Source organism: Hyalella azteca, unplaced genomic scaffold (genome assembly GCF_000764305.2).
Source record: "Hyalella azteca isolate HAZT.00-mixed unplaced genomic scaffold, Hazt_2.0.2 contig15661, whole genome shotgun sequence".
NCBI lineage: Eukaryota > Metazoa > Arthropoda > Malacostraca > Amphipoda > Hyalellidae > Hyalella > Hyalella azteca.
The window spans coordinates 429,962-492,095 of NW_025945503.1; the positions used below are offsets into that span (position 1 = coordinate 429,962).

The window sequence follows — 62,134 nt, forward strand, 5'->3', positions numbered from 1 at the left end:
AATATTGTGAGTGCATTAGGTTCAAATTTGACGAATTTAATTTAGTTGAACTTGGAATACTAAAATGTGTGATCTGTTTTATGGTCTTATCAATTCATAGCTTTACAAAATAGTGACCACCGATCATGCTTTTCAGTGGTCTCTTATCGGTAGATATAGAATATAGAATCAATTAGAATTTCTCGTATCTCCACCCAATATATTAATGGAATAATGCTATGTTATAATTTATTCATATGAACACTTGAGAGTTATAGTTTACCTCCAACGCCAGTTAATTTACTTCGCCTACGTATTTTTATTTTTTCTCTGTAGTTATTTTCCATACCTTTGTAACTATCAAATTCCAGAAAACGGAACATTATTAAGCTAGGAAGTAGCCACATCGCACCGCTATTTTTATGCATCACTTAGCACACCTCTATGCTCCACGCAGCGCCAGTCTGCCGCGATGCTATGGCTGATTGCAATAAATTTCAGGCAATGCCGTAAATCTCTCGAAGGCTTGTCAACCTTGGCATTTCAATGCAGTTTTTTCTGAGAGCTTCGTCGCCGGAAAATATGGAAGCTCCGTGAATGAGATTTAGTGTGAGCCTTCCAGGTTTCGTTTACAGGACAACAGAGAAGATGCCTTGCACTCGTCTCAGTTGTTCCAGGCATTAGTATTTATGACGGGATATAGCAAGCCATTTTGTATTTTGAGATGCAAATTCCTTTGGAATCGTGTTGTGTTCGGGATTCATGGGAAATTTCATGCTCTGTTTAATTTATGCTGGGAATGTAAGAAGTATTAGTTTATTTTGTTTAAAATTAATGAATGAGAATTGGGTTGCAATAACGTGCAATCTCCTTGTCACCAAAAATGTGTAAGAGAAGTTGCAGCTCTGTATTTTTAACGAAGTTACTCATGGATTCAGAGCATATATGCATTAGAAAATAACGACTCCAATTTTGCATGAAATATGCAACACGATCAAGGTATTTTCTATGATTTTTTAATTTTTTATTACTTATATTGGATAACCGAGTTCTGATGTAAGCGAGTTATTTTATGAATGCACAGTGAAACTAGCACGCTGAACTTATTAATTGATATTTTATATATATCATCATTCGTACACTATTGATAGATACCTAACTACATAATTCCGAACAAAGTTCGGGGAACGCGCAGGCTTCGTTTTTCTGGGTCTGCTTAGCCACCTGATCGCAGGTCGATCTGAATCTCCTTGCCGAATTTATAGTCGCCTGAGAGTATGACAAGAGTTGGCCGAGCCAAGTCATACCAAACTTGCACTTGTTCATACCTTGTGAAGAGGGTAAAATAGAGAAGCTGATTTACTAGCTCCCAAGTCCAGGGCGGCACCTAATGCATAGTCGGACATGCATCTAAATTTTATTAGGAATACAGTTAATGCTTACCGATATGATCAGTGGGGTAGTGTTCTATGGAAGTCATTCGCTCGAAGAAACTATAAATGTCATTTCTCATATAATACCAACAACATTTACCGCTTTTCAAATGATTACATTAATTTAGCACAAATATGATTTTGTAAAGTGCAAACAGTATTGCTTTTCATCTTGAGTTTTTAAGTTACTTCCGGAGAACACAATAGTAAACACAATAGGTAACCGCAATATTCCGGTAAACACAATAGAGGACAGAGCATATTCAGTCTTTTGTTCTGTTTTATTTAGCTGCGTTAACATTTAATAACATACAAATTATTAACCCAAAAACTTTTATAGCTTTAATGGTGAACATTTTATTGGCCACCTTGAATTTTTGCATATTTCGATTACAAATACCTTGTAATACAAGGTATTTCGATTACAAATACAAATTTACAAAATTTACCACGCGCTCTAGCTATGATTAATTGCTTTTGTTGACCTTTTTTAACTAGTTTTCTGACGCACTTAACTCTGTAAGTTAATTGCATACCCTCAGCACACGTATACATAGGCTTACTTTCTGCTACGAATAAATTTATGTTTTCTTGTACGCGAAGAATAAGTTCAGTCGTTTACTTAAGGTCCGGGCTTATGAGGTTTGCTGCCGAGCCGATGGCGCGGCACTTGTAAGGATTTGCAGTTTTGTTGCTGCCAGGTTTTCTCGTATTGTGAAAGGAATACATTTAAATGGACATTTGTGGAGGTGCCGCTGGGAAAACAGCCTAAAGATTCTTCAGACAGACTTTGGAGAGTAAAAAACAATCGTTCGATCACGCCGCAGAAAGGGATCGTTGTTTTGCATACCAGATAGAAAAGAAAACGTCTAGTGGAGACATTGAGAAAACACATTGCATGATTTTTTTTGTTTCGAAGGGATGATCCGTCATAATATTTTTTTTATCTTTAGATAATAAATATATAATGTGATGGTTAAATATGGATCGGTAAAAAGTTATAGAGCTTTCAGAGTATTAAATAAAGGTTGGACAAATCTTTCCAATATTGGAGAATTTTGAGGCTATAAAAGTGATTAAAATCAAGAAAAAAGTGTGGCAGTAAGAGCCATACTTTTTTCATTTTTGTCATAAAATTGTTTCGAAACTGATGACAGCGAATTCAAAATATAATTCAATTTTAGTTGTTATCTGAATCCTCATCCTCTAACGTGACTAGGATTATTGTGCACGACCATATTTTATTAGCATTTGTGACGATCCTGCATCGATTAGATTGCTTACTTTTTAACGTGACGAAGACGATGGTACAAGGCCGTCCTTTTATGGGTGCTAGTGAGGAGCCTTAATCCATTAGGTCATCTACGCTTTAACGCAACGGGGATGATGGTGAAAATCGTCGTTTATGGACGTTAAAAATGAGCGCTTAACGCCCTGCGCGCGAGCTGCTCTGACTCAGCAATATTTGTCCATAAAACATTCTGGCAGTTCAATAATTTCAAAATGCGTGTCTCCAGCCAGGCTCTGATTGAAATTTTTTATTATGACGTTTTTATTTATTGAGCTCAAGCAAATCACTCTTATGTAAATAAATGTGTCGTGGAAGAGAATGGTCCTGTTTCTACTTCACACCTCATGATGAGGTAATACTCAATACATAATACTCAATACTAGTATTGAATAAAGCTGAAAATCATCACTAGTTAAAATTCTTGTAGCCCATAAATAGGGAGGTTACTTTTCATCGGTAAAATGGTGAGTTTTTTCACTAGGAGTTCCGCGAAGAGCTCGATTATTAACGATAGTCATCGGACCGAGCGAATTTTCGTATCGATCTCGTAATTTCGGTTAATGAGATTATACACGATCATTTTACGAACGATAATAAAAATCTTTTAATGTGCAATTCATCGATAAAAGCCAGCTTTATGCAGGACTCGACAGAGGCCAGTTATTATCTTTTATGGTAATTTTTTGTCCATTTTCGAGTTTTTTCCCATAAAACTATTTTAACTGTTTTTAAGATAGATATATTCATGGTTATTTACTTCCAATCATCTTAATAGAAAAAATCCGTTCTATAATAACTGTCAAGGCTGTATTTACATGTGAAAGATTTGAAGTGAACTAATTGCAAACATTACGGCTAAAACTCTCCGGGAAAAGCATAGAATGCGTGTATTCTATGGCAGGCAGTCTGCCGCGGGGCCACACATCAGACATTTTTATAGTGCTAGGCCGCTAGCGAAGTCCACGCTAAATCAGGTCTAATTGAGTCTAATGCAGAACACCAAAGTCATCCTGAATGATCTTAAGGATCTACTGCTACACCGGTCATATTGTCTCGTAAATTCCAACTAATACCGACAGATTCATGGTCAGTCGCGGCCAAAAATCTAGTGCCAACGAGCGGCCACGTTAGAGGAATGGAAATTGTAGCAGCTTCTTTTACCTTATGCAGAACAGTAATTAATCGACGCAATTATCTTCGTCACTTATTATTCATTTGTAATTGGAACAATTTAATTGTTCGACTTTAACGTTGCTAATCCATTTCTATGTAATACCACATCTTCGGGAATTTTCAATTGAGTTAAAACTAATTTTCACATTAAAATTTACAAATTATTCTGAATAAATTATATATACACATTTGCATCTGTACATATCCGTAGCTATGGCAACAAATATGAAGGTTAATTGGCAACATAGTCTTCACTAGACACATAAAGCCGTCTAATGTTTTACATTTCTCCAAACCAGTTAACAAGTAACCGTCCGCGACACAATTGCTTGCACGCTCACCGTAATTAGAGAGAAAAGCCGGCGCGTCAAAAGTTACTGCGTGTGACACAGAGTCATTAAGGCGTGTCAAGCGTCATTACGCACCAAGACGTGTTCAATTACGCTACACACGCGTGCAAATAATGCAAGGTCTGCTCGCTTGCTTGCACTAATTACAAGCTGGGATCAAGACAGCAACAGTTATTTAAAAACTCATTCATTCGGGAGTGGGGTAAATGTTGAATTTAATGTAGTCTTTCATCGGAAAAATCGATATTTATTGCATTGAAAATAGCTATGAATTAAATGGATATTTCGAAATTTTTTTGCACTTGATCGTGTCTTGGAACAAAAATTCCCAAGAAATATTTGGTGAATAGAACATAAAGTTTCCTAGGGAGATTTAGAATTCAAGGAATTCAGGTGACCTCTGAGCTGTTTCGTGCGATTTTTCAGTAGAATCTTGCTGAATTTTACAACATGAAGAATTATATTTTGTTATTCATTATAATTTTAAGCAACCCTTTATTGCTTTGCTACATATATTATTAATTTATTTCTACGCTTCCTTGATTTCCGGATTTAAATTTTTTCCATTTTCAGCTTATTAAAAAGAAATTTTAAAGCAAAGAACAAGTCGCAAAAATTCTACACATCTAAATAGAAAACTATTAGGAGTATGGCTCCATAGTGAGTTCGTTTTAACTTCCATTTATTTTTAATTTTGACTTTTCTTACTTAGTGTACTTGTATTTCTTGAATTTTCGAATTGACCTGAACTCCGAAACCTTCTCCATGAAGATACGCAGAATGTTCCTGGTTTATTCCTATATCTATATAAATATTGCTAGCTCATATAAATATGTAACTTGCTAGTTAATCTGTGATTGCTAGTTAATATAAATATGTAAATTTCTAGTTAATCTGCGATTCAAGCAATCGAGTGACATTAATATAAGCTCATTAAAATTTTCTCACTCCATTTTCAATGCTTTTGCTATTGAACTATAGCTATTGCTACTGAACAACTATTTTGCTATTGAACAAAGGCGAAATCAATAGCTTCAAGATTCACGATCAAAGACGCTACCTTGATTTCCATGCACAAATTCTTCGCACCGCGCAATTCTCAATTCTTTCGATCTGCAAGGAAGTCGTTCGTATGCGGCACGAATAGCTGCAAGTGGCAACGCCTTCCGCTACCACTAAATTACGCTCGTGTTCCGCTGATGCCGAGATTTTACAAGGCTAATATCCGGCCTGGTGGTGATTTGTAGTACTGGCCTAACACCAGTGACTTGTTACAAGCGTTGTGTAGCGCTGGTCTAACACCAGTGACTTTTTACAAGCTTTGTGTAGCGCTGGTCCAACACCAGTGACTTGTTACAAGCGTTGTGTAGCGCTGGTCCAACACCAGTGGCTTGTTACAAGCGTTGTGTAACGGTGGTCCAACACCAGTGGCTTGTTACAAGCGTTGTATGGCGCTGGTCCAACACTAATGACTTGTTACAAGCGTTGTGTAGCGCTGGTCCAACACTAGTGACTTGTTACAAGCGTTGTGTAGCGCTGGTCCAACACTAGTGAATTGTTACAAGCGTTGTGTAGCGCTGGTCCAACATCAATGGCTTGTTACAAGCGTGGTGGAGTGCTGGCCCAACTAAAATTGAATGGTATATAATTTTTCATTTAGTAACCCACGCTTCAAATAACATAATAAAAATGGACGAATGATGTCTTCAGTAGAGTGGCTATATCACCAGGCTACTATTAATTCATTTGCCGGACTTTACCGACAGGGAGAGCCCGCTACGCGCCCACAATGCTATTGTCGGCAGAGCATTTGCTACTGGCATGATTAATGCGGCGAGGATAACAAATGCTTCAGGGATAACAAATGCTCTGGAGATACTAAATATTGTTGGGATAATAAATGCTGTAGAGATAATACATTCTTTTAGTTAGGGAATTATTTCCGAGTGAACAGCCGAATCAGGGATGGAGTAACAATGATCGAGCATCGAGGTTTAAAATGATTTCAACAGAAGACAAAAATTCTTTATTTTAATTTCATCGAAACCGATAATGAAAGAATTTATAAATAAATGGTTTAACATGGGCAAACGTATTCAAAATACAGCAAATTGCGAGTTATAATGCAAAGTTGGTTCAAATGACATGTCATATAATGGGTAGTAGAAAATTTGCCATAAGCTTCCGTATTCCTTTACGTTTCTTTCTTTACGTCAATCATAAGCTTAAAAACATTTCATCGATAAACCGACAACATTACTAGAGGCCGATGCTTTTTCCACGTAATTAAAGTTTATTATCAATCAATCCCATTCATAACTGAAAAAATATCTAAAATCAAAATGTTTTGCAGACAACAACAAATAAATTCAAAAGCAAATCGAGAGACACGAATGCATTCTACAAGTCGCGGCCACGACCACTGCACACAACTTACAGGGTTGGACATTGTTGGAAAATAAAACATATATCTAAATTACAGGGTTGGACTTACGTTTTATTGTTTATTGTTGCCGCTAATTGATATTTTATCTTTGCACAGATATTTTTAGAAAATTTTCGTATCTATAACATAACCTAAACCTATAAATGGCAAACCTCTCTGTCTTTCATTGCGGCCAAATTGTTGGTGCCCGTATGACAGGTGCTAGTGTGACAGAAACATCCCGAATGCTTGGCGTTTCTAGAGGTACTGTCTCAAAAGTAATGACTGCTTTGTAAGAGAAGGAAAAACGTCCTCTGTAGAGCACAGGTCTGGCCGAAAGTCAAAATTGTATGAGAGTGACCGTCGGCACCAAAATCAAATTGTGAGGGACAATTGAAAGACCACGACTGTTAAAATTACTGTAAATCTCAATGGACGCGTACAGAACCCGGTTTTCATAAAGACTGTCCGCCGAGAGCTGCACAGATCTGGATTCTATGGAAGGGCTGTAATTAGAAAATATCTGGTTTCATATACAAATGCTTCAAAGCGTTTAGAGTAGTGTAAAACCCTCCAGAATTGGTCCATCGAGCCGTGGAAAATTGTGATTTTCTCTGACGAATCATCGTTTACCTTACTTCCAACCTCTGGCTGAGTTTACGTTTGGAGACAGCCAAAAGAGTCATTTAATCCCGACTGAAACCTCCCAACCGTAAAACGTGACGGGGGATCTGTGATGATCGGGGATACTTTTGTTTGGAAATCCGGCGGACCAATGATTTCTCTTCATGGAAGAATCAACAGCCGTAACTATTTAGGGATTTTGGAGGATCAAGTTATCCAATAGTTCAAGCACTGTTTGCGGAGAGAGTATTATCATCTTTCAAGATGATAATAATCCGAGCCGTACAGCTGGAATGGTTGAAAAATGGCACGAGGAACATTCTAATGGAGGTGAGCTTCTTATTTAGCCACCGCAATCACCAGACCTGAATATTATCGAGCATTTATGGTCGATTTTATAGATGCAAGTCAGAAGTCGATTCCCGCCTCCATTGTCTTCAAAAGATCTTGAGGGAGTTTTTACTGAGGAGTGGGTTTAAATTCCTTTGGAAACAATTTACAATCAATACCTCGGAGAGTTGAGTCCGTAATTTCTGCAAAAGGTAGACCTACACTAACTAAAATATATTTGTGGATTTCTCAGGTGTTTCCCTTATTTTTTCTAACCCCTGTATATCGCGCTGCGTTTTCCTCAAAATCCGGATAAATTGGTTGCATTAAATTGAGTTAGTGTCCAAATGTTCAGCCAATGCTCGCCTAGAACTCGGCAGGATTGAAGTTAGAACCGATGTCATGGTATCATTCACCCACGACGTGTTCCTCGGCCACGGCCGCTGGCATTCGTCTCAGTTAGGCTACGAATGTTTCTTTTTTCCAGCTGTTTCCGAAACAAACAACCAAATTTTCTGTGTTTCCAGCAAAACAAGTCAAAAAACATCAGCCAGTTGCCACTGCTTTTTCGGGTTTAGAAACGACTTTACACTTATTTAGAAACGAAGTTTTATAAGACGATTCAGGTTTGGAGAAAATCTGCTCCTACAACGCTTCTTTTTGCTTATTTTGAACAGAAAACTAAGCTTAAAGTTCTCAAGTTTGTGGTAAAACTCCTGATAAAAACAAGTGGTGGTTTTCGTTATTTAGTTATTCTTCGTGTATGAAAAACAGTCATTCGACCAGGAAATGTTTAAATTAATTATAGATATCAACAGCCTTTATTGCATTTCCCGTGCAAACTCTACGATAGTCATTCAATTCTCAGCAGTATTGACTTTCCAAATATTTATTTTCGCATATTTATCTTCGAATTTTTTATTTGTCTTTGTTGAAGAACAATATAAATGAAAATTTTTACAATCATATTATCGTGTACCAATCAAAATTGCACTGCATCACTGACTGATTTAAATAGAGTAATTTGTACTGGGGATATGAGTCGTCTGGGACGAGTGCAGCTTATCATTTTATCGATAAATAAAATATTGCCATTGGATATGGAGTTACTGCATCAATGCTAATTAATATCTCCAATAAAGCATAATGAAATAAACAATTAGTTTTACAAACTGTTTACGAACCAACGGCCCCGAGATTTCACAGCTTTTCATCACGAAATGTAGTCGATTGCAAGATAAATTCTCACTCAGAAAGTGAGTGGAATCTCTATTGAATATAAGGTTAATTATTGTTTCATTTAATATTTGAACTTAAATGTTAATAGACAAAAAAATAAATTAACGACAAGAAAAAATTAAGTAATTATTATGTGTCATCGTTTCCTGCAACAGTTCTTCAAGTCATTCCCTGTCACTGAATTGTATGCTGTTCTCTAATCTGAAACTATTTCAAACTCTAATCTGGAAACTTACAATGGGTCTCGCACTTGCTGTGATGGCCTAACGAAAACATTCTTGTCGTTTTGAAGTCTATACAAAAATGTTTAAAAGTGCGTTTCGTATGCTCGACCAGACCAATGCTATTTCCTTCTACAACTTTGACGAAACTTCTGCACTTCAGCGTTAAAAATCATCGAAAAACTTTGTCTTGATGTTTACTCGTTAGGTGAGAGGTGAAGCGTTTGAATAGAGACACCAAAGTTTCGGGTCTAGTTAAGTTCCAGTTGATTGTCTAGCCAAAATATTGAAGGACCTGCAATTTAGCGATGAATCTTAATTTGACATTCAACCGTTAGCAAAGGAATTCGCTAATGTTTAAAAATAATTGATATGATCTTTAATAATTGGAGCTCTTACTGCTATTAGAGCTTTAAATAATCAATTCATATTTTTTATCTCCTCATCTTTATTCATCACGAACGGTTTATATATACACTCGTGTTGAATCAATTCTCAAATGTTCTTAAGATTACAATAATCGGTGTGAATAAAAATTGCTTGTAAATTCTTTAAGAATTAACACTCCAGAGTTAGCAAGAAATGATCATTTAAAAAATTCACGTAATATAATGAAAATTAGGGATGTATAAAACCTTTTAAAGGCGACATTCAAAAAAATTAATTTATTCATAACAAATGATCGAGATAATTCATTTAATTACTTAAATTTGGATTGGAAATCTTGACTCGCTCAATGTAATAAATAGAATATAAAATCTGAAGAACTGAAGCAAATAATAGACTGATACCATGTAGAAGCCAGCAGTTACAGGGGACTAGTTTCCCCTAAGACTGTAGTTAGAGTCTTAGGAACTGGACTGTAGTTACAGTCTTAGGGGAAACACTGCAATCGTGTGTTTAGGTGCAATACCGCTAGTTAAGTATTCTGTTTTTTGGTTCAAAGTCACCTCGGACGTGACCTCGTCCAGATAAGCTCTGAAACTTATTCATTGCCATGTGATCCACCACGGAGGTACGCGCTATTTTATCATTTGGTCTGTTTATGTTTGTGATAATTTTCTGTCTCAATTCAGTGGTGGTGTTTAGAGGATTTTATGATTATGATTATAACTCGATTTTTTATTCATCTTATTTATGTTATATTCTGCTTTCGTTGCTCATATATTGCTAGTTATAAATTCTTGTTTATTTAATTTCAGAAAGGCACCGGATTTTGAGCCCAAAGTAAGAAAAAGAGCAAAGAGAACACACGGTTATATTCTTGTCTTTCTTTGTATTTGTCGTTTGTTTATTATACTTTTCATTTAACATTTTTATTCATCCTTTTATGCCACTATACCCTCGACAACAGCACAAAAGCAGAAAGCTCCCTAAAATGTTTTCATGCAAGACAAATTGCTTTTCATCACATTTGCCGCCCACCTGAGCCTAGAAAATACTTGCACGGAGCTTACTTGTCTTCGAGGCTGGCACTTTTTTCAGCAGGGATCACCGGCTTTTTTTTAGTGTCTCAACATCGCTTGAGCATCAGCCCTCGACGGGAGTGTAAACATCTCAACAGTCTACGGAAAATACACTGAAGATTTAACTAACTCAACTGGCGCACCAGCAGGTGACGAGACAAAGAAACTTGTTTTCTTTAAATTTGCAAGAACAATAGAGCTGTGCAATTGTAGGCTGCCCTTGTTTTGCTTCGTCTTGATGACTGCCAAGAGTAGTGCTTTGAAAACACCACTCATTTCAATTAAATTTGCGCATATGAACTTTTCCTAGATCAGAATATTTCATTGTGAAATGCACATGACTAAAGTATTCGACTCTAATGTCGAATAAATATTCATTTCCAGGAAAATTTTCCTCCATTTATTGCAATTAAGTTTAATGATTACTGCTTATAAAGTCTTCTTGCCGATGTTAAAATATTCTCATTTCGAACATATTGGTACTTATTCCCCGACCAGCTAAATTTTTTTCATATATGAATTTTATCTCATTTCTGGTACCTGTCTTAGCGATCCTTTTTTGCTAATCAGCCGTCATTTCACAACGAATACGCAAGAAATGCTCATCAAGAGTCCAGTTCATCTGATTATGCGGACTGCAAAGTTGACACTCAATTTCTTGACTGCGGAAGTCAACTATGAATGTAATGAAATATGGCATCGCATGTAATTCTTGATTTTAAAAACATATGAGCGGGTTATTCTTTAACAATTTTGTTGAATTCACAGGAAAATGTGAACAAAATGCATAATAACAATAAAAAATTAGCAATGAGGAAAATGTATCGGATGTGGTTTAGACAAAATATTAACAAACATACGAAATACACAGTCACTGATTCGCCCGACGATATAAATGTGTCTAAGTAGAATACTCTTATGAAAATAAATTTCTAAATAATTTTCCTTGAGCTAAATACGAACAAAGGTGATGTATAAATTCAAAGGCTGGAAATATTTACCATAAGCATGGTAGGTCGTTGTCATTGGATATTTCCGTGAATCTGACTATTTTCGCGTCTAAATAATAATTTTCGAGTATTTTACGTTAATAAAAGTTAAAAGTCTACCGTGTTGACTGCTTACAAAACACACTCACTTTGCGGCTGCAGGTAACGCGAAACCCGCAAGAGAAACTAATGCATTTGCACTGCATCTTTTTTGTGGATTTTGTCGATAAAAGGAGCTCGTATAATGTATTCCCGCGAGCAGAACATGCATCACGCGATGCGAAAATATACTGTATCGAGGAAGTTTTTTTCTCAATATCGAGCGTTGCATGATACTGTTTACGACTTCACCAGAAAATTTATTTTACCTTCTAACATTAGATATAAAAATATAGCCTTTACATGCGTTTGCACGTCGCTGCAATAAATGTCAGTAACTTCAATTCAAATCAAAAAAGGGAGTTACTAAATCTAATTTTGATACATATATTGTAATAGCGCTTTGGCTAATATGATTACTTCAAGAGGAAGTAAAATATGAGTACCAATATTAAAATGAATATGATAATACTTAGCTCTTCGTCTTATTACAATAATAAGCTAAATTTTTGTTTATATGAGTTCTGGATAGAAATTTGATCAAGAAAGTTATTCCAGTGCTCGCCACTGGAGTAGGTTATTATGAGAACACTCGCTCTTGCCTTGCGCGATATTGGATCCCTGTGCGCACCTGAAGAGGGTCGAATTCAGAGCAACTTTTGAAGTTACGTTTTTAGATTTGTTTCTTCTGGCGCGAGCATTTTAATCTTTGCTAGAACGAGTCTATTGAAACGAGAAGGGTAGCAAAATGCAAGATATTTTGGAGGAACTGTCGTTGTTGAAAAATTACCTGTGCTTCAAAGCTAACTTTATTCTAGTCAGAATGTCCAGAGCTCAAAATTAATATTTCATCGTCACAATTTGAAGCTAGTTTCCGGGATTCGAAAATTATTTTATATTAATTATGACGGTTCTTCTATTCACATAATTAGTTCAATATCTCTATCTGTTTTAGTATCACTCAAGAAGATCTCAATTGACTAAAGCGGTAATTCTAGCTTCCGAGACACAATTTTTAAATAAAGGTAGTTTTCTCGTCACGCGGCACCAAACGCATGCTCGGCATTAGCCGCTAGCGCCAGCAGGAATTTGCATCTCATTTTGTGGATGCTTAATACGAGCCCTTTTAATCTTTGCTGCTCGAGTTTTCGGTTAATTTCCTGCTGCTGAAGACATAAGATTAGTTTCGTATTCCCTCACCTACAGTCTACACCAGAAGGTGTCATCAGTTTTTGTGAATTCCGATATATTGAGCACACAGCATCCATGACCGTCGTTGGCTCAAAAAATCATTTTAGGTCGAAAATTTTGTGATGATCCATATATCGAATCGTTTTCGGTTGAAGAACTGCGTACAATTGCATTTTATTAATTAATATTTTTTGGAAGTAAGGTGTATTTTTAAAAACAATTCCGTTGTTGCACGTGTATTTTCGTGCGTTTCAATTAAGACATGTGCATTAGCACATGTCTTAATTACGGACCTTCATGATTTGTGAAAACATCGTTCTCTTACACCAGTCACTGCAGCCAAACCCAACTTTATTTTGCGGACGCAAGATATTGGGGATAGTTTTTCAGTGACAGGGCTGTCGTTTAATGTGAAATATCGAGGTCTTGGGAGTCGTGTTCACTAATTGAGCGGCACCGAGACGTATTTCTGGGCGTCCGAAGCCTTTATGGTCGCTTGCCAATCCTGCCTTTGCCTTTACAGACCAGCTTTTTTTAGACTACGATTATTGTTGGAACATTGCTTCAAAATGAGTCGTGATATCAAAAGGAATGCGAAGGCAGTAGGTTACAGTTTACCGCTCTGTATGGTGGATGGAGAATGAGCAGTGATGACATGGTATCAAATGTTGGGTGACTGCAATATTTGTTGATTTATAACAGCAGGCAATGTAGTAATAACTGAGAAATATGAGATGAAAGATAAAATGTTTGAAAGATAGGAGATCAGGTCAGGCTAGAAGAAATTGACAACATACAAATATAGCATTTTTTTATCATTTTATAAGCAAAGAAAACACCGTTCCTGGCTGGTGAAACGGTTCCAGGTTCGGAAATTCAAAAAAATATTGAAAAATTTATTTTTTGGTTTCTCAGTCAATGACAGAATTCTGAACATTATGCCAACGCTTTTGAGGAGATATTAATTGCATATTGCGTGCTCTTGAACGATGTAAGCTAATTACGCTCTTAGATGTTCTTCACTTATTAAGCTAATTATCGCCTCTTGAATCTCCCATGACGCAGTTCCCGTTCGTATGCTCGCCGCACATCAATAGAAAGCACGAAAATAATTTCAAGCAGTCTGATTTAGCTAGATCCTAGCTTGGTTAATAGTATTGAGAGTTTAATGAAATAGTTTAAATAGTTGCTTCTGCAGTGGATGGTACGAATGCATAATTATTTGGGAAGCTTAGGGAGAATCTTTTTGCGAATCAGATTTTGACAGGAGAGCAATGTTTGAAACAACAGCTTCATAAATCCTTTTACCAATTTTATTTGTTGAAATGATAGCTATAGTGGGATTTTTTTCCCCGAGTTAATTCGCAGTAATTTTCGCACGATTCATCATTACACAAAGAGAGATTATTGATTTCAGAGAAAAAATCTATCTATAAATTCAAATCGAACGATAAATAGCAATTCCCATTTTATCGATAGTGCTGATACCGAATTCTGCCTAAGTAAATGATGAATGTCAAAAGTTATCACCAGCTCGTTCAAATCAGTACCAAAGACTGGCACATGTTGCGAGTTCTGGAAAGCATGCCATGGTTGAAAGCGTTCGAATTCTTTGTTAATCTATCATCCAACTTTCACGCTTTGTTGCGTTGGCAGAAGCTTAAATTTGCACCCAAGTTAATTAATGTTGTTGTTTTCATTCGAATGGAATCTCGACCCCAACATTGTGGCGCTTGTGAACATGAGATTTGTTACTCAAAGCACCAGGAATGAGTTAATGCAGCACTGAATGCTCACCAGCAGGAAGGATTCATACAGAAAACAATTATGCAAACGCAACATTATCAACGGCTTTGATAATGAAAAATCATCATGTTAACTGATTAAAGAAAAATTAAATTAGGAATATCCTTGTGTAGTTTCTCATGTGCTATATAGTTTGCATATACTCATTGTAAATGCTGTGTGAAGAGGCGAGTCATACATTAATAGGGGCTCTGGAATGAATTATGTTTAAAAATAATCATAGCTTTAGGCTCTTTAGGATATTACATATTTTTAAGACGAAATCGTAAATGAGTTCAAAATACGTTCATAATTGTCACTATTAGCATTTCCTTTCGTTTTTATGCAAATGGAGCTGTCTTCGAAGCGACCATCTTTTTCAAAGTTTTTTTTCACCGTAGAGAGGCATGTTTCCAATATGAATTTTATGTAGCTGGTGGCAGAAAAATTATGGAAATGGTCACCTTACGGGCGATATAATAACTGAAGTGGCGCTTGGAATTTCCGAAAGATATTAAGTTTGCACTAACGAAGAGCTCTCTTGGATCCTCATTTTCTTGCGGAAGATGATCGCTGTGAAACCTAATTTTTTCTCGAAAGTCTCATCTGTATAATGACATTTGTTGGACCCAGAGTGAGGAGCGATCAAATTTTGGCAATATACGTGGTGTGTTTCATGTGCAAAAATGGCAATGTGGCGTATTTCAAAATTTTGGCTATTTATTTCATGTTAAAAATGCGGTGCATTTCTATATACATTTGGTAATAATTGTAATTGGTATTTCCAATTTTCTCATCGGATTTGCTGCTATGGACTTAATTGAAAAATTCTACTTTAAATTTTGAATACAACTGCTTCATGGGCCGTTTGAATTGCATTTACGTAAGTTTAAACAAGTTGAACCTGAAGATTAAACGCGTTGAAATCTTTTTGGTTTCGGTAAGAAACATTATTTTCTGGTTTAAGTTAAATAATTTCAATTTAATATTCCGAACTAATTTTGATCAGATAAAATTGGACAAAATTTTCAGTAACATCTTGGCATTGTCATTCAAAAGCGTATAAGTCTTCCAAGATTTTTCATGCCACTTATAGCTTTTTGCCAGTTTTAAAAACTGTTTAATATGAATTTGGTATTCTGCCTGGAGTCGTAAATAATATTACGACATTTTTGCACGAACATTTACTATGGTTCAAAGTTAAATTTTCCTGTCATTGTTTCCATTAAATTTGAAATAAAACTGGCACTGCTTGATTGAATCTTATGCTTTCAGATCTTTCAATTTTTGTTGTAAAAAAATTATTCGAATGAATATTTTCCAGTCGCAAAATTTATTCGGATTAATTTGAGTAAAATTAATTTTGTCTGCTGAAATTTAGTTTACATCAATCTTACGTAGACGAGAATTCTCTCAGGAAGACCCAGATGTAAATATTTGTCTTTCAAATGTGATTTTCCGCGGCTACCTTCTGAATAAAAATAATTTGCAGCCTTAACTTTATTCAGCCTATACGTGCGAGTTTAAATTGAAAAAATACGAAGTCAGTCTCGTCGTAAACATAATCGTACTGCAAATATTACTCGCGATGTAGTAAAGGCTACAACACTTCCAACATTAAATTCAAAATTAATTCAATACGGCATATTAAACTCAAGTAGATGGCAAGCAGGAAATTGTGTTTGCTGATATCACGGGACGCGATGACGACAAATGAACGCTTGAAGAGCTCGTCGAAACTTCAACGCGAAATTCACGAAATTCATACCAAAAAATACACATAAAAACGACGATCATTTGCTACTCTATTTATTATGCAAATCCCATATTTCAAGTCACGTATGGAATCAAAGAAAATAAATATGACGTTGAACCTAGCTTGAAATCTATTTACGTTCAAATAAAGCAATAAATTCAATAGATGAAATTTATGGGGATAAAACCGAAGTATGGGAAGAAAGATTATCTTCCTGCATTGGAAAAAATAAAGCAAATGCGACTATTATAATTTTGTAAGGAATTATCTGAAAATAACGACTGCGTTTCATTAAATGGCAACGATCCATTATAGCATTTAAATGAAATTTCAGTGTAGTCAGTTATATATTTCGCAGCAAACTAAGTCCCAAAAAAATCTTATTATTATTATTTTTTATATTTTTATTTAATGCTATTGGTCATTCGAGTCACACGAAGATCCACAATCTTTTTAACTCCGATGTCCATTTTGACTCCATTTTACCCTGCATCAAACAACCATCTCTTTCGTGACTTTGGATTAACTCAAGATCTTCGTCTTTTTTATATCTTCAAATCTCCGCTTCACGTTCCGATGCTTTGATCTTTCGCATCTGCATAAACAGCATATGCACTCCTCAAGCTCCCAAATAGTGCAAGTCTGTAGGCATATGCAGGCATATGTCTGTAGTCCGATAAACAAACGATAAGAATGTTGTCATTTACCCATCTACTTGCCCATTTGTTCGATCAATTAATATACAGTAACAAATAATAGAGTCTTCCACTTTAGACGCTAGCTCAATCCAGATTTGGATTTATTGTGCGTGTTGCGCTGAAAGGATTTGGCCTTGCTATACCTTTTGCTCACATCACTATACTCACTATGCTCACTTTGATTGCCAGTAGTGAATTTTTTCACTACTGGCAAAATTTTCAGTAACATCTTGGCATTGTCATTCAAAAGCGTATAAGTCTTCCAAGATTTTTCATGCCACTTATAGCTTTTTGCCAGTTTTAAAAGGCAATAGCCGCAGGCGAAGAATATAAGAAAAATGACTAGCCTGGCCAGCCATATTGCATTCAAAAGACGCAAGATGGCAGCGTCCAGGGCAATAACCTTTAGTTGCAAAAAGCGCTTTCTAAGGCATGGGCGAAATCCACCTTGTATCATGCTGCGTTTCCTGAAGATTTTTACGTTTTACTGACGCGCGGGTGGAAGGGCTGCCTAATAACTGTTATAAAGGGGAAGAGAATATTATGTTCAACGTTAATGATCTCGTGGCGCGACAAATGAACGCCTCAAGCAACCTTTCACGCATGGCGGTGCTTCTCAAATATTCTGACATCATTTCGTGCTTGAAAACGCCAGTGAGGAGACTGAATCAAATCAAAAACATCCTTTGAGAATGAAGACCATGCCATGCTGTGGTTGTGCGTCTTGGTTTTCATTCATGAAATAAGTATCTATTTTAAATCTCAGAATGAGCCACGAAAATAGTTTGGAAAGAATTAATCGAGCCTTAAAGAAAAAAATTAATATCGTCATATCAAAATTAGAAATTGTTGTATTTTTATGCTTGGAAATGACGACGAGTCCGAAAAAAACAGCAGAATACGTGCAAATTTCTCGCTATAGCAAAGTCAAGTACTATTATGACATTGAAATAATCACGATGTTTGGAATTAGTAGAGAAAAATTCAAAATAAGTGTACAAAGAAAACGAAACGTTTTCCGGAACGTTTCAATTGCGATATGATGAATTTACTTTGCGTACTCTGTCCTTCTAAATTCAAGTTGAACTTGCAATTTGAGAAAAGTAATGATATAAATAATTATATTGAAACCCGTCATGGACTACTGTTATCCCCAGTCTGATAAGGGTTAGCAGAGGCTTGGTCCGCACAGATTTGCTGATTTTTTCAGCAGAGAAGTGGATACTACCTCCGCATATAACTATCCACCTTGGGTGACTTATCAGAGAAGTTTTAGCTGACTTGGCAACAAATTTACATGTGAAGCATCTTGATGGTAGCATGAGCTGTACAACGGAGGAACTTGGTCTTGTGAGGGTGTTGGGGAAATCCTACTCTGGCCTAACGCTTAACGTATTCTGCACTAACATACGTAAATTAACACATACAAACTTCCTTTGAATTCCTGGAATAGATTTAAATAATTAATTCATATATTGGTACTCAATTATGTATAGAATTTATATATGTGTAAAAATTAATCGATTTAATTTGAATAAGAAATCACCGATTATTTTTTGCCTTCAATATCCGCAATATTAATTAATTTTGTTAGATAATTCACAAGTGGAAAACTTCTCTTAACAAATGTAAATCTGTTTCATGATATCTCTCCTAAATTCAAGAATTTTTACTCGCCCTATACGAGAAATATGCATATACTGTAGGTTCATCCTTAATAGCTGAAATAAAAGTTCATGTTATTTCTTAGCATTGATTTATGAATTCCTAGCATCAAAGTTTTTATGTCCAACGTAAAAGTCAGGGGAAAATTTTCCATTTGTACCGCTAGTTTTTCCTCAGAATTCAGCCAATTTAGAACTCTAATGAAGCTTCATTTGGGAGCCCCGAGGACGAGAGTCTTCCTCTCAAACCCCGCATTACGCACGCTGCTGGCTTCCTTCAAACATTTACTTCATCTTTCTATTGCCCAAAATTTCTCATTCTGAACTTTCTGATGCATAGATATAATTTCAGATATTTTTTCTTGTATTCATTAATTTCTATTAACAGTGTCGATTGCCTTCAAGCTCTGACTTGAAAAAAACTTTTCGTATTTTCCTGTTGCCATGCTTTGTTTTCTTGGGTTGACAAGCAAGCTCTCCTTAAAAAATCTGATGTGTGCAGAGATCCTTACAGACCTTTCAATAATAATTCCTTCAGTAGTATTCTTTCTTAAAATTATTTCGCAACTATTATATGTTGGGAAATGTTATTGAGCAGCTAATTGTGTTAAAAGTTTAAATTATTGCAATGCTAAAAGAAGTTTGGTGCTTTCTTAAAGAGCTTAAATCCACTTCAGATTACGGTATCTCCATCCGAGTTTAATGATTCGTGTATCTTAGATGCGACTGTGACGCTGGACTGTTTTAAAATCCTAGTCAAAATCCTAATCCTGACGTAACTGTTCGGAGATGAAAAATTTAATTCAAAAGTACTCCTTCGGTTATCTGGAATTTCCCTGGGCTACGAAAAAATTAATAAGGAAAAAATAATATTTTTAAGAAACAAATTAATTTTTTCATATATATCCCATTTTTTAAATTATCATCGAGTGACTCGATAATTCACGTTTAACGATGACTCGGAATGGCATTTTGATGATGACTCATCATGGCATTTTGACTTTTATAAGCGATTTTTCTGTTCGAAGACTAGCGCTGAAGATTCCCAAGAGTTGAAGACTCCTAAGTTTTTGACAAATAAATAAATCAACTTTTTTATCCTTGTGTCTTGACCCAGGTTTTGTGAGACAGACTGCAGTGATGGATAGAATACGATCATCCTGTAATTTATACGTCAGCAATAAAACCAAATCGCGATCTTCTGCCAGATTTTCATGCAGCCACTGTCGTCCCGAAGGATTTTAGGAGCTGGTCTAATCTTCTTTACGATGATGGGGCTGCCTTTAGATTCCAACTGGCGATTTCGAGGGCAATTTCTTGCCCAAATCCGATACCTGGATAAGATCTCAGAAAACACTAATGTTGCCCACTAAATTGAGTTGGAATCATCACGAGTCTTTATATTTCAAAAGCTAAACCTGAACGAACACAGCAACTGCTAATGTGTAAGTTTATAATCTCCGTCGAGAAAACGATGCTAGTAAGAAAATAAGTTATTTATATTGATTTTTCTTTATTCAAACTTTACATAATATTTTCCAAAATCTATTGGGAAAAAATCAATTTTTACGCTGATGTTAAACTTCGTCAGCGGAGGATACGATCTCATTTTTTCTATGTAAGATGAAGAGTCTCGAGAAATGTGTAAATGTGATGCAATTCTATGGAAAAAGTATAACGAATGTCCTAACGTAGTTGCAAGTCGAGCTGCATTACCAAGGTAAGGATACGACCTGCAGCTGTGTCTGTGGACGAAGAGTCCAGCCTTCGCAAGCTTATGCAGAAGCGAGCACATTTGCATCACAATAGCTGACTCTGATTCTGCTCTGTTCACAATTGTGCTCCACATCGCTGTCTCTCTCATAGCGTTCTGCAATATTAAGGCACATTGCAGAGATGGGCATTCCTGTGTATACATTTGCAGGGCGACAAGCATGCGTTACCAGAGCACCTGCTCATTTTTAGATTTTGAGCTGCAGTTTGCATGACGAAATTTGGAGCAAAAGAAAAATTAAATTTTTGGCTTTGCAACGTTGCTTGAGATAAAATTACTGTAGGAAGTTTAGATTATTATTTTTAAAGAAAATATAACCACGTGTGAGGAGTGAAATAGTATAATTCTTATCTTGATTTTGAGACAGTATAATTCAATCGACATTAATATAAAAAGTTAGTCGAGTTAATTTATTAGGAAACCAGAAAAAAATTCTTATGCTGAATATTATGTCGACAGCAAAACATTGGCGATAGAGATACATTTACGTCGGTCTTTATGAAAGAACTATTCAAGATCTTAATACCTAATTTATATATTGAGGTGTCCGTTATATTTCTTCAGCGAGCCAGAAGAAACTAATTATTTTCGAGGACGTAGGAGCAACAGGCTTCGTATCATTTCTACAGATACACGGTTTTTGCCGCTTGCCAGCTATCACCGTAACAATTTCTTCCCACTAAAATTACAAAATAAATGGCTTTCAGATTGTTCTGAACAGTAATACTTATACAACTTATACATTGGCGCTCAACCCAACATGAGTCAATAAGCAGAGTTATATAATTGCACGTCCAGAAGTAACTTTATTTATTATTAATGGCAGTTAATGATAATAATGAATTAATAATTAGTTATTTTATATCAACGTTTCCTGTAAAATTTCCTTAGGAAGGTGCACGAAAAATAAGAGAGAAAGAAAATTTCTACATAAATACGGGAACTCTGACTTAATTTAGCCCTCGTTAGCTTTTAGAAAGTTATGATGCTAAAAACTTTATATATTTGTTCGTAATATCCGAATTCCGGAAGATATTTTTTTATTTATTTTATGCGCATCGTGGATTCATCTTAGTTGACCTACTGAGCGATGAAAATACATTTACATCCCTATATTTTCAGCCTAATTTTCTATCCGGATAGATAATAATCTTCAAGAACTAATGAACATCTTTCTAGAGTCAAGATGATTAGCATCAAGTGACTTCAGTGTTCTATAAAAGGGATTAACTGACATGCGTAGCTCGCAAGTTGCGGGAGACTTGCAAGGCATTAGCTGATTAATTCCTTCGCTTACCTCTTAAAGGCCTAGCGAACGTCTAGCAACAGTTATGAAATTGCGTTAAATAAAGAATAGCAATTCAGTTTAAGTGATATTGCACGCTCTCATCTTTTGTGATACTGTCAGTTGAAAGTTTCTTCGTCAAAAATTTTGCAACGGTCTCTTAATTCTATTATGTTTGCAGTAAATTTGAATGCCTGGCCGCAATATTGTGATGTTGTTGTAAATACATTAGCTGATCATCACGAACATCATTGCCTTGCCAGCCAACTCAATACGGAACATTTGAGGTCGCTCAGACGAGAGCTGAGTGCGATATTTTCAGTCGTTGACAAAGAGTTCTGTGAAGTGCCTCCCAGATGTCGTTCCCTTATTGGCTGTGGCAAACCCTTTGCCGACTGACGTGTTTTCGCGTCATCGATTTTCGATAACAATTTTCGGTGCTCGCAGGAATGTTTTGATTTCTCAGCAGCTGTGATTGCGCCTGACTGTTTAATATGAATTTGGTATTCTGCCTGGAGTCGTAAATAATATTACGACATTTTTGCACGAACATTTACTATGGTTCAAAGTTAGATTTTCCACACATTGTTTCCATTAAATTTACAATCCAACCGGCACTGCTTGATTAAATTTTTTGCTTTTAGATATTTCTATTTTTTATAAAATTATTCAAAAGAATATTTTCCAGTCGCAAAATTGATTCGGATTAATTTAACACGTTGACTACGATTGCTTCATCTTGTACAATTATTTCATTTTTGTACTTTTTTTAAACAGGGTTGCCAGACGGTCTTTTTTCCGGACAAATTCCGTGACTTAGTTTTTCTCAATTGCGTTGGCCGGCTACAATTTATGATAGGGGTACTTCCTAATTAAATTTTAAATACTGCAAAAAAAAATAAATGGAATTTTTATAGTGGAACCTACAAATAAACTAGTATATTTTGAGTTATCGGCCTTTTTTGGCCTTTTTTTGTTCTCGGATTTGGCCAATTTTACGCATATGTACCACTTCGTAGTCAACGTTTTAAGTAAAATCAATTTAGTCTGCTGAAATTTAGTTCACAGTAATCTTGCGCAGATGAGATTCTCTCAAGGAGACCTAAATGTAAATATTTATCTTTCAAATGTGCTTCTCCGCGGCTCCCTTTTGAATAAAATAATTTGCAGCCTTAGCTTTATTCAGCCTATACGTGCGAGTTTAAATTGAAAAAATACGAAGTCAGTCTCGTCGTAAACATAATCGTGCTGCAAATATTACTCGCGATGTAGTAAAGGCTACATCGCTTCCAACATTAAATTGAAAATTAATTCAATACGGCATATTAAACTCAAGTAGATGGCAAGCAGGAAATTGTGTTTGCTGATATCACGGGACGCGATGACGACAAATGAACGCTTGAGGAGCTCGTCGAAACTTCAACGCGAAATTCACGAAATTCATACCAAAAAATACACATAAAAACGACGATCATTTGCTACTCTATTTATTATGCAAATCCCATATTTCAAGTCACGTAAGGAATCAAAGAAAATAAATATGACGTTGAACCTAGCTTGAAATCTATTTAAGCAATAAAATATAAAGCAATAAATTCAAATAAAGCAATAAATTCAATAGATGAAATTTATGGGGATGAAACCGAAGTATGGGAAAAAAAATTATCTTCCTGCATTGGAAAAAATAAAGCAAATGCGACTATTATAATTCTGTAATGGATTATCTGAAAATATATTTTTGGTTCAGGAGTTATTCGTTTTACTGATTGACGCAAACGTGAATATTTACCGTGTTAACTGAATTTTACGACAATGAAGCTTTGTTTGCGTTGAAAGACTTAACATTCTCAAAGATTTTACGCGTTTTTGAATTCTTGAAATAATATCAGAATCCAATTTTCACGGAATTCTTAGTAAATATCAACCAACTGAAATAATTATCAACTATCAACAGTTGAAACTATTGTTCAAAAATCCCCATAAAAAGGTGCATCATTAAATGGAGCAGCTAGTAGCGGGTAATATGATATATCACTTTGACAGTCGCAATTTTTTTAAGCCAATGTGTAATGTATTTTTTACGCGTAAGTGTTTATCCGGGTTTCATTAAATGGCAACGATCCATTATAGCATTTAAATAAAATTTCAGTGTAGTCAGTTATATATTTCGCAGCAAACTAGGTCCTAAAAAATTCTTATTATTATTATTTTTTATATTTTTATTTAATGATATTGGTCATTCGAGTCATACGAAGATCCACAATCTTTTTAACTCCAATGTCCATTTTAACTCCATTTCACCCTGCATCAAACAACCATCTCTTTCGTGACTTTGGATTAACTTAAGATCTTCGTCTTTTTTATATCTCAAATCTTTGCTTCACGTTCCGATGCTTTGATATTTCGCATCTGCATAAACAGTATATGCACTCCTCAAGCTCCCAAATAGTGCAAGTCTGCATGCATATGCAGGCATATGTCTGTATTCCGATGAACAAAATATTAGAATGTTGTCATTTACCCATCTGCTTGCCCATTTGTCCAATCAATCAATAAACAGTAACAAATAATAGAGTCTTCCACTTTAGACGCTAGCTCAATCCAGATTCAGATTTATTGTGCGTGTTGCGCTGAAAGGATTTTGCCTTGCTATACCTTTTGCTCACATCACTATACTCACTATGCTCACTTTGATTGCTAGTAGTGGTTAAAGGAAGCCATCGATAATGTGCATGACTACATACAGTAGATAGTCTTTTTGATCCGGAGAAATGTTAGAATATCATGCTTAGTAAACTCCATCTAACTCCGAAATTATTTCGGAGTTACCAGTAACTCCGAAATAATTTAACTGAATTTAACTGATCTATTCGATTTATTTCCTGGACGAGTCAAAGCAGAATAACAATTGGGGTCGAGGACTGAGAGAATTTTTTGATACAAGTTTTTAGAAAAGTTTGGAGATAATTTGTTATGGCACAGCATAGGAAATTCTTTCATGCGAGCCCGAAATCAAAGAAATTTCGGCTTTGTTTAACTGGTTTAATTTTCTTTTCTTAGCACCTGCAAATGTGCCGTGGAATGCATGCAGTGGTTGGAACTATTTTCTATGGTCGTGACTGCGATGCGAATTAAACGTCAGCTGTTTCGTTTACTAAAGCGAGGACTTTAAACTGCCACCGCTGGAAACATGCAAGCCTCTCATGCGTGAACTATAAATTAAAGCCAGGATATTGAAAGGAAATGATTGCATGTGCACTATTCATGCAAATTAGTATTTGCATCGCGCGTAGAAAGAGGTAGATAGACGAGAATAGGATGAACTGTACCTTTATAGCGAATTTTCTCGTTTATGGAAAAAATGCACTATTGTGCTCGTCATGTCCGTCCGTCTGTCCGTCCGTGACTTCACGTTTTTGTCGACGAGAAAATGTGCTCTCAGTCACTCACTGCAGTGAGTACTGAGCTACATTTTTTCATTAATGACGTTAAGATCTACTTCCCCACAACCACATTAAACTGGAATTAAACACCACAAACAATTTGTGCACCACTGATTTCCACTGGCGATTTCCGACACTTTTATAAATTAGTTAAAACATGACGTTAATTCGCATTGGTAATTGTTACGAACGACTACACAGTACTCTCTGGCATGGTCATTTGGTTGTGATCGATTCATGATATATCTCGATGTAAGCATTACATAAAATTATTATAGAGATATTATTATGTTAGATGATGATGCCATAATTTCTTATTTTTAGGTGTGAATCTAAAATAAGTCAGAGACTGAACAGACACAGCAATGTAATTGGCTACGCGGGATTGGCCGAAGCTTGTTAGACAGCTAGCTCAGGCAAAGTTAATGTTCTAAAAGTTCACATTAAAAATATATGATATTATACGATATTCTCTGTGGCTCCCATGCAGCGCCAAACACGAGGTCGATGGCCATAATGTGGGCTTGCTGCCATTTGTTGTTTATGAGTCATGCAGGGTAGTACACTCATAACCGTCTCAGCCATTAAACGCAAGTATGCTTCTTCTTTTTTTATTATTATTTATTCAGAAGGGAGCAGTTGTACCACTTAGTAGTGAAGCCACTATAGTTACGGCTATGAAACGTTCATTAATCAATATGGAATGTAACGCAGCAGATGGAGATATATTGGCCATCAAATCAGTTATGAAAAACTTCTTTGCAACTATCATCAACCAATATTCCTTATCTTTAGTTGTCTGTGCCTTCGCTCCTCTATCCTCGTGTTTGTTCGTTAATGTTGAGTTAATTATTAATTTCCGTAAGTGCTCATTCTAGTTCATTTAGTCATAGCACTTTAGCTTGGGATGTCTCTAGCATTTGGATGTGACTCTTAGCTTCTTTTCCGTGCTGGCGCAGCAGAGATATGACAAATAAAATATTCAACGCCTATAAATGCTCAAGGCGATTAGCTTGTGTCTACATAAAAAGAACCCAACGAATAGTCCTCCATGAGCAATGAGCCCGTTTTTTCAGTTGGCAAAGTAATCTCTTGATAATGTTGGCAAAATTGGAGCTACACTATATCCACACATCGATTTTACCAACAATAATTGAGTAACATTTTACGACAGTCCATGAAATTTAAGCGCAGGCAATAAGTTCTTTCATTCAATGAAGAAGCAAATGTGACATCTTTAAGGAGAGTTTTCTAATATCTGTCGTGACCTCAGAGTTCACATTACAAAAGAATACATTACCATGAAAATCTGCAAATTGCAGATTTATGGGATATTGACTCGGATTATGGGATATTGACCTGTTCAAATACTTGCACTTATATATACATATATAACCTAATATAACAACATGTGCCCTTATATTATATAATATATAATAATATAACAACATATCCCCCCTATCCACCACTTACAAGGCCAACAAGTTGATATTACATATTAGGTGTAGGTTGGCAACATCCCAGGCTTGTGTGTGTCACACATTTGGGGAACTTACATAAACGAAAGTTTTCGATGATGAGGGTTGCCACCTTGAACTTGGCATATAACATAACGACTAGTTAAAGTATCGTCACTGCAGCAACTTCTTCGTCTGCGTATTATTGGCAAAGGGTTCTTTATCTATTCACATTTAGTTTATAAAGCTCTCTTCAGGCTAATTAATTGTCATTTTAACGAATAGAAACACTTTAATTTATCCACGAAAATTGACCGTAGACGGTCCGTGTGCTAACATATTAAGGATCATATATAGTTATAGCGATTCCCAGCACGTTGTATTTATTGTGATCTGTAGTAACGGAGTGAATGGAAAGACCATATTTATTCGTTTATTTTCCTACAAATTGTGCCTAGAAATAAATTACGTGAAAAAAATAAGGAATCAAAATTAACAAAAAACATTTTCGTTGACCGAAAAGATGGAGCTGGGAAAATGAAGCTTTAAAAGATTGCAAGAATATACAAAAGAATTTAAATGTTTTCATGTAGTCTGCGACACTAAAAGTACAGCCACCGACATTTGGGAGAAATGTCATTAAAAAATAACTTGTAGGCCAAATTGGGTAATGAAAATTAAATAGTGGATGCCGATCAAATAGTGCAATGAAGACTATATCAGTCTATATGTTGCAAAATTATAAAAACATTTTCATATGGCATTGACAGACTATATAGAAGTGGTTATGCCACTATCTCATGCTGGCACGCTCATAAGCTAGTCTTCGTGAAATTTGTTGTCCCACTGGAAAGGACTTGCAAAACTAACGTTAGTCAGGACTCATCAACTTCTAATCACCTAAATTTTCTCAATGAGTACTTTAATATTGATGAAATCTAGCATTTAGTGGATGGGAGCTTATTACGCATTTGCATTATAGGTGCAGTAGCCACAAACATTTCTTGCATTTTATTTCGATAAACCAGCTGGATATCTACAATTTTTGGCAATGTTCATGAGACCAGTACAATTAGGACACACTTTCTCACAACGACTTTCAAAAAAGTATATGCAGTTTTGGAAAGTGATATACGAGAACCAGTGATAAAATATGTTGAACGCTTCAATATAGCATTAGAGAATATTTCTTGAAATAAACAAGATACTCTTGATAAAATACCCTGCATGTTGTCCACAATTTTCTCTTTTTCCTATCGCATGCAAGAGGCAATGCAGCAACGGAATTTGCATGCTACTTCGGAAGTAGGCATTAGTGCTAAAAGAAATAAGTGTAGCCGCAACGAAGAAACGAAGATATCTGGCGTCACATCGCCAGACTTCATCGCCAACTATATACTGATATTCGATGTACTTGTATAACCTCCTTTAGGCTTCAATTGCTGCACCCCCGATATTTTATTCTATCGAAACTTATAACTTGAAAAATCTAACGAATAATTACGTCAAAATTACTATTAAAGTGTTCATTAATTATTAAAATTACTATCAAAGCGTTCATTTTCGGGATACATTCAGTTTACTGAAATCTAATGGCAAATATTTTGATTATTGCTTCATTCAGATTTTCATGCCTGTCGGATTGACTGTTAATCATTTTTCATCAAATAACCTCTAAGGCCTAAACACAAACTGTTGAGTGTTGAACATGCACTCTAACATTTAGACCTGTACACGAACTGTACAATTTTAACTATGCACTACGAACGCGAAACTTTAGACCATATACAAGTCGTGTACAATCTAGAGAGCCAAGTCAATTATTAATCCGATTCAACTAGTTTTTTTACTGATTTTTATGTATGATGCGCGCCGCTCTTTAAATAAGATGTAAATTTGTGAGATTGTTTTAGAGTGAATCATAGCTTTAGTGGGTTGGTTTGTGCAAACTGACGTCAATGTTTTGTGTGACAATGAAAAAAAGGGAAGCCTCAGATCTCACACTTGCCATAATAATTGTGTTGTAGCTTCTCCGAGGTGATGTGTATTAAGTGTTATCTGGGCTGCAGAAAATTTTCATTCTAGTCAATATATAGGTAATGCAAAAATATTGTATAGTTAACATTTGCTTCTATACCAACATTACGTGTTGTATGTCTTGATAGCCAAATGCCGCACGCCCGATGCTTATAAGAACTTGATACCTGTACGCAAAGTGCTTGTGCACTCAATGCCCATACACCCAGTGCTCGCATACTAAATTTTGAAATAAAAAAAATCTGCTCTCAAAAATAGACAAATGAACCCATAAAGGCCATTCTTATGAATTCTTTTATTTTTTTTTTTTTGTTCTCTAAAATTCATCTGCTTTCTGTTTTTTTGTTCTCTTTCTCCGTTCTGCTTTTTCTGCTCTCTAAAATTAGCTTCTAGTCAATGCAGCTCTCAAAAGTAGACAAATGAACCCACAAAGGCCAATCTTCGATAATTTTTAAAATAATACAAGTAATTTATACATAATTGACATATCTAATCAGCGGCATAATTATCTGAATAATTCACTAAGCTACAGGGAATGAATCAACGGACAATCTTCTATCGATGACATTGCCAGATACTGGGCGCGAACCGTACCAAATTTCTGCCAAGAATATAACAGCGCCGCACACTATGCCGACGAGGAGCACTAAGAATGCTGAGAGCGTGTGCGTGAAGCCGAGTTCCTCGAAGTCCTGAGCCATGAAGCACGGTACGAACTGGCCCCACCACGACTCCCTGACGCGGCTCATCAGGCCGCCCGACACCAGAAGTGCTAATCTGAAGAAAATAAATTGTATGGGTATTACCTCAAGTACCGTCGCATCATTTTCTTTATAATTTATAATTATATTGTACGGGCCGGTTAAAGTCGCGACACCAGCAATGCCAGCCTGATGTATAGGAACGGGATGGATATTTATTTGATTTAAGTTACATAATTTTCTTTATAATTGATGTTTTGGCATGTATTAGTGATTAAACGTCAACAACCATGCTTGTTATGACTTTCCTTATCAATGTCAGGTATGCATGAAATTGTTTTCAATTATATTTGTCATTTTGATGTTTAACGTATCCACCAGGTGATAAAATGCCGTCATTACTCACTTCCGATCAATGATTCCCTGGCTATGAAAAGCCTTCCTGTAAGGAATGTAGCCAAAAGCATCAAAGCCCTGCACGTAGAAACATTCAATGCTGCAGTCCCCAGACAACAAATACATCACTGCGGTGTCTTCCGCGATCAGTGCAAAGTTCGAAGTTCGGGCTCGACGAAGACCATCTTCTTCCGTAGGCACTAGCAGGGCTGAGTTGTCTTCAATTCTCTTGGCCAGGTCGCTCGCCCATGGCTGGTCCATGCTCTGTGCAACAGTTTACGTATATGTCAGTCTAAGCAATATTTTGCGCGGCAAAACAGCTACTTTGATTAATTTCAAGTTCTTCTGTAAGTTTTCTACGAAAATTCATGGTAATGCGAACGACAATGTTAATATATTAATTTTTTATAAAGCAATATAATTTCTCGAATGCGGCTTTTAATCTAGGATTTAACGCGACCGAAATAAGTTGAACATAATCTTGCAATAATAAATCAATATATTTAAGGTTATTGAGAAATAGCATGAAGTTTATGCAATGCATTTGATTAATGTAGGTACCTGAAGAACGCTGATTGTAGAGGTGCCCTTGAGAAGACCTATTTGCCAATCAGTTTTCTTCGTAGCCTCTTCAAGGTTACTGAAAGGTATGGCGTGAACCCTGAAGGTGAAGTTGGATGTCAGAGTAGCTGAGTACGAAGCGTAAAGACAGACGCTGGTCAACCAGAATACCCAGAACAATAGCCGTAGACAGCCTGATTGAGGGGTCGTGTGGTATCCTGCAGTTATTACGAAGCAGTTTAGTATATCATTATATTACCCCTTTATATTTACAGTAAATGGAAACTGCCCGTTATAGAAGTCAACGGTAAAGATATCGTCTCTATTTCAATGTTAGTTGTTCGTAAATAAAATGAATTGAGACAAGTTTAATGAAGTGAATCTCTACATTTCACATAATTATTCATCAATCTTTATTTAATGTATATTCAGACATGTTAATGTGTTATCTTAAATGAACTTGAGTAGATGCAGCTGTAACTGAAAATGAATGGCCTCTAAAATATAATCAACAATTTATTTTTTCATCTTCTTTTTGATGCTTACCTTGCTGCACAAGACATCCGAAATGCATGAAGAGAGTGTCCAACAACTTTTGTTTAACCTCTTGTGACGCTTGGGAAACTTCCATCCCTAAGTTGTTCCTCGCGGGACATCCTTGTCTCTCTTTTTCCTGGCTTACATCATTACCAATAATGTTTTGCTGTTTCCACAGCACTAGCCAGAACACCAGTGATGATAATAAAGTTGTTCCAATTAATGCTATCCACGTTCTGAGGTGAAAATTAGCTGTGTACGTCATCCACCTGGGGAACAAGTGTAGATGATTGCACCCAGTATTAGACAACATTTTGTGGAAAGGTGTATTTAATATATCGATTTTAAGCGGATTACCTAAGTGGAATCTAGAAAAAATTACATACTGTAATATTATTTTGTTCATTCTGATGTGTGACACGATTCAACAACAAAGATTCGTTAAATAATCATTTCTCGATCTGACCAATGTATTCTTTTCGTGTAAGCAATTTTTTCAAACCAAAATTTTTTAATTATTTATTCATATATGCCCCAGGTGCAAAATTCTTATTTGTGTAATTCCTATTCTTGTTTATCGAAATTCTTATTTAATTTAATATAAAATTTTGTTCCTCTTTCAATTATGTCCGCAATCATATGTGCAATACCCTTGTATAATTCGTTTTACTTGAATTCTACTATTAGGTTAATACAGCTTTGTGGTGTGTGCGTGACATGTTATGGGTTTACCTGGTCAGCTATCAAAACTAAAAAAAAATAAGAATTATCAAATTCAAATTTTCTTACATTTAGCAATGCCTAACTAATCCTCCCCAAAATGTAATTCCAATTTCTAGACTCCAATTTTCATTCATAATATGTATATATATATAACTATCCGCAATGATACATACAGTATATGTCCAAAATTATTTTATTAATTAGTTTTATATTCAAAATCAAATGCAACTACGAAATAACGAATATCATGCTCCCTTAATAGACTGTTTAACAGAATGCTTAATTTGAATTATTAAACAATAAATCGCAGAACAATTAAAGATACTTGATTCAAATAAACTATAAATAATTTATTCTTTATCACTATAATTGACAATTATGACGCAAGGCTGTAATTGCACTTATGGCCCAGGTCATAAATGCACAAATGTACTGGGCCAGGGTAGCCCAGTGGTTAAAGTTCAGAGTACCAAGATTGGCGCAGAGAGGCGCGGGTTCGATCCCAGCTCTGTGCGCCAGTTTCTGGTCAGAATCGGCGAGGAGGCCGGGCGGTTAAGCACAGCGGAATTTGAATTAGTGAGTTGTGAGTTCGAGACCGCAACAAGCTGTGGATGTTCTGCATTGTTAAGAATCGGCGACATGCCTATGGACTAATAAACGCTGAAACCGCTATTATATTTAATGACTGACGCAATTCCATCGGTGTGAGCGTTGCTTCTGAAGCACAGAACCTTCTTGTAGTAGTCGACGCTGACGGAGAAGTCCACAACCTCTCCACGATCTCGGGTGGGTATGAGGGTAGCGAGCGCAAGGTCAGCCTCCTGCATGTTCATTGCTCTCTTACACTTACACAAAAATAGTCAATATTTAAATTGGTTCAATTCGTAACTAGAGCGTTTGTTTAAAGGGGAAGCCATTACAAATAATTTTTACCTGCATTCGCCTGCATTCAAATTTGCACAATCAAAATATTTTAGAATTAAATTGGTTCAATTCTCAACTGGAGTGTATGTTTGAACGTGAAACCATCATAATGAATTTTTACCTGCATTCGGCATTCAGGTCGCGCGAATTACTTGATGTGTATGTTATGTAGTTTCAGATTGACAACTTTATATGAAGGAGACAATTGTATCATATGATGTAGAATTTGCTCAGGGATTTGAGACCTATATTAAGAGCCAGATCAATCGAATCAAAAACCGACTTGGCGAATCATTCTAGTTTGTCGATCGGAAACTACAAAATAAAATAATACGACTTTAAATTATTTTTCATCGCAAATACCAGTAACAATCGTGGGCCATTAGTCTTTATTTATTTTTTTTATTGCTGTTGATCATCTTACACTCATACTTATGCTTATTAACCAATGGCAAAGGAAGCATAACAAATCACCTCTCTGTGTAGCATTCCAATAAGGCCGGAATAGTTGCCGTTCTTCCCATTTCCGAAAACATAATCCGCTTCTGTTATAGGTTTCACGATCGCGTAACTGAGATGAAAATTTTCTATTAATTCTTTAGGTCTCAAATGGAAAATTAATTTCAGTTAATTATTAAAATGGTGCGTTGAATATATAAGAAGAGAAATTTTCCACTCTAATTTAGGGGAAAAGCTTTTACATAGGATTCTTTAGTTTGGAAAATTTCGTTGTAGAAATAAGAGACTTAAAATTCTACTACAAGCCTCTTTTTGATTATATTTTCTATTTAACTTATGACGAATCTGAACATGTGCTAAATTTCAATCTGAATAAACTCTTTTATAACCGGGCTCCGTGGTTTTGTAAGATGATATTCTAACATAGTTTTACTTATAAACAACAATTACTGATTTCGTTATTAATGAGTCGATTGATGTTATTGCTGCTTGTATTTAGCACTTTTTCGGACGTTCTGATATAAATTTGTTGTTATTTCTCACGTAAAGTTGAGCTGCTGTGCCAAAATGTCGATGACCTCTAGGACGAACCCCGAGCAGTTCCTGATCTCCCCAACCAAATTCCTGTGAGAAAAAGAGCTGATTTTTTAATTCCACGTATAGTTAGCTATTAACATTCAGCTCTAGGTTAATAATACAAGAGAATAAAAAGATTCTAAACTGAGATTGTCTTGTTTCCTTACTTCTGATTATCTCAATTTGATTAATTTACTGTTTACTCAATGCTTCATCAGCAGAGCTTTGAGGCTCAAAAGAAAACTAAAAAAACTAAAATTTAAGGTTGTTCGGAAAGAATCACTTATTCAAATAAAGTAATTAGTATTTGATTAATTTGAGTTGAATTCTTACTTGGGAATGTACTTCGTCGTGAGCACGTTTTGCCCGCTCTCTTCCACATAGTAAGGCGCGTACTGCACAAATGTGTTACGCTTGGTGACTGTAATATTCACTGACGTCTTAATGTAGCGCTTGTTGGGTTTATGTCGTTATTTAAGGTTTTGAAAGCTTATGACTATATTTAATAATTATTCATGTTTGTTGATGGAATGTTTTCTATGTTCAATCACTGTATGAAATGCAGTATAGGATTACACTATTTGATTTGCTTGCAACATCTAATATTCATTGCACTATATCATCCGTATCCACTACTTCATTTTATATTTGATCCGTGTCCAAATTCTCATTGCACAATTTGGTCTACAACTTATTTTTGAATAACACTTTTGTATCGGAGACTTTTGTCTGCACTTCTTGTGTCGTAGACTGCATGAAAAACATTCAAATTCTTTTCTTTATTCCAGCAATCCTTTTAAGCTTCATTTTCCCACCTGTATCTTTTCGGTCTAAGCAACCAGAATTAATTTCATGCGAACATAATAAATCAAAGAGGTATTGAAAAATAAATGCAGTTAAAGCAGAAGATCACACAAATACGTATCGTGCATAATATTTAAGTTGGACTTAACATTAAGCTCACCGGAAAGCTGGCAAGAAGCAGAGTGTTCCCCATGAAATTTATTGGCCCGATGCCCAATTCTTCAACGTCTGTGTCCATGCCTGTAGCTTCTCGCCAAACGCCAATGAACTTTTCCACAAACCCACCGGCATCGAGAAACTGGTAAATCTCGTCAACTTTGACGGCACCCGAAGACTGAAAAGATCAATAAATTTTACAGCGCTACTGCAGAGTCACATTGAGATTTTTTCAAGGGTCAGGGGATTTTTCCTCTGTTGAGTGGATGAACTACTAAAAATGAAAATATGTATATATGTATGTAATAAGGCATGTAAATCAGTGTGGTATTTTTTCACTTAAGAGGTCAGCAGGGTAAGATATCACTATCGTTCTCATTTGAAACTATTCTATAATTGCATTTACAGTATATTTTATTCCTTAGTCATTTCGATGATCATTATTATACGTCAAAACATAATTCACTGATCAATCAAAAATGGCATGCACGACGTTAACGAATTCCTTCAACTCTCCATGCCATGTCTATTAATCCATATTTGTGTCCTGTATTAAACTGTATTTGTCGACTGTTTGTATCTTCAACATCACAAACCTTGTACTCGGCGAGGGTCCACATCATGCCCCTGCCTGCGATGTTGCTTGCGACTGGCCCACGAGCCAGCACCATCTGCATGACTGTGCCTCTTGTATCATCGTAAGTTCTTGCCATTTCCTGTTGCACCGACGGCTTTAAAACTTCACCGATGGCGTAAACTTTCATTTCGGTTATATGACGCTCACACATTGGGGGGGTACGTCTGCCAGCGTTGGGAGTATTGTAACTTATGGGAACTTTTGGACAGCCCGGGATGCTTGTTGGAGACGAAACGCTTTCGCAAGAACCCGCTGCAACGGCCGATCGAATGATCGATGACTTGAGAATCTTAAGGTAATGTGGGATGATGCCTGCGAAAAAGGAACGAGCATAGATTTTTTGTTCAAATTATTTGTCCATAGTATACCGTTATTTAAGGCTAATCTATTATGGTGCGTGTATATACAAAAATTTGTTTCTATAGGAAGCCTTTAGATTGGAACATGTGTGTGATTTCAAACAATATTTTTTCGCATCTGCCACTCACGTAAGCATTTTATTTTGTTCATTTAAATTAGATTTGGTGTGCATCATTCCCTCATCAGCAGATTTGGTGTGCAACACAGATGAATATTTCAGATGAATATACCATACTATGGTATAGTTTACCATATACTATATTCAGATAAATATAGGAAATCAGTATTGAGATAGTATAAATAAGGGCTTTCATCATTCGACTCTCTATGGTTGAAATGTAATAGTTTTCCGTTATTATACTCTGTCCTGTCACAATGGAAGACATATTTCTTCGTTCAACTCAACATGAATGGAATGTTTTTTTCAATTCTATTTACTACTGATGACGAAAATTTTTCTTCTTTTATACTCTCAAAGCGGAAAAGTTGTTAGATTTTAACATTTGTACTCACCATCAACTTCGTCGGAACACAGTCCAATGAAATCAACTCTTGCCTTGTGGGCGAAATCGGCAAGAAATTTACCCAAGATTTTCATGTCTCTCGCTTTAAACGTTTGATCAACAAGTGTCTCTTCTGCCGAGGCGAAGCCAATCGCAATAGAAGATCCCTGCAGATCTTGCACCTGTTGCGGTGATCTCATCTCGCAGCAGATGTCCTCTCTATAATACTTATGCTGAAATGCTGAAATCCGATCTGAGCTGTAAGCCGGAAGCCTTTTATTTAACTGCGTATGTTTAGATGTCCCGCGAGGCAGTGAGGTTGGCATCGTTAACATCAAGTATAAAGTGAGTGTAATTAAATGAAACAAGTTTCGTAAGATCATTTTGAAGCGAGTGTCGTAAAAAATTTATGAGCAGACAACCGATGCAAGATTTAGCAAACAAATTTTAAACAGCTATTATGTTTTTTTTCGACACATTTTTCAACTTGCTTAGTCATTGGAAATTTATTTCGTATCTGGGGATCTATTCTCAGCAGAGGAAGATTTAAATGTGATGGTACACCTGTTGATTAGACCGCAATCAATAAGAATTATTCGCTGTATAACCAGTACAGAGCCAGGATATTCAACTAAATGAGTTGTTAATACATAGTCGAGACAAACTTGTCTCCGCCTACCCCAATATCTTTCTATTTCACTTAACACTTCATATCACCCAGCAAAACAAAATTCTTCCTCGTTATCTGATCGGTCGCATTCTAGACCTTTTGTATTCGGTATCAATTTCAGCACTTTGCTGAGACAGCATCTATCCACATCCGAGCCATTCGCTTCTAATTTTGTAAAGACCATCTGAGTCGCCTGTAAATTTCAAGATCATTTAATTAATATTGCATTTATTGAACTGACAGCCGTTGGGAGCTCACAGACAAGTGTTGATAATTGTTAATAATTTTCAAATCATAGCATATTACTCATAGGAAGACCTATCATGATCAAAATTGATCATTTAACTCCCATTTAACCCCCTCTTTGAAATTTGAATCATTTTTTAATTGTACTTTATGAATAAATTTTCATTCATCACGTTAAAAATGTTCTTCAATGTTTCATGCATGGTTTCAATTCAAATAATTCGAATAAATTCGAAATATTTCGAATCAAGCGGATATTTGCTCGAATAGTCTAAATTTATAAAATGTCTGGCTGCAAGCAAAAATACAAACTTCTACAAATATATATAAAATTAATTGAAATTTTTCGGATGATGATGCAGTGAATTGTTGTTGATGTTCGTGGAGTTGAAGTCAAAGACGTCGTGACCGGACGGACACCTTTATTTAACTGATCGCGTGGAATTTCCTGAGGTTAGTTAGTCAGCAAGTTGACGCTAAGTCAATGTCCAAACAATTCACATTGAATATATAAGATATTATACGATATTCTCAGAGGCTCCCATGAAGAGCCGAACACGCGGTCGATAGTCATTAGGTAGGCAGGCTGCCATCCGTCGTTCATGAGTAATGCGAACTACTAAGCCGCGTGGAAGATGGTCGAGGCTGCTATTAATAATGTATAATGTTTGCAGCGTAATAGTATCGCTACTGAGAAGCAATTAAATCATTTAGCAATGAAGCAATCTATTATGGCAATGAAACCTCACACTTCCCAGTGAAGCAAAATGTAAGAGTTTGTGGAAATAATATTTAGTCATAGAAACCGTTACCAATAATATTTTGGACTGTGAGCAACACATCTCATACAGCGATTGTATTCATGATGTCCAGTCACACATTTGTTTGTTATCAGATATTCAGTTTGCTAAGACCTTGTCACTGCGTCTTAGAATTCATTCAGCCGTTACGACGTCATTCCAACGTCTCCATCTCGGCGTACCATCACCGATGTCAATAGAACAGCCGAATAGAATATTCCGTGCTTATTAATGTTAAATTCGAACTGCTTTTGTCTTCGTACAAAGAATACGCGAAGCCTTCTATTGTCTCCACGTCTGTTTTATCATGATACGGGGTGAAGCCTAGAATCTAGAATGGAATTACATGGTTCATCGATTCATTGTTATTGATGAATAAAATCACAATATTTGAGTTTTCGACAGATGGATATCATTAGAAATATTTTAATTTGTAATTTAAATGTTCCAGGCCGTATTATCAATAAATATCCTAGATTCATTTTCAAATTCATCAAACCAAGAAGAATTATAATTCATTTGAATTCAACGAGCAGTGGAAGCGTGTTTGCATCCGTGTATTTCTTCCAAACAAAAATCACGGCAATAATTATTCATAAAGGCATTTTATCCTATTCATAGAGACCAAACTCTCCTCATTTTTTGAGTATGAGTTTATGAAGAACGCTATTGAAGTGTCCGACACGACTGGACTAATCTTTAAATTGCTTATGTTAAATATGCTGTAGCTGCATGGCACGGACTTTTTTTGATCGTTTGGGTATCATTGGAATGCTTTTTGTTGTTCATCCGACAACAGCCAATGGAGTTACTGACTGGTATAAATACTTGTCAACGTATTATTGCGGGTCCCTTCGAAAAAGTCACGACAACTGCAAAACTTTTTGTCGGCGTTGATCGTCAACTGTCAATAATTATTAGTCTTTTGCCCCAAATAATTCGTAAGCATTAAAATCCTGAAGCCGCATCAGTTCTCTCTCTCCAAGTCACTTAATAATTTGTTAAGTCAATACATAGGTTTTGTGGCCGAAAACACAAATATTTTCTTTTTTATCGATGTATATTACAAGTAGAATATTCAGCAGTCAGCAATTCTATACAAAACATCAAGCGTTGTAAAATGGTCTTGTTTTTCTTATAGAGCCGGCATGCAACTGTTACACAATTAAAAAGCTACTGTATGAGTAGGCATGAGTGCTAAAAGAAATAACCATAGCCATTACAAAGGCAGCAGAACAGACCAGGTACGATAATTCTGGTCATTACCGATGATGTCTTGCCAAGCGGTAGATCTTCTAGTTGCATGACATGAAGATTGTGTGTGAATGGTGCGATCCCGATGCCCCTACTGTTTTATTAGAAAATTAGCAGTAATGCATGAAAAAATATTAAAAATAATCAAGTCACAATTTTTGATAAAAGAAGTTTGCGAGATGTGTACAGTCCTTTAGTAGTCGCTCGGTCTAGTAAATTTATTATTATTTTTCGAAAACGCATTCCATCTTTCTGAAATGAGCTTGGCTAATAGAAAGGGCTCATCTTTCGCGTTATAAAATATGATAAATATTTTTTGTTGTAATTTCGAACAGCTGGATTTGTAAAATGAACTTCATGCAAGGTTTGACGTACACATGTTAGTTATATTCGAAAGTGAATAGAAAACCAGGAAAAATATCGTTTATGCACAAGTTTACCGATTGTTCAAATCACAATTGTTAAAGAATAAAAATTTATAATAATATTTTTATGAAGTTACGCTATAAATGAAAAGGCAACAAAATATTCCAATTAAAATTGTGACAATAAATTTTCATTATCAAGGAAACATTGTATCAATGATACAAAATTTCATTTTAATTCAAGTCCTATGAGGACTTAAATTAAAAATTTCCATCATAGATTTACATAAGCTCAGGAATTTTATGAAGTACATAAATATTGTGAACTGCGGATGACTGCGTCGTATCGCGAATGAGTTGATTTTCAACTCCATTCTACATTCTGTTGCTATAGTATAATGTATAATGTTAATGTATAATGTGTACTATAATGTTTCGGCAACAGGCCATGGGCCTATTTCTTCAGTGCCGACACTTCTATTCTATTCTATTCTATTCTATTCTATTCTATTCTATTCTATTCTATTCTATAGAATAGGTACCGTACTTGAGTTTTTGAACTGTTGATCTTCAAACAGCGACAAATGAAACCACGCTGCATCACCCGTCATGGGATTCATCATCCGCCAATGAATGCATCAGCCAATAAAAATAACATCATTGATTGTAAATATCATGACAAATATCTTGTCATATTCTGTCGTTCATTGAGAAAATTGCGCCACAATTCCCTCTATGTCTTGCACTGCTTCTTCTCCAGCACATTATAGCGTCGTCTTTCACACCAAACGATGTCGGCACGAGTTATGATGAAGCTTATAGCAACGATTAATTGTTCGAAAGTTGGACAGCTGACTAATGTTTGATGGGGGGTATATATCACTCAGGGAAATTGGTGGAACTTTGTCTAAATAGTGATGCTTTTTAGCGCATTTTCTCATTTACGGAAAAAAGGCGCGATTGTGCTCGTCATGTCCGTCCGTCCGTGACTTTACGGACGGAGGGAAGAGAAAATGCGCTCTCTGTCACTCACTGCAGTGAATACTGATACATTTTTTGCTTTTGTGTGGGTCATTATGACCCAGTTTAGCCCAGGCAAAGGGCGTGTCAGTGCTACTTGCAGAAATTAAGTGTTACTGTTAGACAACAAGACCCATTCATTTTACCGAACTCTGGAACTCACCACGTATCCTTCCATACTATTAAAGGAAAAGGTTCATGGCCATTTATGGACAAATTTGAGTATGGAAAATTAAATTTTAGGAATCTAGAAAGAAATTTCCTGCATATATCTTTCGTTCAATAATTAATAATTTTAAGTGTCTACGCAAAAAAAAAAAACCCTAAAGGCCATTGGACAATTTTCACTCCGAAGTTTTCAAAAATCATTGTTATTTACTATTTATTATCTTCATCTGCAGTAACGCAAAGCTTAATATTCGTTGTTTTTCCAGCACTAGCCAATTTTCACTCTTCGCATCTGCCCAAGTCTATTTGCTAGCACCTCGTCTCTATGATTTCTCTATCAATACATACGTGAGAAAAATATTGTGAATCTTGTTTCATATCCACATGGTGGACAAAAATATTCGATCTGCTAGTAGAGAACAATGTTTTGCTACCTATAGATTTGCCACTAACCCATCTGCTCCGACCTTGCTCACTCGCTCGCCTTCAACGAAAAATATTTACGTCTCGCCTTCTGTCGGCACCCAAAAATACTCTAAAGAAATTTTTTTTCCAGTCTGCATGTGTGTCATTCATCCATATTTTTCTGTGGAAGATATTATTGAACATATTGCTGCTCAACGTTTGGCTTAAAATATGTTCATACATTACTTTTTAGTTCGTAAATGCAAGGTGACTTTGTGCGTAGTTTTCAGTTATAGACGTCCCAATAATTTTGATTATCAGAGCGAGGTCTTCAACGTTTAATTCATAGTTATATGGCCAACCTAATAATTTTACCATAAAAAATTACTGTAAATAATGTTCATATGGACTTGTTCCTGCAAATTGGTTGTGCTAAATATAGATAATTACAGATTAATACTAATTATCGTCATTCTTTAAATATAGTATGACGAGTTGTATTTCATTAATTTTGCATCAATTAATATTTCATTTTATGAAATTTGTCTGTTGAGTGATTGGACTGGAAGAAAAACGATAGATTTTTTTCTGTCAGATAGATTTGCCTAGCTAATCCCCAAAAATTTGATTGTTACTCTAAAAAAGAAGTAAATATTTGACAGCTTCTCTGGATCATATCGTTTCTGCCTCACAAATGGATTAAAAAAGATTGGTTCAACCTGCTTCACTATGAATTTTGATCAATTCAGCATCTTCATATTCAACACATGTGTATGCTCTAACAGAGCATTTGGAACATGTAGCTGAAAAAATTGCACACTGAGCCCCAAACGAAAGAGATTTCTCCGCTTTTATTGAAATTCGCAAATAATTTATCATGTTAAATCTCAATCACATAAGAACTGGTGTTCGGGTGCAATTCAGTTCACGTGATCTCAGTCGTGAACCGATTAAAATTAAAGTAAATTTTATAGTGAATTGATCGTTTCGCGACTTTGACTTTTCGCTGTTGTAATCCGTTGGAATATACGGTGATTGTAAAAGTCAGTTCAAATTTTCGTATAAAGTATAAAAAGGGAGACTTTTAATTTTGAAACTTCTTTGCTGCGATGTGATAAACGATTTCGATGGAAATAAACAAACTTCGATAATTATTTGTGAATGTTGAGTTAGACATTAAAGACTTTTACCGACAGAAGGAAGTTTAAAAGTTTCACTTCTCATCTTACTGTATAAGATAGTAATTAAAAATGCCCAATGATATTTAGTGCGCTCTGCTATTGTCAGTTGAAAGATAATTGTGGCTTCAAATTTGTGGAGAAGAAGCTGTTAAATTTTTGTCGCGTGTGCAGAATTGTTTGAACAACTTGACACTCATAAAAATTATTGCCACAAGCGACACTCAGCATGTCGGGCTGACTGTGATGAGAGAGTTGGTTTTGAGGCCCAGAGCGTCGACGTTGTTGAGAGCGCCTGTGATGACGGTGGCCGCCGGTGCTTGTGAGCGCGTCAACACCCACAGCAACTCTGAGTCATTTCGTGAATAATTATTTTATCTTATGATATATTTGACTTCTATTTGATTGATGTTTATGATATTATTGAGTTAACCTTTCATGTTTGACTTGTATTTGATCGGTGTTTACGATATGATTAAGTTAAGCTATGATGTTTGACTTGTATTTGATTTATGTCTATGATATGATAGAGTTACGCTAATAATATGTTTGATTTATGTTCATGATATGATTTTTATTTTTACTCGAACTCGGTTTCTACTCAAATGAACTCGAAAAATGTAGCGTTTTAGTATTGTATAGTATCTTCAGCATTGAAGAATAGGCCTGGATAAGCCTGCCATCGAGTCTTGTACTTTTAGTTAATATTTCCACGAGTTAAATAAAAATTAGTCAATTATCTCATCAATTCCGTAATAATAAGTATAATTATCAATATTAATTGAACTAAAATGATCACTAAAGAATACGTGACTCACGAGAATTCTTCAGCAAGCCTGGCGAGCAGCTCCACAAGATCATGTAGTCGGCGTTCACTGCAAGCACCTTCATGTTCAGCGTCTTGGACAATCCAGCAATCAGACCTGAAGCATTGAAATTACCTCAATCAATATCTGATAATACAATATCATTAAATGTAAAATTACGAAATAGAATAGCACAAAAGATAGGGGATGCATTAATTTATTTTCGGTTTGAGAATGTAATGGGAATTTTCACTGCAGTGCAATATAAAGCCGCCGGGCCTATCGTAAACATTTTTAAGTTTTCGTATTCACTTGAAATTATGCTGGCAAACATAATATAAAATAATAATAAATCTATTATATGCAAGAAATTAATTATTTAATAATATAATAATTATATATACTAAATAAGAATATATATAATAATATAATAATAATATAATCGGAACCTATAATATAACTTTAGCATAAAAAATTAAACGGTAAATATATTGTAATTCAGTTTTAGTTTGAAAATATAGTGGTAACTTTTTCTGTGTTGAATTAAGCCATTAACTAAAGGACTTGGAGCCAATAACAGTTAAATACTGTTATTTTTTCAACAATTTTTTCTAATTTCTAAGAACAATATCTTCTAAGACTTCGACTTTACCTACTTCTGCAACGATCATGTAGGAATTTTGAAGCTTCCTGTCATACAATTAACAGTAATTTACTGTAGTATATCTCATAATAATATCTTCTACGAACTTATGATTAAATATTAGACATGAACAATTATAATTGAATTACTGCTTGTCCATTGCTTAGCACAGGGTCGATGATCATTTCAACAGGACGAACAAAAAATGGATTAATCTAGAAGGGAATCAGCTGATGCTTAGCGATTGATGTAAAATGCGTTCAGTATTTGTTTAGCCTGAACGGTTCTCAGCCACAACATATCCTGATCGATCGACGAGCCATGTCCGAATTTCGGTATTAACTAGCGTGTACTCTACAGGCCAATTCGGTGTAAATCACAGCCGTTGCCACATCAATTAATTCTTTCAGTAATCGCTAAAGTATAAATGGTGAATAAGAAGGATCTTGCGTACTGTTTTCTGTGAATTTTTATAGATATATAACTGAGGTATACGAAGTAAAGAAGTGAAGTGAAGAAATTTCTTATTGGTGAAGTGAAGAAATTTCCACCGAGAAAATCAATACGACGGATTTCATATCACTTATCACTTTGAGATCAGTTAAAAAGTTTCAAAATTTTCACGCGTTTTTTTTTCAACACAATATCTGACATGTTATGCATTTTCTGATAAATTATATTTACTGAAATCATAAATTAATGTATTAATAACATTTTACCACGTGAATCTTTGCCAATAACGTACTGTTTTTACCAACCAGGCAATTGGACGATCCTGAAGTTGAAGTCTGCGTTAGTAGAGCCGGTTACCTGCGCCAGAGTCGACAACATCGTCTTCTTGTTGCCGAGACTGTACAGGAAACAATGGTATGCGGTTAGTTTATATTCAGGGTTTAAATTAACCTTGATTTTGCCACAGTTTAATTTCATCTAGCCATATTTCGGTTATGTCTGCGTTAGCAGTGATCATGCCAGTTTACAACTAAAACAAATTATGGTGACAAGTTTTGAATGATTTTCTCACGGTTCAGTTATGTCTGTGTTGACAGTGATCATGCCAGTTTACAACCACAACAAATTATGGTGACAAGTTTTGAATGATTTTCTCACGGTTCAGTTATGTCCGCGTTGACAGTGATCATGCCAGTTTACAACCATAACAAATTATGGTGACAAGTTATGAATGATTTTCTCACGGTTCAGTTATGTCCGTGTTGACAGTGATCATGCCAGGCGCCGTCTCTGTTAACGTCCACGACGCGCAGCGAGCAGCGGTCTCTAGCACGAAGTGGTAGCGCCGAACCTCGAACCACACGCCCGTGATCTGCACGTCACCGGACCTACTGATTATTTTTTGGAGAATTTGATCGTATCACCTAATTAATAATTTTACTAAACACATAACTAATCTACTTATGTCTAAACACTACTCTTATTAAATTTAATTTGCACACAATCCTGTTTAAAATATCCAGTCAATGTTTTACAGATATAGTTCGATTCAAAAAATCAAGTCCACATAATTTGATGCAATATCTTATTAAAATAATCTTCATGTTTCGACTCTATAAACAAATAGGTTGCCCATACGACTTAATAGCATTTTTTTAAATTCACAATTTATTGTTTGCGCTTTAAAAGAAGTCTAAAATCATTATGGTGTTCGTACATAAGTTGAGGACATTTGTAATAGGTAAACAAATTATCATGCTACTCTCCTGAGGCCAAACTATCAAAACTCGAAAAAGCACGCGTCGCGGCCGGAGTACACGTAGCGGTCTATTTCTTGTCTGCTGTTGGCTTTAATTTAAAAACCAGTAATGATTGGGTACGGAGTTATAAGAACTATACGAAGTTATACGAACTATACGAGTTACAAGAACTATTACTATTAGTGACTAAAGTTGATGGGTGGGTGGTAGACGCTCTTCATAAGTTGCGCGCCCAAGTGTTAAGTAACGTACCAATCGTGGTGTTCGTTAGTAGCATTCCCTTATCATAAGAATACAAATTACCACACTTAAATGCAAGTCTTCGATTGTCCTCGAGAGTTGCGCGCCCAAGAGTTAAGTAACGGACCAAGTCATGGTGTTCGTTAGATAGCATTCGCTTATCATAAGAGTACAAATTACTTAAAGAATACAAATTACTTGAATGCAAGAATAAGAATACAAATAAGAATACAAATTACTTATCATAAAAATACAAATTACTTAAATGCAAGTCTTTGATTGTCTTCGAGAGTTGCGCGTTCAAGGTTATATTGACTGACCAACGCTGCGTCGTAGGGAACGGGCGCGGGTGCTGGACAAGTCCCGATGAACCAGGCCTGAGCGGCTGCCTGCTGAGCGGTGCAGCAGAGCACCGCAACCACAACACTGATCGCTGGTAGCTTTGCTGACGTCATTACTGGTGGAATGAAGTGAAGAGACAATGTAAAAACTTGGGATTGATACTGAGTACTACTTTGTAGTAATTTGTTATGAAGGTATACATGATAATAGTATGACATTAGCTAATGCAATTAAGTGACGGAAAAATGTAGTTACTTGGGATTGATACTGAGTACTAATTTGTGGTAATTTGTGGTGAAGGTATAAATGATAATAGTATGACATTTGCTAATGCAATTAAGTGACGGAAAAATGTAGTTACTTGGGATTGATACTGAGTACTAATTTGTGGTGAGGGTTTAAATGATAATAGTATGACATCAGGTAATGCAATTAAGTGACGGAAAAATTTAGTTACTTGGGATTGATACTGAGTACTAATTTGTAGTAATTTGTTATGAAGGTATAAATGATAATAGTATGAAATTAATTGATGCAATTAAGAAACGGGAAAATTTAGTTACTTGGGATTGATACTGAGTACTAATTTGTGGTAATTTGTTATGAAGGTATAAATGATAATAGTATGACATTAGCTAGTGCAATTACATGACGCAAAAATGTAGTTACTTGGATTGATACTGGGGCGCTATTCATAATAATTACGAATATGTGGGGATCAGTGACAATATTCTATTATTAGCTGTAAGAAGTCACGTTTTCCAAATATATCTAGCGACGTAGATGATTAGTATATTTGGCCGAGGGAATGAATGTCTGGTAGGAATAAAGTAGGGTAACATGGGGCAGCGAGCCCACTGCGGGTCACGGGCCCATAGCGGGTTTCTCGCTAAGTATGGCAGATATTGGTCCGTGTTCTCTACCGCCGGTCGGCAGTTTCACTGGGATGAAGTGTACGGATTTACGTTTTGCTAAGTGTTTGCGTTATTAAGTTCTTTGTGAATAACTGTTTTAGTCCAGATAAAAATTTTTTTGCCGCTAACCCAAGCCCATGGGCCCATTGCCCCAAGGGTGGGGCAATGGGCCCATTTTGACACTTTTTACAAAATAGTGTTTCATTAAAAATTGAATAACTCTATAGGCGTCTAATTCACATCATACATTCCTCATTAGTTGCACCTTTAAACAAAACAAAGAATGACCTCGTATCAATTAAAACTTCATCAAAAATTTAGTTTAAAAAAAGTGGGGGGCGCGCTGCCCCACGTTGCCCTATGTGATTTTTGATGTTAAAATTAATTTAATAATCCATTTGATGGCAGAAATTTCATATAACATGAATGTGATTTGCAATAAAGAATTGCCAACAATAACTGCCATCATTTTGTTTAGTTTGACAGACGCTGGAATCAAAAAAGTTTATTATTTTTAAAAATCAACAAAGATTACGCGTGGATTATTACCAATTTTTAGTCAATTTATAGTCAACTTCGATTCTCAAAATGGAAAGGAAAAGATGAGATATGCGATATTTTCGAATTTTATTTTTGAATTACTGATAAAATGGCCTTAATAAACGCTGCAGTACATGGAAAAATATAATAAAACTAAATCGATTAAATTTTTCAATTTAAACAAATTTTTGTGTTACCGAAGCTTCTGATGCTAAACTCTAATTTATTTTAAAGCATTTAGAAACTGAGAATGCGTGAGCCAAAAATAAAAATTATACTTAGATACTTAGATGCGAAAAGTTTACTTACTATGTTTAATAATCGTCTAAACGTTGATGAAAGTAAAGACAGTGTGCTGTGTAGTGGTAGTGGCTATAGGAGCTATGTGCTGCATGTCCATGGCCGGAGCTCCCTTATATACAATTCTCTCAATGCAAGATTAATTATCGAAAGATGAGTCATACAAGAGAAGTACAGCTGATCCGTGCTTAAATAGGTAGAATTTTAATTATTGCTGCCCTTTTGTCGAGCCGCAAATTCCAACGACAGCATTATTCGATAAATAAAAGTTATTTATTGTTGAAAATATGACCTTACTATAATTAAGGAAATATAATCAGCTAGACCTGAGCAAAAACAGAAAAACATTTAACATTGACCCTCTTTTTTCGTGCCAGCTGTATAGTCATTACATATAATAAATCTTTCAGTTAATCCTCTTGAATGAATCATTCGGTTACGTCGTATAATGGAACGTTCCTCATCTGATACGAGGTATAGCACGTAGCGCTCTGATTAACATATTCTTCAAGACGCTTGTATTCAAAGAATTTCTCATGCATACCTTGCAAAGAATAAGTGGACAGCTTCTGCCTAACTAAAGTGACAGGTTTACAAAGACGTTTCGAATAGGATCTGCTTAACACTAACGGTCAACTGTAACAGGGCGGTAGATATGCGAGTATACGTCAGATTAATTCCACTCTGAGGCTCTAAATGAACTATTATAGGTTCTGACACTCCAAATACAGATTTGAAATAGTATAGTAGACACTCCAAATACAGATTTGAAATAGTATAGTAGACACTCCAAATACAGATTTGAAATAGTATAGTAGAGACTCCAAATACAGATTTGAAATAGTATAGTAGACACTCCAAAAACAGATTTGTTATAGTACAGTAGTATAGTATAGTAGTGACAGCGCTGAAGAATAGGCCAACAAAGCTTATTCCGGTTGCCGACTTTTGTTATGTTTCTGACTTATTCACAGGAGTATTAAAATTGGTGTTTTGACCGTACCTTTTCAAATTGACGTAAAGTTACTTATCCTAAGTAAGCAACATAATTCGATTAAGTGAAGCTCAGTTCGATCGTTAGTTTGTCCTGAAAGTCAGTGCGTTAAATTATACAATCTGTGTTTGTAGCGTCCTGTAAAGCTTTCTCCAAAAACGTAGATGATGAATACCCAATAGTTTGCCGCATTATGTTATAATGACTCCTGATTGTTTTGACTGTCATGGCCAACCCGTGTTTGGATCAATCAATGATTCATTGCAAAAAATTTACATCAACCAGGATTCATTCTCAACGCCATGAATGCATTATTGATCGTGATATACGATCTAGTGTTAATGATAACGTAAATTACGACTCTCGTACTACTATGCAATATTTTGCCTACTGGTGAACTATTTGACTTGGTACGCGATCATCTAAAATGTAAAGCTTGGTACCGTTGTAAAGCTTCGAGATCATGATCAGTTTCGTGTCAATTTCTGCCATTGGTTGAAGTATTTGAAAGAATGCTCATTGATAAGCTGAGCAACAATAGAGAGCCTTATTACGTTCAAATCATTGAATGGATGTTTAGATGGGCCTAAACAGTAATTTGTAGCTGAGCTCTTCTGAGCGACTTCTGAGACTTCTCACACAGGCTTCTCTGAAATTCGAAAAAGTTCAAAATTTTTATACCTTAATTGTTGGAAAAAAATAAACTTGTATTAATTTCACTATAATTCGTCATAAATGTCTTCCATGTTGTGTTCCTGCAAAAAGCTGTTTTTTATCTGCAGTTTATGCCCATTAATGGGCATGGGCCTAAAAAGTAGGCAAGTCTTATCTCTTCCCTTGACGCCATTATTAGACTATGAACTGGAATGTAATTCAAGGAAACTTATTGTGCGCTTGTTATTTGGCAAAGGCGATTGTTATTTGACACATTTTTAATGAACTTTCTTATTATGCGTTTCATAGAACACAAGAAGAATCTTAAGGCTGGTATTTGCAGAGAATTGTTTTCACTAATGACGTACCCAATCGATCTTGTTCACTTGGTTCGTGGTTGATTTACTATTGAACTTCAATATTTTAACTGGACATAAAATTCGTAGTAAACCTTCTACTCCTAGTAACACTACTTTTGATTGATATAAAAGACATTCGCATATCAATCGATAGGAACGTACTCGCAATTTGTCCCACATGTCGATTACCGCTGCCACCGCCGCCGTATCGCTTGATTGCCAGCAATTCAGCGCCGCTTCAATTATGCATGAAGATGTGGTATTTAATTTCAAATCAATAGATTAATGTTCACAGGCGCTAACATGATACCTCGATTAAGTGTGAGGTCATAAAACTCATGGCAGTTCAACGCCGAATAAATTATCGATCATGCTTGCCCAGATTTGTGACCCTAAACTTCGGTATACGGACATTGATGAGTATTAGTACCTAATTATATTTGGCTGGATGAAGTTCTAAAGTTTTGTAGCTGCGTTTGATTTGTCATTATGAGTCGGAGGCAGTGGAACGTACATTTGAATATTTTTGACCAAATGCAACGGTTTCGCAATTCGCAATTTCTTAGTCAAATCTGAACATCTGCTCCGTTTTCAGATAAGATGAATTTGTTTCAGTTTTATGAATGAAATAATTAAATGATTCATCTTCCAGCAAAAAGAGCGAGTGACCTTACAGATTTAGTCGAGGAAGATATTTGAACAGCTATTTATTTACCACGTTGGTGTAAAATGAGTTGGAGTTGCAGTGCGTGATTTTTTGCGGCCTAGATCAGTCACGACATGCTCATCTTGCTTGAGCACTCTTAGAGCATCCATGCATCCTCCCACTCTTACATCCCCGTTGTGCCTGCCGCAAATAAATATTTAAGAGAGGCATTCCGGTGACACTGGAAAATATTCTACCGAACTATTCTATTCTCAGTCATCTATACCTTTAGTCACTAATACCATCTAGACAACAACTACATAATTGTACAATATCCGCGTTAAATGTTAAAAAACTAATTTATTATCTTCGTACATATATTGAGGGCACGGTCTTGTAAACAAAACTAAGATTTAGTTTTGAATAATTTTAAATAGTTTCAAATTTCCGGGTCATGGTCTCATTACTTGCTCTGTGCCTACTGTGGTTTGGGTGACGCCTGGGGTACTTCTAACGTTAACATTTCGACCATGCAACTTCACTTCACGCCCACTATCAAGAATTTCAGGCAGTTCGTTGCACAACTCCGCAACATTAACTCGCAGGGTGCTGCTGTATCTCATCCGGACCTCGTTTTGTGCCACCATCGAGCACCAAGATACCCAGTGGTGATGTTCAGCCCCTGCTCTTCTGTTGACCCCATGGAGTAAAGCTTTTATTGGAAGCCCTGCCTGAGCTCGGTCGGAACGATGGACGTGAGCACCTGCGTCGTCTGTTCTACGACAAACCTCCACGGCCCGTTGGTTCCTCGCTGACGCTACCACAACATGACCCTAGCAACCTTCCTCTGCGTGGGTGTGGACTAGCCCCGACACCAACTCAGCACCAGCAATCCATGCAAGGATTGTTTAGTATTTCAGGTATGTCACCCTATCTTTCTGGGCACGGAGCAAGAGGTGATGAGGTATACTAAATTCAATTCCTTTCACTTACGACCCGAGTATATAATAAATCCCGTATAAATTACTTTAATATTTTTTATATCAGTTATGAATTTACATAGTTTTTCTGAGAATCTACACCCAATATATTGGGTGTATATTCTACACCCAATATAAAACGTGTGGAAAGAATTTGCACTTGCTCGACGTTTTTTGAACTACGAGTCGCGAATTTTGTCTCTGATGACCCTTTACCGAATCGAGCTTTGGCTTTCCACGTCCGATCTAACTTTGTGCCTTACTTGACCACCGTTTTTTAACTCTTCAGAATTTACCGGTTGAACAGACGAGTGAGCGAGTTGCGGCTCCGTTGCCACTTCACCCACGTTGAAGAGGGGCCGCTACATCATTTCATTCAGGCAGCATAAAGCCATTTATTGAAACTGATGGCAATATCCGTCATCTTGTGGTTTTTTCAATAAATCAAAGATTGTTTCAGCCGTGGTTTCACTCATAGTTTGCTTGCCTTCGAATTTATTTACCTATTGCTCGTTCATCAAAGTTTTGTTCATCTTGCGAATGTGTCAAGTTTAGTAATGACGATTGTCAAAGCGCAATATATTCATAGTTGATTTATATTCTCTTACATATCATGCCAGAAAAATTTTTAGCGTGGTCTAATGAGGAAACAATCCAAATTTCCATTCAATACTAGATGGGTTCGTTCAAAAAGTTGCATTACAACAGATATCTCTCTTCCTGATATGGTTCTATTGCATACACCATCCATAGATATTGCACGTGTCGGTTTCTGATACGGAATTCCTGGAAACGCCTTTTTATGATTAATATAAGTAAGATTGGTAGACAATAATGCCAAATATATTATGCCAACAACAAATTATTGAAATATAGATATTTATTTGGTCAAAGATTGAACCGCAGTTATTTTCCACTATCTAGATTTTTATTTGTGCAATAATACTTCCCTTTTTTCATCTCTGATCATGAATGAATGCTCAATTCATATGAGGCATTCATGACTTTAATCTGCATGTAAATATATGCATAAGAGCTTCACTAAACATCACTTCTCTATAAGGAAACTATCACCTATTTGATCGTCCTGGACTGGGAATTCTTCCTATATCTTCATGAGAAATCATCAATCTTAACGCAGGGATAAGTGGAAAAATCTTTATCGCTTTGCGCTTTGTGGGCGAGAGCCAATAATTAACAGCGTTTCTGTACTTTTAAATCCTTCTGCATCTTTAATGGATAAGAAAACTCGATTCAATTGCTGCATCGTGTATTGCGTTTGTTCCTTGGTCATTGAATTCCAAACAAGATTTTGTTGAAGTTTATAGTAAAATACGTAAATGTTGATAATAAGGAGGATGTTGATATTTAAATTTGTATTTATATGCCCGGAAATTGAAAACAAACTTTTTTAGACAGATTTATATGCCATGCATGTAATTAGTTCGACTCCAAGCCATGCATTAAAAACTACCGTTTTTCAGCATTGCTAACAGTGAACTACTGTTGTTAGCCTATAGCGAACTACCATTACGCTCAAGGCGCTCATTGCAGTTTTCTCTACTTTATTATTCTTTAAAATAAGTGACAAAAAATTGTTTAAATCTTATTTTATGAAGTTGATACGTGAATGTTTTTGTTTCGTCATAGTTATTGGCTGCTTTGGAAAATATTTCAAAAATGTGTCTAAATTTGTAGCTAGACAGTGGCAAATTTGGAGCTACTCCACTTGAAAGAATTCGTTTAAATAACCATTATGCTTTCTCATAAATATGCCTGAATACAATGAATGCTAACAGTGAGGAGATAATTATATGACGCTAACAATTTCTAAGAGAAGCAGCTGAATTTTGACCGCGTGTGCAGAATTGTCTGAACAACTTGACACTCGTAAAAATTAATGTCATTAACTCTCAGCACGTCGGGCTGACTGTGATGAGGGAGTTGGTGTTGAGGCCCAGAGCGGCGACGGTGGTGAGCGCGCCTGTGATGACGGTGGCTGGTGGTGCTTGTGATCGCGTCAACACCCACAGCAACTCTGAGGCATTTGGTGAGTGTTGAAACATCCGTTGAAATACTGTAGTGTAGTCATAAGTTATAGGAATTTGACAATTTTTAGATTCTAAGCAAACTTTCTTCAAGAAATTGTGAGTGGGATTGGCTTGTCATAAACTCATAAAAAGTTGAAAATTTCATCATAAAAACCATGATAATCAGTAATTATAAAAAACACTTATATGAAAAATACTGATGAATACGTGACTCACGAGAATTCTTCAGTAAGGCTGGCGAGCAGCTCCACAAGATCATGTAGTCGGCGTTCACCGCAAGCACCTTCATGTTCAGCGTCTTGAACCACCCGGTCAACAGACCTGAAGCATGGAAATTGCACCAATAATCAATAGACAACAGTATAAAAATATCTAAAATTACGAAATCCGATTGTGTAAAAGATAGAAAGTAATAAATTCATATTTATTTTCGGTTGTAAAGGGAGGCTTCAACGTAGAATGGCCGAATACGGACTTCCGTGTCGTGAACATTCAACGTTTTTGATTTTCAACCTCCATTTCCAATAACTATCTTCTTATATTACAGAAATTATATCTTTTAGAAATTTAAGTTTATATCCTGTGTTAGTTTTCACATAATACATGATTAATTTTCGGTGAATTTTTATTAAATTATTTCTTTATTTTACAGAAACAATTAAAACACTGACTATTCAGTGGATAATCAAGATTCGGCACTCGTCTCCAGTGGTAGAGCCAGCTAAAGGGAATATAATGATGCACAAAAAAGAATGTCATACTGTTGGCTGAAAATATTCTGTTATAAAGATGCATGAATGAGCGAAATTTTGTGTTGCCCAAAGTTTTAGTTCAGAAATTGAATTGTAGTGGAACTCGACTCGTCTGGTCAATTGAGAAAAATGAGAAGGCATTAATTTAAAATATTAGGGTATTTTTTGGTAATGCAGAATAAGAAAAGATTATTTTAGAGTTCAAATACCTGGTCTCACAATTTAACAAAAGATAGATTTTTTGATGGAATTCTCAACAAATATCACTTCTACCAACCAGGAAGCTTGGTAATCCTGAAGTTGAAGTCCGCGTTTGTGGAGCCCGTCACTCGCGTCAATGTTGACGTCATCGTCTTGCTACCGAAACTGCGTAGGCCAAAAAATTTGTGTTTAACATTATTTTAGAACAATATCAAATTAAGTATGCAGGATTATGACGTCGGCGTTGAAGATTTGGCCAAGTCGAGCCTGTCGTCCATTCTTTTAATGTGATTTTTTACATTTTTTTATCAGGCTTAAAACAAGCCTGCTGATCAGGCCTATTCGGAAGCATATCTCATAAAATAATTTCAAATAATATTCATTGAATAATAAACGTAAGTTGTGAAATAGAAAAAAAAACAGGAGTTCATGATCTTCGGGCGTCGTCGAATTCCCGACTCTAGTAAAACAATTATAAAATATCTGGCCTGTGATAGTTACGTATGAAATGCGCCTTTAGGTTTTTTATTCATATCAAATGAAGTTACTTTGTACTGTACAAAAATACTTCACGAGAACTATCGGTAAAAAATAACTATGGCAAATGAATAAGTAGTTTAAAAATTAATAAATGATTTTGAATGATCTATGCATAGACATAAATTTGAATATAATTTTTTTCATGGTATACAACCATTTTGAACTTGTGCTATAAATTAATTTCAGGACCCCAGAATTTACAATAAAACCTGTGCCGGCAAGCCATATATTGGGCCTGTGCCTCGGGGTGCTGATCCGTATCGAGATAAAGCAATTCAGTTCGGAATTCAATTGCTCTTAATTGTATCACTGAACAAGAATTAACTAATCTAGCGACGAGTTCAGAATTACTGTGGTTCACAGTAAAGTTATGACTATTGATTGTGGCCATGCCAGAAAGCAACCATAACAAATTATTATGATGAATATAACATAGTTTGCTCACAGTCTCGTTATGACTGTGTTGGCCGTGAGTGTGCCAGTCGTGGTCTCCGTGAAGGTCCACGCCACGCACTTGGCGAGAGTCTCGAGAGCGAAGTCATAGCGCCGTACCTCGTACCACGTGCCGGTGAGCTGCACGCGAAGATGTCATTGTAATTTTAAATACCACGGTTATTTTATAATCTATTTATTTTTACTCGAAAAATTATATGAACATAGATTTAATTAATTTTTAAGGCAACATTGCGGGAGACACAAAAACAAGTAATAAATTTAAATTCAATGCAACATTTGTCGTTTTAATCCTTAAAATGGCTTCCATTGAAATCATCTAGATTTCATTTATTCTTAAACTGAATTTGTTCTTAGCATAAATAAAATAGTAAAAATGAGCGCAATCCGCAGTTTTTATCCGCCTGCATTGACTAATCGTTTTGATGTTTGTAAAAAAAACAGGTTATTTATAATCGTAGCAGCAATTACTGCACTGAATTCAAGCGTAGAATGGCTAATAAGAAGATTCATGTTAAAGTGTTTATATTTACTGCACTAAATTCAAGCGTACAATGGCTAATAAAGAGATTCAGGTTAAAGTGTTAATATTGACTGCACTAAATTCAAGCGTAGAATGGCTAACAAAAAGATTCATGTTAAAGGATTAATATTGACTGACCAACGCTGCGTTGTAGGCCACAGGAGCGGGGCTCGGACACGCGCCGGCAAACCAGGCCTGAGCGCCTGCCTGTTGCATCGTACAGCAGAGCACCGCAACCACAACACCGATCGCTGGTACGTTACGTGTCTTTGATGACGTCATAACTGTTGGAATGAAGAGAAGAAAGACCGCATTAGTATATAGAATTGCCATGCACTAAGCGCTTTTTTGCCTTCTGTCATTTTTTTCTCTTTTAATGTTTTGGCCACTCTGTGTCACCTCTTTTTACATCTCGCTTTCCTAGTACCCGCTGTACTTTCCAACTGTGAGACGACTTCCGATTACTCAATTCGTCATTAGTACTGCTGTTATTGGCCATCCAGGCTACTGTACGCAAACTCGGACGTTCCTATCATATCATCCTGCACTGTTATTGGTTATCCCGGTAACTTTGTGGCGAACTCCGATGTTTCTACCACCAACGCTGTTGGCTTCCTGGCAACTGCTTCGCGGACACAGATGTTTCTACCACCAACGCTGTTGGCTTCCTGGCAACTGCTTGACGGATACAGATGTTTCTACCACCAACGCTGTTAGCTTCCTGGCAACTGCTTGGCGGATACAGGTGTTTCTACCATTAGTGTTGTTGGCTTCCAGAAATCTGTGTGTCGACTCCGATGTTGCTTCCACCAACGCAGTTTTTTATGTCTTAATTGCGTGCTTGTACTTTGGACCTTTTTGATTAAAGTTCTACCCTCTCTTTAGCTATTTTGATAGAGTATTAGCCTGATGATTAACAGCTGTTATAGTACTGAATAGTTAACATTGAATTTTAATCTAACTGAAGTGTGATTTCGTGTATAAATTTAATTTTCCCTGCTAAACCGTATGCATGAGTCATTCAGAATGTATTATTTTCTCGCCCACAGAATGTGTTGTGTAAATAGCCAAGCTTATATAAGTAGCCAGAACGCCTCTTCATATTGCACATAGGCCAGTTTGGTTAACGCTGATTCTTATTTCTTCATAAACTACCTATAGGAATTTTGGAGGCGATGAAAATGGCAAGTAATTCTATTTTTTCTGCGCTTTCCTATGAAACTAGCGCACTCAATAGAGCGACTGCCTTTACGCGAAACAGAATAGATCCTGAATTTCCAAATTAAATTTTGAAGTAGTGTGAAAAATTATAAATTAACAATAGCAAGCAGTTTAGGTACTTAATATTGCTCTGTAATTCTTAGCAAAGTTGCATTTTTTTCAAACAAATTGTACGAATATGGAATATTGCATGTATTACAATAATTTTCATTGAATATTTCCTGTATAAAAATTTAGGTCATTATTTTTCTCATTCAATGTTACACTTAGGAGGGCTCATTAATTTCTTTTCCGCTATATAGGCTAAAAATATTGTATATTTCTCTCGCAATTATGTTAGGTTATATAAATACTAGATTGCACAATGCACAAGTTTATTTTACATCTTATATGTTGCCCCCAAGAGTAAGATATAGATTTTTGGCGAGGATATATATCTGGTAAGAATATCTACGAAGTCATTTGTATGTGATACTTGGCACATAATTAATGTGATACACAATAAATAAATTGAGGATACTACTTGCATTCGGTTTGTAAAATGGTTTGACGGACGTTATGGTCTGCTGAGATAAATTTGAATTAAATTTATTGGGTTGCAGTTCGATTAGAGATTACTAATTAGTGGGAAAAAGTGAAATGAGAGTTGCAGGAAATAATTTTTTAACTTTCAGCAAGTAAATGAGGTAACTGAAAATTGCTGAAGAACGAAGAAACGTACAGGATAGCCATAGGCCTAATAAAGTCAGGAAATTCAATGTTTCATTTCGAACAGGGAACTTAATTCGGCATAGAATAAATTGATATTTGTTACCAAAAGAATCGTATCATATTGCCGCTGACTTACTTCGTATGATAGTCGTTCTGATGCAAAAGATAGTGAGCAGGGGAGGCTGCGTGTAGCTGCTGCAAGGGAACTTTACAGTATAAATCACGGCAGCGTCTCGTCGCGCTTATATAGTAAACTTCTAATGCAACATGCTCATAGAATGAGCCATTAATGCAATGGACCGTCTATCGACGCTCAAATTTGTCACACTTTTCGCCTGTCAGCCGATGCATGTTACCATAAAAGGTATTTGGCAACATAACACTGAACTGTTCGGAGGGCATTAGTTTTACTAAATGTTTAAATGTCCCACCGTCTATAATATTGATAGGAAATAAAATTCATTGTGATCTTTATGAAAATACAGGGCATACTTTTAATCTACTTAGTCAACCAACCGTACATTCAATATATTCATTAGTAAGCCATGCATCTATCCAGAAAAAGGCTATAGAATAATTTTTAGGTCACGTCAGGTACGAGATAATGCAAGGTATTGTAGAGCTACAATACCTATTACGAGGTATTACGAGGTATTGTAGAGCTCAATAGCCTCTGCCTTGCCCAAGTGTTTAAAGAATTTTCCTGTATGCCTCGCAATAAAAAGTGGACAGCTCCTGCCTAGATAAAGTGACAAGTTTATTGAGGCGATTCAAGTCGCAGTGAATAGGATGTGCCTCACACTAACGGCCGACTGTAACATGGCTTTTGAAGATTGAAATGCATGTTTCGAAAAACTCATGCTTCCTCATTTACAAACGCCTTTAAAAAAAACAGCTAATAAAATTGGTTATACACGTAAATTCCAACAATGTGTCAGCAGCCAAAGCTGCCGGGAAGATTCGCAATAAAATTCCAGATTACTTCGAAGCTCTGCACGAGATATTGAAGTTCCTAATCCTATACATATATTGAATAATTGAAATTTTATTTATTGAGCAAAACTCGTCTAATTGTAAGTTTATCTTGCACGTCGGTACGTGAGATCATGTATTAATTCAACCATGCGTGCGATTATGTATCAGTAATGTCCGAAAAACTCTTTCCGTAGACTGACTGACGATGACCGAAATTCGTCCCGCTAGTTTGCCGAAGCAGCCGAACCTAGTTTAATGTAGTCTGACCATCGAAGTGAGAGGTGCACAACGCTGTCAGTTCCCGTGAAAACAGCCGGCTGCAATCGGACCGTGACGTCATATTGGATACGTTCGGTGACCGTCTAGAGGTGTCGAATCGACGATTGCGATCATGTTTGCATATATTACTAGTTCTTCGGATTACGTACGAAATTAAAACTAATTTTTTCTGATTCGCCACCTAAGTGATATGAATTTTCACCGCGAAATAAATACTTCGATCTTCTTGGCAGTGTTTATTGGCCCGTTTCTGTGGTTAACGGAGTGCTGTGACCGACTGGGAACCTCGCATGTGTTATGAATGAGAATATATCAGTATATACTAACCACTTGTGTGAGTTGTGTCAAGCCTAACCAAGTGTCACGAAAAGCAAATTTTGACAGAATTCTGTCCAGGATGAATATTTGCTTCTCCTAAATTTTTCTGATCGATTTCTTATCGTTTGGCTACCCTACCTACCTACCTTATACAATGTGCATTACACAAGTCTCCAATGCACCTCCATTACCATAAAAAATAAAGTTTAAGTGACACGGGCAGGTTATTAAATTTGACTGTCAATATTCATTATTCGAGAGCAGTTATGAAAAGTAGACTATGATTCCTTTTCAACGCTATTATATTAATTCTTCACCGTGTAAGGCGACCCAGTAGCAATTTTAACATAGGTACATCGTGCATGACTTTTGTAATAGGCCTACTATTCTATATATTGCGTAAAATTAAGCTGTTGTACTTGCGTTATACACTGTTGTATGTTGGGTTATCACTAATAATTCCACCCTTTTTCAGCTTCCAGATCACCATGAATTCAATCTTTGTCTCAGCCATTCCTTGAAGCACTTGGATCGGTGTTTGTTGTAAATTGTTGATCAGCTGTGAATTCATCCTCGAAAATTTGTAGCAAATTTAAACCAGCAAAATACTTCTTGTGAATTATGATGGCCTGGCAAGGCAACTGAAATTAAACTGTGGATTTATTCATAAAGATATAACTACTCATGAAAAATGAATTTGAAATTGCCCAACCAAGATTTCTCGAGCATATGGAACTGATATGCCTGATTCAATAGGTTAACTGGATTTAATTGATATGCCTGGCATTCATGCATCGCCAAATCCTCAGATGCGACTTCCGGCTGGCGCCTGTATCTGTTCTACAGTTTATCCACGGACGCAAGCGTGCAATTAGGTAAGTAATCCTACCTAATAACTTCTCAAACGTGATTCATCATAATGCTTTGCACATACTAATGTTAAAAATTTAGAATTTGCAGTAACAGTCATTATGATATAAGACAGAATTGAATGAAGACTTTTGTGGAGGTGTTTGGGGACATTGGTAGTTTCATATATGCATGTCATTATCGTAATAGCGGTACGTTATCGATAGACAGACGCTAATAGAATTGTCGTTCAGATATTATAATGTAAATAACTACACCCACTCTTATTTAACTAATAATAATTTATACTAAAATCTGGGGCTGGGTTTAAGCAATGGAACGTCATTTTATGCGCGTGCCCCAAAACTTAATGAGTTTGCATTCAACAAAGCTATAAGCTTTTTCAGCCTCAGCCTATTGATCAACGGAATGATTAGCAATTTTTATGGTAATATTTTTACCAAATAAGTGTAGAATATCTGCTGCAGTGCAGGATTGACACCGAGTGCATCAATCATATCGCATGACGGCTTTATATCATACCAATTGTGCGTTTGGTTCTAGGATCGTACTTTATTCTTTACTTTTTATTCTTCGTTCGCTCAAGATTCTCAAATGACTGTCAACTTGAAGAATTTAGACGCTGTAAAAGTGGAACGCTAAACATATGATAAATTTCTTGCACATTAGCGAAGGACGGACTATAGTGCTGGAAGTAACCTCGGCAATTAAGAAATTTAGAAACCTTAAACGAGGTAAGTTTGGCAAGTTTAGCTGTTAAAAATTAGGTAGCTGCGCCCGGTTTCGGATTGCAGAATTATGTAGCAATCGGGAAATATTAAATGTAAATTATTGTAGTAGAGGAAATATTTGAACAATTTGTTTGCAAAAAATGCAAATTAACTAAGAATTACAGATCGATGTAACGTACCTAAACTGTTTGGAATTGTTAATTCACAATTTTTCGCGCTACTTCGAAATTTAATTTGGATATTCAATTTCTATTCTGTTTTTCGTAAAGGTAGTCGTTCTATTGAATGCGTTAATTAGTTTCATAGGAAAATTCAGAAAAGAATAGATCCTGCAGGGATTGAAAAATTGCAGGAATTATTTATCCCGGGCAACACAAGGGCTAACCTGGCAACTTAAGAGGCTTATCGAATGCGCGTATCCATGATACTTATTGCTTGCAAATTTTGTACTGTTGATCTTCCGAAAGAATTAATTGTGACGCGTTTCGTTTCTGTTCGAAGGTTTCTGCCTAAGAATAATTCATTTAGTTATTGCACCTTGAAAACATATACAAAAAATGTGTGCAATGGATTTCCAGGTATTGTGGATATTGAACCTTCCAAATTGTTGAGGGAAATCTGGAATTACGTGACCGGTATATTTCATCGTTTAATACATACCGTAGTTGAATGGGATGCATTAGCAAACAATGAGGGTGAGCTCGACTGACTGTAGGTGATACAGAATAGAGTGGCAAGATTGGCGCTAGGAGTTAGGAGTTTACAGGTGGATTGCGATGGAGGAATTGAGGGTCCTCCATAGGCAGTGGTGGGCACAGTTCCGCTAATCCGCTAACCACTAATTAGCGAAGCTAACTTTTTCCTTATCGGATTAGCTGTTCAGCTAACTTTGAAAACCTTTAGCGGACCAATTAGCTTCCGCTAAATTTAGTTCCGCTAACTAGAAGTCCGCTAAAAATGTTTAAAATCTCTGATTTAATGCTAAGTATCGTAAGCCATGTACCACGCCCACACCTATACTGCAGTCCTCTGGTGGACGCAATGCTGGCAGGCATCACGAAAAGGTTTGGGCCCCTCCTATAGAAGACAAGGAGTGCCAGCTGGCAGCGGCCTTCCACCCTAAGTTTCGCCTGTTCTGGCTGGAAAAGCATAATCACAGCCATCTCAGCAGGGTACAGAAGGCCATGGAGACCGCCGTGGAGACAGCCCTGAGGGAGACCGTTGAGG

General features: G+C 36.1%; 4 protein-coding genes across 4 annotated transcripts; all 4 read right to left on the reverse strand.

Moving 5' to 3' along the window:
- Positions 1–28,206: 28,206 nt before the first annotated feature.
- Positions 28,207–33,609, reverse strand: LOC125179188 (glutamate receptor ionotropic, kainate glr-3-like). Its single transcript, XM_047884577.1, has 7 exons — positions 33,554–33,609; positions 33,026–33,122; positions 32,318–32,448; positions 30,914–31,173; positions 30,368–30,585; positions 29,817–30,070; positions 28,207–29,486 (listed from the first exon to the last, which is right to left on the reverse strand). Exons 2-7 carry the CDS (start codon positions 33,038–33,040, stop codon positions 29,231–29,233), a joined length of 1,134 nt encoding a protein of 377 aa, XP_047740533.1. The 5' UTR covers positions 33,041–33,122; positions 33,554–33,609; the 3' UTR covers positions 28,207–29,230.
- Positions 33,610–33,915: 306 nt separating this feature from the next.
- On the reverse strand, positions 33,916–36,246 carry LOC125179189. The gene is made up of 4 exons (XM_047884578.1): positions 36,057–36,246; positions 35,143–35,495; positions 34,551–34,724; positions 33,916–33,981 (listed from the first exon to the last, which is right to left on the reverse strand). Exons 1-4 carry the CDS (start codon positions 36,244–36,246, stop codon positions 33,916–33,918), a joined length of 783 nt encoding a protein of 260 aa, XP_047740534.1.
- A 4,802-nt stretch (positions 36,247–41,048) lies between these two features.
- Positions 41,049–47,733, reverse strand: LOC108674786. Its single transcript, XM_018162757.2, has 6 exons — positions 47,659–47,733; positions 45,874–46,010; positions 44,798–44,925; positions 44,360–44,451; positions 42,971–43,075; positions 41,049–42,501 (listed from the first exon to the last, which is right to left on the reverse strand). The coding sequence occupies exons 2-6, from the start codon at positions 46,006–46,008 to the stop codon at positions 42,377–42,379; spliced, it is 585 nt and encodes a 194-aa protein (XP_018018246.1). The 5' UTR covers positions 46,009–46,010; positions 47,659–47,733; the 3' UTR covers positions 41,049–42,376.
- A 4,802-nt stretch (positions 47,734–52,535) lies between these two features.
- On the reverse strand, positions 52,536–57,936 carry LOC108674787. Its single transcript, XM_018162758.2, has 6 exons — positions 57,871–57,936; positions 55,941–56,086; positions 55,272–55,399; positions 54,363–54,451; positions 53,550–53,654; positions 52,536–53,320 (listed from the first exon to the last, which is right to left on the reverse strand). Exons 2-6 carry the CDS (start codon positions 56,082–56,084, stop codon positions 53,196–53,198), a joined length of 591 nt encoding a protein of 196 aa, XP_018018247.1. The 5' UTR covers positions 56,085–56,086; positions 57,871–57,936; the 3' UTR covers positions 52,536–53,195.
- Positions 57,937–62,134: the final 4,198 nt, after the last annotated feature.

Coding starts and splice junctions, on each gene's coding strand:
- LOC125179188 (XM_047884577.1), bottom strand. Junction 30,586..30,913: donor CGGATGTCTTGTGCAGCAAG/GTAAGCATCAAA, acceptor TAATAACTGCAG/GATACCACACGACCCCTCAA. Junction 29,487..29,816: donor CAGGGAATCATTGATCGGAA/GTGAGTAATGAC, acceptor TATTTTCTTCAG/ATTAGCACTTCTGGTGTCGG.
- LOC125179189 (XM_047884578.1), bottom strand. CDS start 36,246: ATGAGATCACCGCAACAGGTGCAAGATCTGCAGGGATCTTCTATTGCG. Junction 35,496..36,056: donor GTGTTCCGACGAAGTTGATG/GTGAGTACAAAT, acceptor CCTTTTTCGCAG/GCATCATCCCACATTACCTT. Junction 33,982..34,550: donor TGCTTCTTGCCAGCTTTCCG/GTGAGCTTAATG, acceptor ACATTTGTGCAG/TACGCGCCTTACTATGTGGA.
- LOC108674786 (XM_018162757.2), bottom strand. CDS start 46,008: ATGACGTCAGCAAAGCTACCAGCGATCAGTGTTGTGGTTGCGGTGCTC. Junction 44,452..44,797: donor AACACGGACATAACTGAACC/GTGAGAAAATCA, acceptor TTTCCTGTACAG/TCTCGGCAACAAGAAGACGA. Junction 42,502..42,970: donor AGGCTTGCTGAAGAATTCTC/GTGAGTCACGTA, acceptor GAAATGACTCAG/AGTTGCTGTGGGTGTTGACG.
- LOC108674787 (XM_018162758.2), bottom strand. CDS start 56,084: ATGACGTCATCAAAGACACGTAACGTACCAGCGATCGGTGTTGTGGTT. Junction 55,400..55,940: donor TGGCCTACAACGCAGCGTTG/GTCAGTCAATAT, acceptor CTTCGCGTGCAG/CTCACCGGCACGTGGTACGA. Junction 53,655..54,362: donor CAGGATTACCAAGCTTCCTG/GTTGGTAGAAGT, acceptor TCCATGCTTCAG/GTCTGTTGACCGGGTGGTTC.